This window comes from Apodemus sylvaticus, chromosome 11, assembly GCF_947179515.1.
Source record: "Apodemus sylvaticus chromosome 11, mApoSyl1.1, whole genome shotgun sequence".
Lineage (NCBI taxonomy): Eukaryota > Metazoa > Chordata > Mammalia > Rodentia > Muridae > Apodemus > Apodemus sylvaticus.
Genome location: NC_067482.1, coordinates 75369274 through 75439975, shown reverse-complemented (window position 1 = coordinate 75439975; position 70702 = coordinate 75369274). Strand labels below are relative to the sequence as shown.

General features: G+C 51.9%; 1 protein-coding gene across 3 annotated transcripts; it reads right to left on the bottom strand.

Annotated features, from left to right (window-relative positions):
- Window positions 1–27195: 27195 nt before the first annotated feature.
- Window positions 27196–54912, bottom strand: Htra3 (HtrA serine peptidase 3). 3 transcript variants are annotated; one of them, XM_052198848.1, is made up of 9 exons: window positions 54349–54909; window positions 46405–46504; window positions 43321–43543; window positions 41187–41381; window positions 40550–40582; window positions 39091–39205; window positions 30593–30641; window positions 29181–29276; window positions 27196–28264 (listed from the first exon to the last, which is right to left on the bottom strand). In XM_052198848.1, the coding sequence occupies exons 1-9, from the start codon at window positions 54749–54751 to the stop codon at window positions 28099–28101; spliced, it is 1380 nt and encodes a 459-aa protein (XP_052054808.1). In that variant the 5' UTR covers window positions 54752–54909; the 3' UTR covers window positions 27196–28098. The 3 variants fall into 3 exon arrangements, with proteins under 3 accessions (XP_052054808.1, XP_052054809.1, XP_052054811.1); XM_052198849.1 differs by lacking the exons at window positions 27196–28264; window positions 29181–29276; window positions 30593–30641 and adding an exon at window positions 36638–36921 and having other exon boundaries at window positions 54349–54912; XM_052198851.1 differs by lacking the exons at window positions 27196–28264; window positions 29181–29276; window positions 30593–30641 and adding an exon at window positions 36928–37361.
- Between the last annotated feature and the right edge of the window lie 15790 nt (window positions 54913–70702).

The window sequence follows — 70702 nt, the reverse complement described above, 5'->3', positions numbered from 1 at the left end:
TCTGGCTGATTTCCGCTTCATACCCAAGCCTTTCCAAAGAGGGACTCAGCTCATTTCTGTCCTGTGCATCCAGGGCAGGGATTGAGGAAGCCATGGCTGGAACAACAGGTCCATCGTAATGTGATCCTCACATCCTTCTCCAGAAGGGCCATCCCTTCTTTAGTCACTCCCTTGGTGAGGGGCTGTGAGGTGACCTCCCCTGTCCCCAATGTGACCCAGTTTCCCCATTTACTAAATAAGGCCTTTTTAGTCACAGCTCCAGGACCAGCCACCTAGCTCCAGCTATTCCAGCAAAAGGCTTCATTTTTCAAATCTTAAAATAAATGCTTCACTTTAAATGCCAGCGTTGAGGCAAACAATCCCGTGCAGCTGTTCACTCCAGACAGAAAAGCTTCTCTCGGTGGACATCTTACTCTAGGATTTTCCCCAGGTAACTTTTCCTATTCTTGTAGAAAGAAAAAAAAAAAAGCTCTTGATACGGCAGGGACTTGTGCCAACCCTTTTCTTTGCACTACAAAGAGCTTCTCCAAGGTCGGGCATATTGAAGAGACAGGATCACAGCTACTCCTATAAAGAAAAACATTTACTTGAGGCTGGCTTATGATTTCAGAGGTTTATCCCATTATCATCATGGTGGGAAGCGTGTCAGCAGGCAGGCATAGAGCTGAGAGTTCTACATCTTGATCCATGGGCAGAAGGAAGAGTCACTAGGCCTGGCTTGAACATTTGAGACCTTAAAGCCCACCCCTAGTGACACACTTCCTCCAGCAAGGCCAAACCTCCGAATAGTGCCACACTCCCTATAAGCCTATAAGAGCCATGTTTATTCAAACCACCGTAGTCTTCCACACACTACTGCATAAAATTCCATGCTACCTCCACCCTGAAAGCAGGGAATATGAAACAGACACTCTCAACCCTTGTCTCCCAAGACCAGATTTGAATAAACCTCCTCCACCCACCTCTGTCTCAGGGTTTGTTTTAGTTAGAGGCTGAGAGTAATAGGGCCTCATGACTTGGTCACAGGACCCAAGAAATACTGTTAAGGCCATGCTATAAGTTCAGCAGACTGTAGCTGCTGCAATTGTCATGTGGGAACTAAGTGGAGACAGGACAGGTACATGGAGGGACTCAAGAGCTGGAGAGGCAGACCTCACTCTTGGTACAGGCTTAGGGTGGCAGAAATCCTAGTGGGGACAGTTGGGTCTGTGGACCCAGTACAGCCAGGTCTGCCTGTCCCATATAACTCTGGGTGAGGATTCATTAAGGCCTGATCTGCCTCCACAGTATGACCAGGCCTATGGGCCAAGTACAGCTGGGTCTGCAGGCCAGCTATTGCTGGGTCTTCCTCCCCAATACAGCCATTCAATCTTCCTGTCTTGTTTCTGGGCTGAATTTTGGGCTCAGTGCAACTACATGTGCCTCCTAGTATGGACAGATCTTTCTACTTCATATAGTTGAGTCTACAGGCCATGTACAGGTAGGTCAGCCACCCTGGCACATCTGTGTTTACCTGTCCAACACAACCAGGTCTGCAAGCCTAGGATGGTAAGATCTGAGGGTCCATTACATCAAAGTCTGCCTACCTAGTAGCCCCTTGATCTATCTGTGGACCTTATATAGATAGCTATGTCTAGTTGCATTGTATGACCTGGTCTACTCTCCAGTACCTTTGGGTTTGCCTGTCTGATAGGGCTAGGTGTGCTGGTCCAGCAAGGCTGTTTGCCTGCCAAGTATGGCTAGGTCTGCCTCTCCAGTACTACTAGGTCTTCCTGCTTAGTACAGTGAGGGCCGGCTCTTCAGGTACAGTATGGCTGGATCTGCTGGGCCAGTATGGCCAAGTCTGTGTGCTTAGTAAGGCAGGGCCTACAGACCCAGTAAGATTGACTAGTGTGGCTCTGTCTGTAAGGCTGGTGTGCCTTAGTGTACCTTCCAGTCCAGCTTCCGGCTAGAGCTTCCTGCCTAGTCAGCTGCGTTTGTGGATCCAGCACACCTGGGGCACCTGCACAGCTATGTGTCCTTGCTTAGTGTTGCTTAGTATATAGGTTCTGTTCAGTTGTCATCTCTGTCTTCCTAGTCATTGAATCCTGTCTGCCAATTAATGTCATGTCTGTGGACACAGTGCAGCCAGGCCTTTCAGGGCCTGTGTAGCTAGCCTGGGGGTGTGGTACCTGCAGAGATCAAGGCTTCCTGGGTTGCCTGAGTCTGTAAAGGTCACTGGCATGGTGCAGGTTAGGTTCTGTGTGAGGCCTGTTTGAACCAGCCTGTGTAGAGTCCTGGGCTTGGCTCTGCTCATGGAGGTATTTAGAGGCCCCATCCCAAGTTTGTGAGTTGGACTGTGATACTGGAAGTTTCTTGAAGCATCCCTTCTCTCAGCCTCCCAGCTGTTTTTCCTTAATACACATATGTGGGTGAACACTACACACACACACACACACACACACACACCACACCAGACCAAAACAAGGGGCCAGGACTTAGACGCCTCCAGTTGCCCCACCCCTCACACCCTTGCCAATAGCTGCTCTGGGACACCTCAGCCAGAGCCCTGCCTCCCCTTGGCTTGACTTCACTGTGCAAAGGGTCAGGCCAAGTCTGCCCTGAATCCCATCAGGTCCTTCCCAGACAGAGCGGCAGCCGGGCCTGTTCAGAACCTCTGCACAGGGTGTTCCTTTCTTCTACCAGGCTGCTTCCTCTGTTTGCCCACTTCCTCCCCATCCTTGGCCGTTCTCTGGCCAACCTCCACTCCCAGCCTCCCTCCTCCACCACCTCTGCCTCTGGGGAGGTCCATTTTCCTACCTCAGACAGTTGTTGTTGTCGATGTGCCTGGACCACATCTCTTCCATGTCTCTTTAACCAGAGTCTGTTGTGGTTCTTGAGGCTTACTAATGAGTTGCCAGATCCTGTCCTCTTCCTCCAGGGAGCCCTCCAGAGACACTTAGTAGAGGAGCCTCCCTATGTTCTGGTCAGAGGGCCCCTGAGGTATCTGCCCTTGCTCTGACGTTCTCTATGTGGCCACCAGCTCAAGACCCTCCCAGATCTGTCAACTTGAACGTCCATTACCAATTAGCATCACTACACACACACACCATGATGGTTAATATTGATTGCTGACCTAATAAGATCTAGAATCTTCCATGAGACAAACCTTAGGGCCCACCTTGGAGGGATTTTCTTGATTAAGTTATTTGAAATTGGAAGACATACCCCTCAGATGAGGGTGGCACCAGGTGGCCATGGCAAAACTTCTACTCTTTGCACTGACTTTTTTTTTTAACCTCACTGGAGTGTTTATCCGCCCTGTTGCTACTGCTGCTGTATCCTTTGCTGACACCAAAGCCCAATTATTTTGGCTGTTTGGCTTTCCACTGTGCACCAACAAGCAGTTCTCTAGGAATCTTCTAGGCTTTCGGCACCTGGTTTGGACAACTGAGGTGTGCAGCCTGGACTGAGAAAACACTGGAGGCACTGTGCAGCCATTTTTAGGCTACCCAGCCCACCTCATGTTTGCAATCCAACACCCGCCTGTGATGTGTATCTCTTCTGTGGGTTCCATTCCCAGGGAGAATTCTGACTAAAACTCACACATTCTTTAGGCCCGTCCGTGCCCAGTCTGGCCTAATATCAGTGCCACAAGTCAGGCTGAAGAACAGTCCTGTTCTCATGGAGGCTTCAGCCCAGGGGGCAGCAGTGAGATTTAAGATAAAATCCAGTGAGTGGGTAAAGACAGGGATTCAGGACAAGGTAGCTGACGCAGCCAGCGGGGCCGTCCACCGACCTGCATGTTGGCTTAGAGCCATCTTTGGAAGGTCTGTCTCTCATTGGGACCACAGAAGAAAAGAGGCACCCAGTTCCGGAGCAATTGAAGGGACAGTGGCAGTGTTTAGCTGAGTCCACGCCCAGGGAGCTCCCATTCCTGTGGGGGATCCTTCAGGCATCTGGGAGTACCTTTCAGGTCCTTCAACTCAGGAATAGGTGACTTCTCACACCAGGGTCCCAGATGATGGACTGAGACCCTTCTTCTAGTCTTTCCTGCCCTGAGGCCTCTGGGATGCCTCCAGATATCTGCCTGTAGACCTCGGGCTGCACCTTCCCACCCCACCCTGCCCAAGTGCAAGTCTTGGTTTTGCTTCTTGTCAGCACCCCTACCCCCTGCTGTGTCTTAAAGGGTAACAGTGTTACAGTTGGTGACTCACTAAAGCATCCCGGTGTGTCAGTCTGGGAAGGCCTGGTGTGTACCGTGTCCACCAGCCAGAAGTGGGCATCAGGCTCTGCCCTCAGCATCTCTCTGCTGCCACAGAACTATTCACTATCAAAGGAAGCTGGGTCAGGAGCTCAGACAGGACAGGATTCTGGAGGCAGGAGCTGATGCAGAGACCATAAAGGAGTGCTGCTTACTGGCCTGCTCTCTGTACCTTGCTCAACCTTTCTTTTTTTTCTTTTTCTTGTATTGGATATTTTCTTTATTTACATTTCAAATGTTATCCCCTTTCTCAGTTCTCCCCCTCCCAGAAACCCCCTATCCCATACCCCTGCTTCTATGAGGGTGTTCCTCCACCCACCTACCCACTCCTGCCTCCCCGCCCTCAATTCCCCTACCCTGGGGCATCTATTGAATCTTCATAGGACCAAGAACCTCTCCTCCCATTGATGCCTGACAAGGTTATCCTCTGCGCCATGGAGCTGGAGCCATGTGTATGCCTTAGTTGGTGGCTTAGTCTCTGGGAGCTCTGGGGGGTCTGATTGGTTGATATTGTTGTTTTTCCTATGGGACTGCAAACCCCTTCAGCTCCTTCAGACCTTTCTCTAACTCCTCCATTGGGGACCCCATGCTCAGTGCACTGGTTGGCTGCAGGCATCCACCTCTGTATTTGTCAGGCTCTGGCAGAGCCTCTCAAGAGACAGCCATATCAGGCTCCTGTCAGCATAGCTCAGCCCTTCTTATAGAACCCAGGACCACCAACCCAGGGATGGCATCACCCATAAGTGGCTGAGCCCGTCCCTATCAATCACTAATTAAGAAAATGCCTTACAGGCTTATCTGCAGTCCAATCTTACAGAGACGTTTTCTTAATCAAGGTTCCTTCCTCTCAGATGACTTTAGCTTGTGTCAAGTTGACATAAAACCATCCAGCGCAACATTCAAGATGGGAACCATCTGTTTCCTCTCCCCTCATCCAGACTCCTCTCTCCCTACCCCTTCTCCAGGTGATTCCAGCCCAGGGCCCTCGTCCTCTAAGGAGGTTCCCTTGAGCGTCCCCACAGTCCCTATGCCTCCATCTTTCTCTCAAGTTGACTTTGGTCTGCATACTTTTTCTGTAATAGTCAATTTAACAAGAGTCTTGAGCACATAGTCCTGCCCAGGCTCTGCTGTGAGCTCCACTGAGGGGGACTTATCCTTACTTAGGGACTTCTTCACTGCCACCAGACATTCAGAGAGGACAGAGATCCACCTGATCTGGGTCATACTCCAGCTGCCTGGAGTCAGATAGATGACCTGGCTCCTGAATCTCATAGCCTTAAGATGGTGGCCCTTGCCTGCCAAGCCTAGCCCCATGGGGCTCAGTCTGCCTGGCCCAAAGGTGAATGGTGTGTGAACTGCACTTCCTTCCTGAAGAGCTTCCTTTACAGGGGAGGAAACTGAGGCATGGAGGCGCTGGCTCACACCCACTCCAGGCCTGGTTGCAGCTGTCACTTGACTTCTGGCACATGGGAGGCTATCACCAAGCCCTTTGAAGGTATCCCCACGCATTGGTTCCAGTGCAGGGTCTAACCTGGTATATCTGGTGGTTCAGCCTGAGACACTCCTTTCCAACAAGCTCTCAGGTGGCACAAAGCTGCCAGACCTTGGTCTCTACCCTGGAATGCAAGGGTGGTCCAAGAAACACCCAGCACAGGCCCAAGGATTTATGAACTGTGTCCCTGACCCTTCTGCCACCAAGGCAGTCTAATGGAGATCAAGTCTGTCTCCAGTTTAGTTTTTTCCCTATCCTCTTCCAAGAAAGGATTGGGCAGACAGAGAACAGTGCAAATGAGAGATGCTTTATTGTCAATTTGGGATTAAGAACCTTAAATGGGACAAACCAATCAAAACAGATTGCCGTGCAGGATTAAGTGAAGACTCTGTTTGAACTCTTGGTACCAGTGGGACGCTCCCTCTCAGAAGTGTTACAGCTGAGTCTTGGAGTGGGGTTGAGGGTGGGGGCGGGGGTGGGGCTCGGGTGTCAAACAAGAGAGGCCCATTGCAGAACAAGCCTGCAGTGGGTGACCTCCAGGTCTGGAGGCTGAAACAAATTCCCCTCCACAACACAAGTATGTGTAGTCACAGAGGTGGAGGCAGGCACAAGTCCCCTCAGCCTGAGCAGAAGCCTCGGGTGCTGGAGGGGGCTGGGGGTCATCCCTGGCAACTCTCAGTTCCTCCTCTGTTGAATTCTTCTGTGCCCTGTGCTCCAAAGCCCAGATTTATATGGGGGTTCCTGGACCCTGATTGGCTGAGTGTAGGCGCACAAACGGGTTGAAGAATAGGACCAACTACAGAAGCCCTGAGATTCCCCAAATCTGCTAAAAGTGAGTTCACAGTCAGGTCTGGGGTCTGTCCCTACAGATATGTGATGCAGTGTTTCCTACCTGCCATGCCCCTACATGCTGTGTTCCCCCTTCCTTCAGTTTCTGCTTCCTTCAGAGGGGGATCTTTGTGTCTTTTGAGCGACTGCAGCAATAGTTACCATTCAGGGCTTGAGCCTGCTGCCTGTCAGAAAGCTCTGCATGTGTGGGAGGGAGGGGTCATCTCCTAAGACCACCAGGGTGTCAGGGAGCAGGGCTGTGCTTGCATGGGGGGGGTGTTCAGGGCACACGTGGGCTTAACAAGCAACTGCATCTGCCTGGGACTGAAGGAGAAAGCCAAGCCGCCAGCTGCTGTCGGAACTGGGGAATCTGCCAGAAATATGAAGCCAAATGAAGATGGGCTGAGACAGGCCTCTGCCCCTCCCCCACACCCGGGGATGTTTGTTCCCACCAGGGACAGGGGGACCAGAATGTTATCTTGCTCTCAGACTACTCTCCGGTCTTGGCTCTCATTCCTGTAGGCTTCAAGCAGAAAAGCATCAGTGCTGGCTTCACATCTGGTTGAAGGCAGGACCAAGTCCTCTGCAGAAGGCTGGATGGCCAGTATATCCAGCCAGTGCAGCTGTGCAAGCCTGTGTGCAAAAGAAACACATGGCCCCATCCTGGGGGCTCCCTTAGGATCCATCAGGGAAGGCCAGGCCAAAAAGCCGGAACCGGGTCATGGACCCTGTGTAGAGAAAGGTCCTAATCCCTTACCCAGGGCTACCACCCCTAAACATCCCAAGCCTCTCCCTTGGCTCTGGCATTACCCCATGCCTCCCAACACACACACGTTTTCTTTTAGCTTTTTAAAAAACTCCTACTCACTGTGTACCCGTTCTGAATCCCAATTCTTTTGTCTTTCAAATTTTTAAATTGATTATATATATAGAAGTGTCTTAACTACATATGTGTATCCCATATGAGTGCCCGGTGCCCAAGGAAGCCAGTTACGGGCACTGGATCTCCTTGGACGGTTGTAAGCCACCATGTGGGTGATGGGGATCAAAGCTGGGTCCTCTGCAAGAGCAGCAGGTGCTTGACACTGTTGAGCCATCCCTCTGCCTGAGCCCTGATTTTTTTGCATGTCATCTCTTCAATCTAAGGAGTTACACGATCCACTGGCCAGACTGCCCCCCATCCACCCACAACTCTCCCCTTTAAAATTGAGTTATTTGGGAATTTACTTCCATATTCCCGATAGCATCCTTGCATAGCTGTTCATCAGGTTTATGGCTTAGCATGTCAGTGACTTCCTGGATGGAGACCATGGCATCCCGTCCTTCCACACAAGCTCCTAACTACCTTACCCCACACGTGAGGACAAGCTGACCCTGTCATCTGCGGCAGAGCACAATGCACTGTGGCTTATTCTCCTTTCTTAAGTTTTTTAATTCCATGACGATTTTTACTTTTACTTAATTATGAATGAATTTAATACTTAAACTTATTTTACAGTGCTGGTACTGGGGAATGAGCCTAGGGCCTTGCGCATGCTTGGCAAGTGCTCTCCCAGTGAGCTAGACTCCAGCCTCCCCCTGCAGTATCAGCTATATGTGTGTGTTTAATGCCGATTTCACTCTGTCCGTTGCCTGAATCCTCGTGGACACAGTGTGCTCTGCATTTTCCTTGGTCTTGGTGACTCTCCTGTTTTGATGGAGCTCATCTGACCCCAGTAAAGGTTGGGGGAGGTGAGGCAACTGTAATCTGACCATGTCCGCACCCTAACCTCACGCTCAATGAACAGTTGGGCTGGGTACAAAACTCTAGAAACCATTGTGTGCAGGAAACGGTAGGAGAGGCCAGTTGTGCAGGGGTTTATCCACCACCTTCTCACAAGCATAATGTGTGTAGCAACTGAGAAGCCCCTCTACCTCCCAAATCTTTATGCTCTCCCCTCCTCCTGCTGTTACTGCTCTGGGCTAGTCAGTAGGCTCAGTGAGTAAAGCACGTGCCACAGAAGCCTGAAACCTGGCTGATCCCCAGAACCCACAGCGGATGCCTGAAAGTTATCCTTTGGTTTCCACATGTGTGCCGTAGCACCCCCAAACCTACATACACATACACACTCACACATGTTCATACACACTCACATATGTGTAATTAGTGATGATTAAATTTTTAAAAATATTTTAAAATTGTATGCGTTGATGTTATTTGTTCTGCCAGCCCCAGGCTCCCGGAATGGTGACACCGTGGCCATACACTTTGGTTGTTTCCCGGCCTGCCCATTATTTTTTATTCCATTTATTCTAATCTAAGTTCTGCCACGTGGCTGATTACCTTTGCTCAGCTCCCATGTGCCTGAGCTCCTCCATGTTCCTGAACCAACTGCCAGCACCAGGCTCTCTCCCAGAATCCTTTCTGCCTGTGGGATATCCTACCTTCTGTTCTACCCTTTCTTATAGGCCATAGTTTTTTGTTTTTTTTTTTTAATTGACAGGTAATGTATTCATATAGTACAATGAGATTCTCTCTCTCTCTCTCTCTCTCTCTCTCTCTCTCTCTCTCTCTCTCTCTGTGTGTGTGTGTGTGTGTGTGTGCATGAGTGCAGGAGCTGGAGTTGCATAGGTAGTTGTGAGCTGCCCAGTGTGGGATCCTGGTACTGAAGTCTCATCTTCTGCCACAGCCGTATGTGCTCTTATCAACTGTACCATCTCTCAGCCCCATGAAATCAAAAAATAAAAATTAAAGTGTCTTGAAATGTCATGTTTTTAGTCCTCACTTCTGCACTCTCTGAATGGGAAAAGGGAGGTAATGACTTTACATTGGTTGGGGACAGGACTGCAGAGTCCTCGGAAGGATCCAAGGACTAAGTAGTGGTGGCTTTGCTGACCTTAAATCATTTAGTGAAGAGTTGATGGTGTGTCACTGTGGAAGGGGGTTGGCTACACAGTTTTGTTGTTGTTGTTGTTGTTGTTGTTGTTGTTGTTTGCTTTGTTTTGTTTTACTGCCATTTACTGTGTTTGCTGCGAGACTTGGATAAGCCCAGCCAAATGCCTGGCACACAGTAGGACCCCAGCTGGTTCTGCTTCAGAACTGACTTGTGTAGCACAGCTCCTTATCCTGCCCACCCGCCTGGAGCAGGTGGTCTTCTAAGTACACCTGCCCTCCCTGCACCAGCATCCTCAGTGCCCAAGCCTTTGGCTAATGGTGTGCTGAGCCCACTCCCGATGCACACAGTAAGAACTGGCTGGGTTCTTAGGCCCTTACTGTCCCCATCCAGAGTGCTTGCTAGACAAACACTCCCAAAACAACAATGAAGGAGGACCGAGCAGGACTGGTGACCAACAAGGAAGCGGTGGAAGATGTTGGGTTCCGGTGTGGTGCAGCCCTGACTGTGGCAACAAAAATGGCAGGGTGGGGCAGAGAGGAGAGGGAGAGAGTTCACACTGCATTCCCCAGAGACTTCTGTAAGCTGAAAACTGGGAGCTGGGAAAAGTACTTCCCTTCTTCCTTAGGGAGGCTGAGCTCACGATGGAGGTAGGGAGACCCCTTTAATTGAGGAGCTCCAGTTTGAATACTCAGCTGATTGGCAGATTCTTCTGGGGTCTGGGGACACCTGCTTTGTACATTAGGGTTAAAATGTGGTGGTGGAGATGAAGAGGGGAAGGAAGAGGAGGAAGAAGAGGAAGAAGAGAAGAAGAAGCATCAGCAGTATCAGCAGCTGGGACACTCACTATACCTTTGGGGCAGGAGCCCAGTCTGTTTACGTCTCACAATCTCTAGTGACTGAAGAGATCTGTCCCAAGCAGAGCCCCCTTCTGTCTTGGAGTGTGGATGAGGGATGTCCAAAGCAACAGAGGAGTGGCCTCATAGTGAAATCATGCCGATAAATGTACCCCTAGAATCCTCTGTGTCTTGCTCTGAGAGACCATGAGTGCAGGAGGAAGCTACCAGCAGATCTTGAGCCTCAGAGGCCTGGATACTGCAGGCCACCCTCTGAGGGGACACAGACTCCTTCCCTCCCATCGACTTCGGGTTTGAGGTGGGAGGGTTCACTTTGAGGGCTCAGGTGATAATGTTAAGCAGCACACTGGACACTTCTGTTGGGGGCTTTGTCCCTCTATGGCCTTGGTCTCCTCCTCTATAGGGGAAGAAGAGACTGTGACAACTTAGATGAAATGTGGCCCGGGGAAGTCCTCATATCTGTTATCACCCATATCATTAGCTGTCAAGTTATGACAAACAGATCCAAGGTCCATGGTGACCCAGATACAGCCTCTGCTTGGGGCAGGCTCCAGACTCATCTCCAAGAAGCCAGAGCCATCTCTGCAGACTGCAAGTCCTGTGATTCCAGTCTGGCAATCCTACAACTATGGGACACAAGAGAGAGCCTGCCAGCTACCTCTGGTTCTCATTAGGACAATCACGTCCCCTGCCATGGCCCTGTCGGGAAGTGTCTCACTTCTCCCTGTCCCCTGGGGATCTCACAGCCAGTCCAGTGTGCTTGCCAGAGTCAAGCGAAGGAACCATGCCTTCCAGAAAGGAGGTGGCGAGAAGCCCAGTCTGTCCATTCTGGCTTTCAGGCCTCAGGCATGAACATGGACGCTTTCTGCAGTGGAGCTAGGTAGCCGGGACCACACATACGCAGGTGGGATGGGGGGATCTGGGATTCTCTCTCTCCTGTCGAGCCCGTACAAGGCTGGGAGGCAACCGAAGAGCCAGGATTCCTGGGGGAGGAGGCAGTCCTTGTCCCAGACAGTGCTGGATGGTGCTGAGTTACAAGATGGGGTGCAGGGCTGGGAGCGGGGAGCCAAGGAACCCTGATGATTTCTGGATGGCTAGAATGGGGTTAGTGGGTGAAGATTGCTGGCAGGTCACTAGGTACGTAGTGAGGTCTTAGATACCACCCTCTCTTTGTGTCAGGGCTTCCAGGAGTCTTGTAACATGTGCCCAATGGGCAGCCTGGTCCTGCATCTTTGGAGTACTTCTGGGTGCATGCTGGGTCTGAATGAGCTATGGTGAGAGTCAGAGCCTAGGAGACTCAGCTGCTGTTCATTCAGGTCTGGAGAACAAAAGTGGCAGCTGCATGCAGCCGAGGGGCCCGTCTTCCTGGCTTGCAGGTGGCTGACTGCATCCTAGTCTTGGCCTTATGGCTGGAATCCGGGCAAGACTACTGTGGAGTCTTCTTCCATAGCCCATGGCTGGACTAATACGATGGCTCAGTGGAAAAAGTAAGGCTGATGACCAGAATTTGGTTCCCTGAACCCACATAAAAAGCTAGATGTGATGGCATATATCTGTAATCCCAGCATTCCTACTGTGAAATGACAAATGGAGGCAGGAGAATCACCTAGAGCTCCCAGGCCAGCTAGGCAGGAGAACACAGTGTAACAGATACAAGAAAGACCGTGTGTCTACAAGGTAGAAGGAGAGACCTGACTTTCAAAAGTTGGCTTTGGCCTCTATGTATGTCATGTATGTACCTACACACAGACATCAAATAATAATAATGATAATAGCAATAGTAATAATAGTAATCATAATAATAGTAATAAATGTGATAGGAATTGGATAGGACACAAGAGTGGGGCCTCACAATTTTATCTTGGTGGTTTTGTAAGAAGAAGACACACACACACACACACAGAGAGAGAGAGAGAGAGAGAGAGAGAGAGAGAGAGGAGAGAGAGGAGAGATCGCTACTTCAAGACTTTCCCAATAAGAAGGCCATCACCAGATGTTGCGTTTGACCTTGGGCCAGAACTGAGAACCAAAAAACCAAAATAAATCTCTTTTGTAAATAAGTCTTCCGTCTTGCGTATTTCACTATAATGAGGGAGAGCAGAGCAACACAGATGGTTTTCCCATCATATGGCTCCACCCTCATGACCTCATCACCTCCTGTTTTTATTGTCAGCTTGACATAGCCTAGTGTCGGGTGGGAAGAGACAGTTTCAGTTTAAGATTGGCCTGTTACCACGTGTCTGAAATATTGATTGATTGGTATAGGAGGGCCCAGCCCACCGTGGGCAGGTGGTCCTGGGTTGCATACAGAAGTTGGCTAAGCATGAACCAATGAACGCCTATAAACATCACTCTTCCATAGTTCCTGCTTCCAGGTCCTGTCTTGAATTCCTGACTTGGCTTTCCTCTTTCCTCAGTGATGGATTGGGACCTGGAAGTATAAGCCAAACAAACCCTCTCTTTCCCAAGTTGCTTTGGTCAGTATGTTCTTTTATCACAGCAACTGAAAACAAACTGCAGTACCTCGGCCTACATGTCCTACCCCCTCGCACCATCCCATCCAGAACAGGATGCAATATAAAATTATAGAGGGACATAGACACTTTATCCACAGTGGCACTTGAACTCGGAAGACTCTGGCTGCCCCAGAGCAGTGTAACCATGGGCATGTACATCATGCAAAAGACGTCTATGGGAAGGTTAGCACCCCCTCACAGATGAGGAGAAAAGTCATCTATAATAGTAGTATCTATGCAACTATGCTCATCTTTGTGCCAACACATATGAAAATGACAAGTAACTTCAATACAAGCAGAAAGGGAGCCATTGAAATATAAGCACCTGTTCCCATGAGGACCCCGTGGTCCCGGGCTAGCAGGACAGGGAGGAGGGCAGACTGCAGAGGATTCCAGGTCACAAGGCTGTTCACCAGCAACTATTTCCACAATGCAGAAACTTCTACCACCCTGTGGTCCTCAATTTCAGGTCCTCAAATGGTGCCTCTCAGATAAGAACACTGTGACGCCTACTGGGTTCTTTTGGACTCTTGATCACATGGTACAGAAACTCAACTCAAAGGAACTGAAGAAAACAACAACGAATTGACTCCAAAACCTAGTGTCTGATGGTGTTGATCTAGATTCAGATATGGCTGGATCCAACAGCCCCTTTCATTTTCAGTTACCCACTCCCCAGCACCAGCCCAGCTGCAAAAATGGCAAACACCAGTCCGCCCCAGATTCGGGCAAGCCTGGTTGGCACTGGGAAAGAGATTTGGTCTCCAGGGTCCTCACAGGTAGTCATTGCTAGGACAACACCCTGGGGAATGCAGTCCTTGACCTCGCCATGCATGAGCTGGCCCACTACGTCCTGACAACATTCTGCCACCCACAGGTCAGGCCTTGGAGACCTCTGCAGAAAGTCTGTAGTTTTGGCAGCTTTTGAATGGGAGGTGGTTTTGAAAGTCCAGAACTACTAGGGCCTACCTCAAAGTCCTGTGGAAAGGGACACAGAGTTCTCATTCCTTATTCTGGACATTAGTGGCTCAGAAGCACGGAGGAGGAAACATGTCAGTTGGCAACTGGACAGGTCCTGTGTCACTGCTGGAGAGGTGAGCGATGTGGCTATGTGCATGAGAGACCAGCATGTGTGTGTGTGTGTGTGTGTGTGTGTATGTGTGTGTGTGTATATGTGTGTGTGTGTGTATGTGTGTGTGTGTGTGTGTGTGTGTGTGCCAACATTGTCTAGTCTTCCTTCATGACCTCTACTGGGACTGCAAGATGTCCCCAGGCCATAGGGTGTCCCTGCCACACATTTGTTGCTTGTTCTTCCTTGAACCTTGGTCCTGCCGCCTTCTTGATTGATTTTGTATCTCCTGGTATCCTCGGTGTCTAGCTCTGCTGCCACAGCTCTGAAGTCTGCTTGTCTGTGGCCTGAGGTGTTGCAGGCAGTGCTCAGTTTCAGGGCTGACATTTCTGTGCCCCTTACTCACAGGCTTTGTCCTTCTCTGGCCATACAGAGTCTGAGACTGTGAGGCACGAGCCCTGAGGTACACACTCTTCACAGGAGTCTGTGTACCACCACCATTGCTGCCCACAGCCTATGCAAAGACTCTGGGTGGCCATTAGGAGTTCTCCCTCTCTGACCCTAGACCCATACCTGGTTGGGCCACCCTATTCCCAGAGGCACGTCTAGGCCTGCTTGAGGCTGTGTGTCTATGACACTGCTTGACACTCATCGTGACACCTCAGGCTGGGAGCAGTTTTGTTGTAACCCAGTGACTTTTACTGACCTCATGACATGACTTTGGTTTCTCATGGTTTCCACAGACTATCTAGCTGGCGGGATACCAGATGTGCTGATGGAGCCTGGAGATTGCCTAGCCGCACCCCCCTCTCTGTGTCCTAAGAGAGAGGAGCTAGATGGGGTCTATTAGGGCCCCTATCCACGCTTCTATCTGGGATGCTGGTTCCCCACTAAAGCTGCCTTGTATACTGCCTGGCTCTGCATCTGTGACTTGACACAGGGCATCAGACACTGCCTCATTCACCCTGGGGACCTCGGCAATGTCCAGCTGGCCAGTCTAGGCAGTAGAGCTTCCATTTGTTGGGATATTCTGCAACACAGGAGAGTGTGTTCCCCAGCTTTCGGATTCACCTGTGGAGCTCACTGCAGACAGGGAAGAGAGAAAGGCAGAACATGCAGCCAAGCCTTGCTGAGATCAGACATGTGTGGCACCTGCCCCTGGTGGCCTCAGAGACTGCTGAGGTCAGGCTGTGCCCTGAGTTACCCCATATTATGTAAAACAGCAGTTTCTCAGACTGTGCCTACACAGACCTAAGAGACTCCATTTTACAAGCATCTTTTGAATCTGTTTTGAAGATGGAGGATGACCCAATGGACCTCCAAATGAGATCTCTGTCTGGTGTCATCTATATGGCAGACTGAAGAGCTGCGTGATTTATTCCTGAGAGTAGGAAAAAAGGAAAAAGTTATCAGGGTGGATCAAGACTGTGCAAGCACATGTGTGCTTTAAAATTACACAAGGGAAATCAGGCCCAAGAATGTATCAGACACAGAGGACCAAAGAAAGGGTGTAACTCCCTTACCTGGACTACGTACAAAAGGTCCCATCTAGCTCTGGGATGGCAGTGACTCCGCACCATCCAACCTCTGATGTACGGCCCACGGATGTACAGGAGAGAACTCCTTGACTGTCCCCGGGGCTTCAGCTGTGCTTGTTCCTTGCTGTTCATGCAGCCTGTGCCACAGCCACTCATCCAGCCACCTGCTCACCATCTGGATCTGAACCCACTGCTCCTGCTCCAGACCCAGGTCTGCCCTCTCCCATCATAGACGGCTCAAGTCTGCATCTTCGCTCTCATCCTCAGCTCGGCGGCCTGGTCTCTACAGCAGCCAGCTTCACCGCAGCCGGTTCTAGGTTGGGTCCCTTTGCTGTCTTACCAACACAGACTCTCTTTGTGTTTCTCTCAGCCTACCTTCCAAAACCTCCAAACCTCTGCCTTGTTCACATCCACCCTGGAACACACATCTTGATGTGAGAGTTGATGTTAGTAACTCAGGTTAGAATGGACACTGTATTTGTGTAGGAAGTTTGCAAACAACACATAAAAACTATTATGAGCAACAAGATTGGCACGAGAGAAGCTGCCGTCTCCTTGGTGAGGTGGCCAAGGGAGGCAGGATTATCTGCAAACTGCTGTAACTTGTGGATTCGATATTAGTTAATCAATTCTGACACTGTGGAAAGACATAAATGTGTTTGTCTATGCTTCTGGAATAGTGTGCTTATGACAGACTCTATATGAGGTGTGGATCACTGGATCCACTGGATAAGGAAACTGAGGCCTGAGAGACAGAGGCATTCAAGGTCTCAGGCAAGAACGGAGCTGGGTCAGGTCATATTCTAAGGAGAGTCAGGCCGTGTCCCTCTGTTTCCAATCACACCCTCCTCACACCACAGAGGGTTTCATGACCTTCTGAAGTTCCACAAATGATCACTGAGTCTAAAACAGTCTTTCTTGTGGTGAAAAGGCAAAGTATGGACCCAAGATTGTCTGTCTTGGTGGCTCCAGAGCCTCAGGTGGAAACCTGAGCTGAGGTTACACCCACTCTTAGGGTGACACTGCACCTTAAGCCTGCGTCAAGGTAACACCCACACATGGTGTCCCCAGATCACAACTGGGACCTAGCTGCCTAGAAGACCAAGGCCCTTTTCAAGATGGAGGAAGTGAGCCATCCACATTCTGAAGTCAAACCTGTCACACGTTCCAGGAGTCTGACCCATGCTCCCAAGTTTCACCCAAAGGATTCTGATTTTTAGTGTGTGTGTGTTGGGGGGGGGGGGAGGCGGGGCAGCATTTAGTTAAATACAATTCATTTGTTTTTATTTTAAAAGTAGCCTATTTTCATTTTCTGTAGCCCAACAAGGTGGGTGTCAATGCATGTCAAGAGCATAGCGTGTAACACATGTATTTGAGAGACTACTCTATTTTGTCACAGAGAATTTTGAGTGTAAAGGCAGGGAGAGGCCATTCCACAGAGCCAGGCACCATGTGATTTGTGGCCTGGGTCTGCAAGTGTCTCCTGAGCAGGGACAATTGTGAGACTGCAGGAGGAGGGTCCCAGTTGGAAATTCTTCTTTTTGAAATTCTAAGACCCCTATGAGCATAGATTCTAGTATTCCGGGAAATCAATTTCTGATTTCTACTCTGCCTCTATGCAGGTATACTAGGTCATCTGCCACCTCCTGGCTACAAAGGGCTTGGAGGCCACTGGTCTCAGAGGTCCTGTCACGAGGCTCTCTCTCTCTCTCTCTCTCTCTCTCTCTCTCTCTCTCACACACACACACACACACACACACACACACACAGGGACACCAGTTCAGTAGAGATCAGTGTGCCCTCAGGCCTTTGGCTTCGGAGGTGAGAGACCTGAGTCCTTGCCTCGTAGGCCTCAGATGACAGGTAGATTCTGTTTCCCAGGTCATGCCCTCCCTTCCCACCATGCTGTTCCTCTGGACCCCAACAAGAAAGAAAGAAGGGAAGGAAGGAAGGAGGGAGGGAGGGAAGAAGGAAAGACGGAAGGAAGGAAGAAAGGAAGGAAGAGAAAGTATGGGCTGACTAGGACCAGGAGATCTCCACCTCAGGGCTTCCCACTTCCAGGAGTGTGCCCTGAGACTTGTGGGTTCAGTTGGACCCAGGCTGTCTGAGCTGCTTGTCTGCCCAACCAAGGGAAGGGCCATCCTGTGAACTGCAGAATGTTGACATTTCCTCTTCTCGTGATGCCAGTGGTATCACTGACAACCAGCTGCGGCTCTAGACATCTTCAAGCTTTTCCTGGGGTACATCGCTGCTCTGAGGAATCTTGATGGAGTCCTTGGGCACCGACTGGTTTCTCCTCTTTATGATCTATTCTGCTTCGCAAGCATGATCTGAGCAGGACTCAGGGACCAGTGCTCATCTCTGGGTGTGCTGCAGCCAGCAATGACTTACTAAGATAATCATAGCTGTGTTCGTCAGGGTTCTCAGGAGTAGTAGAACTGATATAATGAATCTGTCCATGTGTATAGAAAGAGGATTTATTAGAATGACTTACAGGCTGCAGTCCAGTGAATCCAACAATGGCTGGTCTTAAATAGAAAGGCCAAGAATTCAATGGTTGTTCAGGCCACGAGGATGGATGTCTCAGCTGGTCTTCAGTATATGCTGCAATCCCAAAGAAGTAGGCTCCAGTGCCAGTGTAGGAATGGACCTGCTGGGAAGGGTGAGAGCAGGCAGGCAAAGAGATGGAGTGTCCTTCTTCTGCGCCCTTTATATAGACTGCCACAGAAGGTGTGGCCCAGGCTAACAGCACATCTTCCCATCACCAAAGATCCAAATTAAAAAATGGATCTTCCCATTTCAAAAGATTTAATGAAGAAAAACAAATCCCTCACAGGCATGCCCAGTCATTTGGGTTTTAGTTAATTCCAGATGTAGTCAGCTTGACAACCAAGAACAGTCATCACAATAGCAACAAGGATGAAGGAGCTGTCAGTTCTGTCTCAGGGAATCTTCAACAGAGCTCCGAGGGTGACAGTGTGGAATAAGGGGGGGAAAGACTGTGAATCACCATGACAAAACAGACCTGCCCCAGGAGGAGGCTCTGTGCCCTGAGGCTGGTGTTGCATAGGCACAAAGGGCTGCTGCCACAGTATCATGCATTTCATTGACTCCTGGGACCCAAGTCCCTTAGTGCCTGGCACCCATATAGTCTAAGCCATGACCCTGAATTAGCACCATGCGCATGTGACATGCTGGCTGAGCATTCACCAGCCATTTTCTGAGGTTTTAAAAAAAAACTGTATTTTGTGTGTGTGTGTGTGTGTGTGTGTGTGTGTGTGTGTGTGTTTCCACACATGTATGCATGCATGGAGCCCACAGCACACGTATGGAGGCCTCATGACAACTTGCAAGAGTCAGTTCTCTCCTTCCACAACGTGGACCTGAGGAATCAAATTCAGGTGGTCAGGCTTGGCAGCAAGCTCCTTTAACCCTCAAGCCATCTTACGGGCCTCATTTTTACTGCTCGGTTTTGAACTTTCAGGGAACAAGATGGCCTTGACTGTGCTGGTCCCATCATTCACAGCAAGCCTGGATGATACAGTGCTGGGGAACAGTTATCTGTGTTGCTGTAATGTCTGCATGTAATGGGGATTTGGGCATAGCTAACAATGTTTAGAGAAAGATCAAGTGTCACTTAGCATTAGGATAGAAAGCAGGTGCAGTCTGCATGGATGATATTCTCAGTACAATGCGATGCAGATGTAGACAAAACACTGAGATGGTGGTAAAGGAAGAAGTATCCCATGTTCATGGACAGAAGGGTAGCATCATCAGAACACTAACTTGCTCGTCTTTACCTATAGGCTCAAGGCCAACCCAGCCCAGACCCCAGGAAGTTTTTAACAACAGGCAAGGCAGGCCTGGTCGCAGGTGACTGACCCATTGTGTGATAGCACATGCTGTCGCTTGTGCCATTATGAGCAACCTGATTTTTTTCCTTTCTGCGTATATGACTGTTATGCCATGAGCATTTGTTACTTTTAGCATTTGAGAAGAGCAGTAAATGTTTTTTAAGGAAAAAAATGCAGAAAGAGAAGAAAGCAGGCCCAAGAGGGTCCGGGCAGATGATTTTAGCAGCTGAGTCTTCTCAGAGTGGCCTGGATGGAGCCCAGGAGTGTCAGTGAGGTGGCTGCCACACGTCTCCTTCCAGAGTTCTGACAGGGAGGTGGCCTGGGGTCCCGGCCCCTCTGTGATTCTCATCTGTGGAGATGGAAGGCCTGGGCAGCTTCCCATTTTCCATAGCTTAGATGGGTTGGGGGATTATTTATCCAGCTGGGGTCCTTTATTTTAAAATGCTTATAAGATAAACGATGGAACAGAGATTGTTAAGAAATTCTCCTGCAGTGTCTCAGAGTCAGGCCCCTGTCTGCAAAGCCTTCAGCAGGGAGGCCCAGGGTGTGCGCGAGCTCCTCCCACACTCTGCTCAGCCATCAAGCCTGGATCTCCGGTGGTGCCACATCCCCCGCCCCCACCTCCCGCCCAAGAAAGCTTGCTCCCTCACAAACCTTCCGTCTGTCCTGACCTGAGTTCCTGGACTCCTTTTCCCTGTGAAGGAGGGAGTGGGCTGGACATGAGGCCAAGTGGTTTTCCTGTTGCTTCCTTCCTGGTTCTGGGATAGGCTTAGAGTAGACTCCCCGGAAGCTGACCAGAAACAAGATGATCTCAGGAAGCCCTGGTTGTGGAGAGAAGTGACTCGGGGTAAAAGGCCCAGTCACAACACTGTCCCAGGGTCTGTCTGGACACTGTGGGACACGCTTGTAGTGTTCACAGGAGAAACAAGGAAGTTGCCTCTGGAGTTGCTCACTTATAACAGATAGCTGTCATGGGCACAGCCTCAGGATCACAAGACATAGCCCAGGCTGGTCCCATAGCCATGGCTGGATGGGAAGAAGTGTATACAGGCAAGCTTGCGCTGCAGGGGTGGGGCACAGCAACCTGAGTGTTGCACCTGTGTCCTCTGACCCTGCAGGAACACAACTGTCCCCAACATCCTATAGAAAAGCAGCATTTGATGAATGAGCCTGGGAGTGGAGTTGGTGGGTGAGGCCATCCAACTGTTCTCTTTAGGCCCAGAGCAGGCGAAAGTCTGAAGACAAACATGGAGTTGGGGAGATCTGTGCCAGCTCCTCCCAGTCCTGGAGATGGCAAAGGCATCCATCCATCCATTTATTCGACACTGATTTATTGTCATCTCCAGCTGGCCGTCCTCAAAGCAAAGCCAGCTTGCAGCTGGCCAAAGCCCAGAAGCTCCTCCAGCTGTACAGAGATGTCTCCCTGGAAGGCCAGGGCAGAGGACAGGTGTGGCCAGTACAACTGCAGCGTTGGGATGCTATAGACTGAGGCTCACATGTCAGCTCTGCCAGCTCCGTGCCATACCCTCGGGACAGTCCCTTTGCCTGGATGTCTCCTCCTTTGTAAAAGTAGGAGACAAATAAGATTCCAGGGTCACTTGAGGATTTGATGATATCATGGACATCAGCGTTCAGTACAATGCCTTCCACATGTAAGTGGTCAACACAGGCGTTGCCATGGTAACAGTGGTTCGTTGGGCTCCTTGTGCCCAGAATTTGTGTCCCAAAGCACAAAGAGTGCTAGATTACCACGCTGAAGGAAGCAGCCAGAAGGTCCCAGAGGTGGGATTAAGAGTGTCTAGGGTATCCTGTATGTGTCAGCCTTGGCCTCCACTGCCGAAGCAAACATAGCTGTTATGCTTGAGTGGGGATGTTTGGGCACAGCTGGTTGGCAGCTGAGTGTTTCAGTCCCCAGTTGGGAGGAGAGGATCAGGCAGCTGCCACACCAGGTGCAGTCTCAGCTAGAAACACCCCTCACCTGGTTGAAACTTCAGACACGAGGTAGTCAGGGTGGTGCATGCAGAGCACAGTGGGACCATGTGCCTCTCCGGTGCTCCACAGTGCCTGCAGCCTGCTCCAGCAAGGTGACTGCAGGGACAGCATGTATAGGATGTGACTCCCCAAGCAGGAGCCAGAGGGACAGCCAGTTTCTTTAAAGTCACCCTTCGCTCCACAGAAACTGGCCAGGGGCCAGGCAGGCAGTTGGAGACCTGGGACTCCCACCGTCATGGTTCATGCTTCTTCGAACAGGTTTGGGATAGATTGAAGAAATAGGATTGCTAAACCCAAAGGAACGGGTGCAGAAAACTTTGCAAGATAAAGGGGGCACTTCCGGTAGGGGGTGGGGGGTGGGGAGAGCGTCCCAGTGTGCCCACAACCGGTTTGTGATAGGCCAAGTGTCCCTTCAGAGCCCCGCCTCCCCACTGTGATAGATTAAGTGTGCCTTCAGAGCCCCGCCTCCCTGATGTGATAGGTTGTATCCCTTCAGAGGCCCGCCTCCCTGCTGCGGACGGATAAGCCTTAGTGTTGGACCCTGTATTTTCCAAGCTCTGAACATGAGAACTCCCCCATGCCTTTCACCTCCCACCAGGGTGACCATGGTGCCAGGGGAGTGGGCAGAGAAGCCAGGGGTGGGACGGGAGTGGCGTAGGTATGGGGGTGGGTGGGTCCTGCCTGCTAAAGTGAGTTTGTTTCAGATACTTTGATGCTGTTCTATAACTAAGTTAGCAGCCATCAGCCCTTGTATGAGGGCCTCGCAAGTCCTTTGGACCATCTTAGCATGACAGTTCTAATGGATTTCAATGACTGAGCGTCAGTGCCCCATGGGTGAGATTTATATACACCTCCTTTCCCTTTGTATTACTGCCCATTTTATAGACATGAACGTTAAAGATCAGACAAGGGCATTTGTCCAGGATTTGAACTTAAATCTGTCATAGTTTGGATCTTCAATGTTCCCCTGAAAGTCCATGATTCCCAGGTTATGGGAAATGGTAGAACCTTCAGGAATCGAGCCTATAGGGAGGAAATTATGTTATTGGAAGTGTGCCCTTAAAGAGGAAATTGAGATCCAGCCCCACCCTACCCCCTTCCTGGCCACCAGGATGTAAAGAATCTTTTCCGCCTGCACTCCTGAGGTTCTATCCAATGCTCCCTCGGGCATTGTGCCCGAGGGCCTGTTAACATGAACTAGAACTTCCAAAACCATGAGCCCAAAGAAATCCTCCCCCATCCCTGAAGTTGTCTGTATCATAATAGCAATGTTTCACGGCCACGAAAACCCCAATGCAGCTCCCAGTCTGCGCACTTCTCCCCTTCTATTCATCTAAACGCCAGCTCACACATCACTCCACAGAGCAGCCTATCTGCCTGGCTCTGTTGGAGCAGAGGTCACACTGAGACAATGTTTCCACCAGATAGAGTCCTTACAACCCAAAATAGAGTATGGTCCTCTCAACTGTCCCTTGAGTCCAGTCCTGAAATCTCCCTCAGGACAGGCTTAGTGTGTCAAGTCTGCGGGACAGGGCTGGGGAGAAGGAGGGGGTGAGTATGGGTTTCCATTCTACAGGGAAGGACACCAAGGCCTGAGAGAGAGGTGGGCCATACAAAGTGGAAGGGAGTCAGTCGTGGGCTCCAGGGTCAGAGTGACCTAGGCACTCGTCCTCGGTGCTTTAAGCGTGTTGACACGGGACACTGTCAGACCTGGAGGCTTGGTCCTCACAGATGGTCATGATTCAAGCTATGCCCCACCCCTACCCTGAGCTCCGGACCCAAGACCAGGCCTCTCATGCCCTGCACACATGCCCTCGAGACTGCTTATACTGGCATCACAATTTGGCTACATATTCCCCTGCTCTCATGTTGTCTGTATAAGGGCTGGGCCAGTGTACCAGGAATGGCTTCTCCTCCTCCTTAGAATTGTGATAAAAAACATATAACATGAAATGTCTTATTTACCATTTTAAAGGCCGTGTTCAGTGACATTCCAAAGTACTTGCTAGAGGCATGTGGTGGTTCTCTTTTGGCTGGGAAGAGGAAAGGGACATAAAAGAGAGACACACGGATAGATGAGAGGTGGGGCGTGCTAAGAGCCTCTAAGGAGTTGGCTCTACAACCTGCTTCCTCCAACAAAGCACCATCTCCCAACATACCCCCACCAGCTGGGGACTCGACATTCAAAACATAAGCATGTGGGGGACATTTCACAGCCAGACCATGACAGGGCGAACACATCGTGTGCCCGGCCAGCTCTTGTTTTTCCAGCCATCTGCCACGGATGCCTGTGCTGTTTCCAGGAAGTGGTTTTTGTGACTCTATCAGGGAATCTGTCAGCTGCTATGGAGAAAATTTAAGTATAGTTCGTTGGCTTTATGGCTGACGTCCAGCAAATCAACAGATGTCTCTAAGCACCTGTGTGAGCCATGCCTGTGGCGCCTGCAGCTCTGCACAGCGTGTGACTCTGAACAACTGGTATATTTAGGGACATAGCATAGGTAGGTGTGTGTGCACAGCTGTATGTGTCTGTACATGATGTGTGTGTGTGTGTGTGTGTGTGTGTGTGTGTGTGTGTGTGTGATATGTTGAGCACACATGCCATGACAGTTATATGGAAGCCAGGGGCAGCTTGTAGAGTCAGTTCCACCCCCCCTCCACCATATGGGTCCCGGGGATTAAACTCCGGTAATAAGGTGGAAAGTGCTTTTACCTGCTAGACCATCTTGCCAGCACATTCTTTCTCCTCCTTTTAAATGGCCTCTTAAGAAATGTGAAAGCCACTAATGGCTCCCCACATACCTGTCCTAACAAAGGGGTTGGGGAACCATCTAAGGCAAGGTTCCTGGACAGGTCAGGCTCTGACAACAGGCAGCCTGTCAGGGAAAATGCCTGGGCAAACAGGCTCATGGTGTTCAAGAGGAGCACTGGGGTTGGGAGAAAAATCTGCATCCCTCACGTGTCCGGCAAAGGCACAGAGGGTCCGACAAGAACAGACTGGGTTTCTCCAGAGAAGGAGGTGGGGTGCTATCTTCACAGCTGTGTCACTTCTGGTGTTACTGAATGTGGGGGGTCACAGCCTGTGCCCCAAACCAGGCTTAGCCGCTCATCATCAATTCATAGAGTCAAAGTAATAGTGGAAACCAGAAAAAGGGAGATTTATTCAATGTGACCACACTGGAAGATGGACTCAAAAGGATTGTGTTTGTCTTACTCCTAGGGGCCCGGGAGAAGGTTCTAGCCAAGGGAGTCACTGGACAAAGGCCAGAACTCTAAAAGAGCAACAGCTGGATCCCAGAACAAGACCAAGAGCCCTGCAGCTGGGGGAAAAAGCAGGGGTGACAGTAGGCAAGACAGAGAGCCAACGATCAGGTAGCCAGTGTGCACTGCCCAGGTTGTAGTGATTGGGGGAGGACATAGCCCAAGGCCCCTACTCCCCTCAGCTGGGTCGTATTCCAGAATTTTTATCTTTGGTTACCCATGTGACAGGGAGGACATGATGAGTTCTGAGTGTCAGCTGCTGGTACAAGACCACCCTGCGCTCCTTGCGGAGGAGTAATTTGTCATGTAGCCTCATGCCATGACTAGCTCTCTGAGGGATGGGTAGAACCTGGCCAGGTCACCTGGTGATTAGCTACCAGTGTATGTATGACCCAGAACAATCCTCTTCCTCTCAGGGCCTCAGTTTCTCCCACATCCAGCAGGCTATCGGAAGGCAGAGTTGTGTGCTGCGTAGAGAGTATTTGTGAGTGGAGTTCTGAGTGGAGTGGACTGGCCTTGTGAACTCCCTTGTTTACCCATGAGACACACCGTGGAGGGTGGGCAGGAACTTAGCTGTTGGGGATTCGTGGGAACCCAAAAGAGTTGCACAACGCTCTGGCAGCAGCTGACTGACTCTGAAAAAGCTGTTTTTCATGGACTGCAGCTGTCTGTGCAGCTGAGGGTCAGCCCACTTAGCTGGGAGTGGCTAGGGACCACTCTCCCAAGCCCAGAAGAGGATGGAGATGCTATGGCTACCCACACAGTGGCCTGGTGGGTGAGGATTGACCCCTGGCAGATGGTTAACCCTCTCTGAGAATCCCTGGCCATCTCTAGGGGTATGAGTTGTGTGACCCTGACCTCCCTGAATACCATAGCTCAGAGCTAATGGGTCAGAACCCAGACAGTCAGGTCCTCTGAGCTCAGAGACTCCACCTTCAGCCTTCTATGTCATATAAAGTCAACCAGAGGACAGAGAAGACAGCGGTGTAGGAACAGGAAGAGAGGAGACGGTTGGGGGCATTTTGGAGCTCAGACACTCCTTGTGTGCCATTTCATGCAAGAAAATACTATTGACCCTGGACTGGGTCAGGCTGGTGGGGAAACCGAGGGGGATTTGTGTTAGATCCAATAGGGGTCCAGACAGACCCAGGACAGCACAGCTGGATGAATTGGTGATGGGGGGTATCTGCGAACCCCTGTATTTCAACTGCTATGAGATGGACAGGGGGCCTAGGAAGGAGGGCTTGGCTAGGGTGCCAAAGCCTGTCCCAGTAGGGGTGTGGCTGAACATTGAGTCAGTCAAGCTTCTGTCTACGTGGAAAGCACTAACATGTGAAGTGAACAGAAGAGCAAAGACCTGCTTCTGAAAGGCTTGTGTGAAGCACTCAGGTCAGGATCTCCACGAAGCCAGCAGGGTCTACTGGGTTTGGACCAGCCGTGTAGGAGCTCAGAGGCAGGCGGGCTAGGAAGGGTAGACACTGTGTGAACTGTACCAGGCTCTGAAGGCAGGTCTGATCTTAAAGAAGATGGTAGTGATGGGAATATAGGGATAAGGAGTGGACAGAAGTGGGTAGCCATTGGGTGACTAAGGCAGAATATTAGTATAGCCATGCTGTGGTAATCTATGCCTGCGGCTCAAAGCTGAGAGAGTGGCAGTGGGTTACCAGGCACCCTCCTTACAAATTACTTGTTGACCCTTCTAGTCCCTTCTGCCGGGGCACTGAGGCATACACCCATCTCCCCTTCTAGTTAGCCACATAGCACACAGCACACAGCTACCTATCCTCCACAGCGGCCAAAATTAGGACACCTGTCTCCAGAGGGCTCCAGTTGAAGATACTGATGCTGCCCTGGGTGTTTGAGGCTGGGGAACAGTAGCCCTACAGTTGGCCACTCAAAATGTCTGTAGTTTGTTCTGGAGGAGTCTGAGTCATGCAGCTGTGCAGACCCTGCCTCCGTGCACAGGTTGAGCTGGAAGGCCCTAGATCCTTCTGAACTCTACAGTACAGAGTGGCATGGTTGTGGATCACCCTCTCCAAAGCCCCCCACTCCCACCAAGCCCTTCTGAGAATTTTCTCTTGGAAAATTTGGACTGTGTCTGCTTCCAGCTACTGTGGGTTGTGGGCAGGGTTTATGAAAAGAAAACAGATAGATAGATAGATAGATAGATAGATAGATAGATAGATAGATAGATAGATGATAGATAGATAAGTGGATGGATGGATGGACAGACAGATGGATGGATGGATGGATAGATGAATGGATGGACTGAAGGAGGATAGATGGATGGATGGACAGATGGATGATGGATAGATAGGCAGTCAGAAGTAAGCAGAGACAGAGCTCAGCCACATGGCCATGTGTTCATGGAAGGGCTTAGATACTCACTGGGGGCCAGTGCCCTTTTAATTGCTTAGAAGGAATGACCTTGTTTCCCATAGCAACCAGGAGTTGGATAGTGTCAGGAGGGAGAAGTAAGACCTCAACTTGGATGTGAAGAAACACATAAGGCTGCCCATAGCAGCAGGCAGCCCTGGGATCTGGAGTATTTCATACACATGACACTGTATCAGCCTGGAAAGGCCATTACAGGTCTCAGAATGACCCCAGTGATGTAGTACATGTGGAAAGACTCCAGCTGGTGGGAGACCAACACTTCTCTGGTTGACAGCTATGTGCTTGTAAACTTTAATTTCGTACAGTAGAGAAACATACAGTACAAGCAACGTGGGTAGTGGGAGAAACTTTACAGCAAAGCTCACAAATGCACTTGAAACACTAGGGAGAACAAAGATGCCCTTGGGAGTCTCCTGGCTACCCAGGTGGCCATCTTCAGAGATGGCTGCTGCACCCAGAACTGCATGCAGAGGTGAAGTGGCTCAGTCCTTGCACCTCAGGCAGGAGGCCGCTCCCTCTTTGGCCACCATGTGGTCACCTTGCGAGAATGGGCTATCAGGGTTCGAGACCACGTGATGGTGACACTGCTTCCTGCCTGCCTGGGCCAACACAGGGCTCAGCTTAGCAGTGAGGGATGTTAACCTGCTCCAGGTCAGGACCCTGGCTTCTCCAGGGGACAGCTACAGAGCCTGCCCTCCAGGGATACCGGGTGGCAGGGCAAGCAGCCCCTGTCTTACCATGGGAGGTGGGGTGTGCTGAGGCAGGTGGAGCCTGGTGGGGTTAGGAAAGTACCTGTAACGGAGAGGTCGAGGCACTGGGATACAAGGGAGAGGAGGTGGAATGGGAGCTGGGTGGGCCTTCCTGAGGGCAGAGGCGGAAAGCTGGGGGAAGGGCAGACTTCCAGGGAGGTTTCTAGGAGCTTCTAGGCCCAGAAAACTCAGATGGTAGCTTCAGGAGCATCTGGTTCAAGGGACACTGTGCTTCCTCTACTGGAACTGGAATTAAGGGTCAAGGCTGAGATCCAGACCCCTGGTTAGGCTCAGCCTTGGACTCAGCACTGGACTCAGAGAGGAGACTGCTGATCCTGCTGAGGACCACAGCAGCCCTTCATCCTGATGTCGTGAGGGCCAGAATCCCACCTTCTGTGGGCCTTGGCATGGCACTGGAGGAGAGTAGCCTCACATCACCACCTCAGGAGTGATGCTGAAGAGGAGGTCGTCATTCCCCCGCCGCACCTCCAACAGGAGTGAGGACTCATTTAGGACTGCCTCCTGCAGCTCACTGGAATCCACCAGGGGCCGTCCATTGACTTTGACGATGATGTCGCCATCTTGGATGCCTCCTCTGCCAAGCGGGAGAAAAGACCTTCAACACACATGTACTGTCAGGGATCACCTGGGCTCACCCGGCTCACCCGGGCCCAGCAGCAGCAGCAGTTTAACAAAATAATTTTGAGAACGAATGTCAGTGGAAGGCCAGTGGCACATGGCGGCCAGTGACTTTCAGACTACAGAAGGAGGGGCAGGCCCACCTCCCCACAGCAGAGTACACAGCAATGGGGCCCCTCCAGTTTCCAGAGCCTCAGTTCGCAACCACTAATGTGACCTGGATGAGGCAGAGGTCAGGATGCCAGGGCATGGTCACAGGAGACACAAAGCCTCAACTTGTGGTGTCCCACGACTTAACATTGCTTTGTTCGGGTTTTTGGTGTTTTGAAATAGTGTCTTATATGATGACTTAGGCTTGATCCCTGTCTAGCAGAGTCTGGCCTTAAATACCCAGTCCTTCTGATTCTATCCCCCAAATGTTGAGGATTCAGGCTTGTGTCACCATACCAGGCCTATACCTAACATTTCTGTAGTTCTTAATGTGTTAAGAAAACAAACAAAGCCTTTATCTTATTTCAGGGTGACTCCGGGATGGAGAGTCAGCAGGACCATAATGTTCTTTCTACAGAAAAGAAAACCGAGGCCCCGGTTCTTTCTGGAGAGAGGGAGGCTTGGAGTTCCCGTTTTGGCCCAGTCAGGGACTCTTCAGCCTCTGCTTCTCAAAGGGAAGATCCCTCTGCGCCAAGGACAGGCGTGGCCAGTGCTCTGAGGGACAGTTCATCCAGTGGTTCTGAGGAGCAGCCAGACTCCACAGCTCCTTGCCAGGAGGCTTGGGGTCACATAAGGTCAGTGAGGAGGCCCAGGCCAGGCCCCAGCCCACCCTCCCCCCATGTCTGACTGCCAGCAGCCCTGCCTTCGCCTGTGGAGCATACCTCTGAGAAGGTGAGTTGGCAACGACCTCTTGAACATATATTCCACTGCTGACCGCTGGAAAGTCTGGGTTGGCGGCCTTCAGTTCCTCCACCAAACTGGAAAGGCAGTTCTGGGTCAGCCTCTCTGCCTCTAGCCCAGCTCCCCGGCATGTGGCTGCCCCTTCCCGCCGCCACCCAAGCCAGACAAACGGCCTCTTGTGAGCTCTCAGAGAACCGGAGCCCCGGGAGATGGAACTACTTAGTGGCCACAACTAGCTTCAAGTGTGTGGAGGGGCGGCAGCTGGATGGGAGGACAGGTTACAAAGGGTGGCCAAGGGAGGACAGACGGGTGGGTGTACGGACAGAAGGTACTGGGTGGAGAAACGGAGAAAGGTTCAGTCATGGAATGAACTGAGAAGACTGGACAGATGGTTGGTGGACAGACCGATGGTTGGGGAAGCACACAATTTAAAGATGAGTTGCCATAACTTCAGACTTAAAATTTTGCTCCCTAGATTGACAGCTACTGAAACAAGATGAGGGAGTCAGGGGTGGTTGGTCAGTATCTCCGAGTTATCCCCAGAGCTTCGCCATGTAGTAGCTTCCTTCAAACCCTGGGCTGGACTTCCCTCCCTCCTTCCCTCCTTTCCCCCTCCCTTCTGTCCACCTCTTTCTCTATCACTTTCACCCTGCATTTCCAGGCAGCTGCTGTGTTCAGAACCTCTACCAGGGCCAGAGCCGAGAGGTGAGTGGGAACACAGCCATCTCCATGGAACTCACAGTCAAGGTGGCTGGCAGGGTGAAAGGACCCCTGACAGCCATTCTGACACTGTGGGTCACCACTGTGTTCAAGGGTGTGCAAACAGGGGGGGGGCTCTCTTCTATGAGTGGCCTGTGGAGATGGAGAAATATCCACTAGGATCTCAGAACATAACCATGTTTGGAAACAAGGTCTTTGCCACTCTAGTTGGTCAGGGACCTTGAGATGAAGTCATGGACTTGGGCAGCTCTCATATCCGGTGACTGGCAGCGTGGGGCTCAGACACAGGGTGGAGGAGGCCGTGTGGAAATGGGCAGGGTTGAGGGATAGGGCGGCCTGCTGAGGGGTGCCCACAGCCAGGAGGAGACAGGAAGAACTAAGACTGGGATCTCGGAGTGTGAGACCTGCCTGTGGATGCTTGATTTCAGTCTCTGGCTTCCAGAACTCTCAAGTAGAATGTTTCGGTTGTTCTAAGCCACCTAGTTTTAATTACATATTGTGGGAAAGCCAGGAAGCAATTCTAGAGGCTTCCTGGAGGAGGAACATCTGACTAGAGCTGGGAGGAGCAAAAGGAATTCATCAGGCAGTGGGGGTGGGTCTGACCTCTCTAGCACCCACCAGCAGCTGGGCACAGTGGAAGGGGTTCATGGGAGGACAGGGGAGCATCATTCACCTTGGCGTGATGGTCCGCATCCGGATGCCAATGAAGCGCTTCTTCCAGTCTGGAAATGAAAAACAGTGGCTCAGTTAAGCTACATGGTCACTGCCCTTGAGAAGGGAGCCCAGGGGAGACTCAACGGGGCCTGGAACCAGCAGCCCACCCCTGGCTGCTTGGGCAGTGAAACCACGAGGACAGGTTCTCAACACAAAGCAAGGTTTGGCACGTTCAAATTCTCATTTCACGAAAATTCCCTGGACATGGTGGGTTTAAACTAGCAATCAGTAATACCAAGAGTCTGTGAAACCCAGATGCCCAGGAAGTACGTGATGACAAACCGTCCTCAGAGAGGAAAGCAAAAGGAGAGATGAGAAGATAGTTTCAACTACGTAAATGAATCCTAACCAAGACAGGGCACAGAGACTGTTAAAGAACACAAGTAAGCACCCGTGGACCCAGGCAGGCAAGAGGGCTCAGCAGGTGAGAATGTTTGTGGTACAAGCCTGGTGACGTGAGCCTGATCCCACATAAAGGTGGAGAGAGAGATTCCACAAAGTTGTCCTGTAAGCCTCTACGTGAATGACACAAACCTCTCCTCAGAAATAATAAAAATTTTAAAGAGATTTATTTATTTTTATTTTATATATGCAAGTATTTTGTCTGTATGTATGTGCACCACATAATGCAGTGCCCGTGGAGACCAGAAGATGGCGTCAGATCCTCTGGAACTGGATTTAGAGCAGCCACATGGGTGCTGGAAACTGAACCCAGGTTCTCTGTAAGACCAGTAACTGTTCTTAACTGCTGTGCCATCTCTCCAGTCCCAATAGTAATTTTTTTAATTTATGAGGAAAGTCTCAAACCTGTGGCCTCAGATTCCTCTTAAAAACAAGCAGCCACATGAAACTCAAAGGAAGCAGAAGATGAGAATATAAGTCAATGAGCCATGAAATAATCCAGCAAAGAAATAGCCATTCTCAAAAGCCATTCTCCTGAAATTAATAAAGTGGATAGATAAATCATGAGCCACTGTGATCGTGAGGCAAAGACAGATAGTTGTCAATGTCGATGAACTGACATTGTTAATTGACATTGTCAATGTCACGAATTAGAGAGGAGGTGTCGCTGCAGACATTCAGACATCACAAGGCTGCTGGGAGAGCTAGCCACTGCTTGTGACCATGCACTTAGGGTCTGGAAAGCCCCAGGAACCTATGTCCACTTAAGAAGGAACAAATGACCCAAAGCCCTCCACCTAGTAAACAGGTTAATGAGTGGTTAAAAGTCTTCCCAGAAAAAGCTCAGACCCAGAAGATGTCACTACAGAAACCAGCAGTTTAAGAAAAAAAATGGCACAGAATCTACAGACACCTCCATGGGACTGGATATGACCCTGGTGTCTCCTAACCATACCCAGAAGCTAAACCAACAAACCTTATGTCTTGGTGGAGACAACTTTTGCAGCAAATCAGATCCAATACACAAAATGTATAGTATATCAGAGCTGAGACATTTAGTATAGGAATGCATAGGATGCTTTGACATTAAAAGATCAGCCTGATCTGGTGGCGTAGGTCTGTCATCTCAGCAACTCTAGCGACTGAGCCAGGAGAGTGGCCAGTTCAAGGCTTACTTGAGGTACAGAGTGAGTTCAAGGCCAGCCTCGGTGATGTACTGAAACCCTGACTCAAAATACGAAGTCAGAAGAGGGCCAGGGATGTGGCTCAATGGTAGAGCACATGTTTAGTGTGTATACAACTTGGGCTCAGTCGCCAAAACCTTAAAAAATAAGAGCAAAAATGAGCTAATGTTAGTCATAGAATAAAAAAAGAAAACCCATACTATGAGCTAAACAGACACACAAAATGCACGGGGCAAAATCTCACATGTGTACCTATGAGAAGCCAGAAACAGGATGGAAGCTTTTCAACTTACAAAAACAAAAACAAGACAAAAAAAACAAAAAACAAAAAACAAACCAAAACAAAACAAAAAAAAAAAAACCTTTGGCCATCAGCATGCCTAATGGCAAAGGACTGGATGCCTCTTCCTGCAAGGCAGGACAAGGAAGCCTGTTCCCAAAGCCTTTATTCAACATTTTGTTCAATATTGGCAATGAGGGTAGGTTATTCAGATGGAGAAGGAGAGGACTGTTCCTCTTTACAGGCCACACAATCATCTACATAGAAAAGGAACAGTGAAATCTACCAAGAACCATAAGTTATTAAATATTCAACGTACCAAAGACAAGTTTGCTTGCAGATTCCAGTAGCAGGCCATCAGAAACTGGCCTGTAGACTGTATACTCAGTATAACGTAAGCTGAAGAAAGCCAAATGGATGTTGTGATCCTGGATCTGAGCTTGCAGCACTGTTAAAATACCAACCCCTCACCCCAAATTCTTTGACAGATACACCACAGACTTTTGACTTTCTTCCACAGAAATGGAACAGCTGAGTCTCAACTGTGCCTAGAACAAAAGAGCTGGGAGAGCAGAGCTGACGAGAGCCAGCAGAGGGGGCGGGGGGCTTAGACCACTTGACCTTCCTAGGAGACCACAGACTTCCTAGGAGATCGGAAGGCACAGGGCCTTGCGGCACTGGGATGTCATAGAAGGACTGAGTTACTGAATTTTGCGGTAGAGCTGGGAAACCACTTAGGTGGAGAAGGGAGCGTCCTTTGAGCAAATGGTGCTAAAAAAATCCATTATCCAAGCAAATGATGTCCGAATAGCTGCAATGCCCAGAGGGGCGGGGTAGATGCTACTTGAATCGCAGATGTACTTGGGCTGAAGTTCTGAGGCTTGTGGGAGGTCTGTGGTGTGGCTGGAGCAGGATTCTGTGGCTGCTGATGCTGGGTAATGAAGTAAGGGTGGAGACAATGCAGATCTCTCCAGGAGGAAGAGCCAGGGGACTTGCAGATGGACGGCAGAGGGGCATAGGACTCGGGGAGAATGAGGGAGTGCCCTTGATGTCGTGCTCAGCAGGTGGGGTGCAGGTACAGTGTCCTGATAGTCATGTGATGTCCTGTAAGCATTTGTACATTCAGCTCATGCAAGGAGAGGCTGGGAGGTGAGGTGGGGAATCCAGAGCATCTCTGCAGATGCCACCTAAATCCAGGAACCTGGACCAGGACAGGATGAAGCCCAAGTCCTAAGCTTGGGTGTTCAGAATACCCCTCCTTTGACACCTACTCTTGGCCTATAGCCCAAGGCCGTGTTTACAAAGCACAGCTTTCCATAGGTGTGGGGAGCAGGGCCTCATCCTTTTCCTGTGAGGGGTGCCTTCCTGGCAAAGGTGCAGCCTGGGGCTACCTTTGACTCCAGAGACATCTTTAGATGGGGGACCACCACTGCAGGTCACCCGGCAGTACCCCAGCTCCAGCTCCAGAGGCTAGATCCTTTAGACACGCTGCTGAGGCTAGGTGCAGAGCAGAGGTACCGGTCTACAGACTCCCGAGGCTAGTGCCTTTTGTAACTGTCAACCCTTCCATTCTGTCCCTATCTCTGCGAGAAATCACTTCTCTAAGGCACATGCAGCCCAGTGGGAAAGAGACTAGCACAGGTGGGAATCGTCACTTTGCCCACAAGTATCCCCACTTTTGTGAGCATCAGGGCATCAGGGACAGAATGACAAGACAGGCGAGGGGAGGGTACCTTAAAGGACTGAGACAGCTGGGACATGAGAATGTTCTAGAGCTAGAGGGCAGCGGCTACAGTATGGGCCACTGAATTGTGCTTGCCAGCTTCACACACACCTCCAATGTCGTGGGCAAAGCCCCACCCAGCCAGGGCTCCACACATTTGAGGATTCAGTCTGAGGCAGGTTAGAGGGATGTCTGCCTCCAAAGGTAAGCAGGGAACACTAGTGACATTATTTCCAAACGGGTTTCTTAGTTTAAGCAGATTTTAGTGTTTCTGGGTAAGTTTTGTCTTTAAAGAGGATAAGGCATATTTTTGGAACAGGCCATTAGGTCCCCTGAATGATGTGACAGGCCCTTCTGCCTCACAGCTTTGAGTGGGGATGGAGTGGGAGGAGGGTGTGTAAGCCAAGCACATCCTCCTTTGGCAGCCAGTGTGGTTGTTGTGCACACTCCACAGTCCTCAGAGGGAGCTCCACTCCAGCTGCAAGAACCTCTGCAGCCACAGCTGCAGCTGGAGCCAGGACGAGGTCTCGCTCTATCCGGCCAGCTCCACACAGTTCTGGGACACCTCACTCCTGCCTTGAGAAGCCTTGGTGACCTCCAGACAACCCTGTCCACAGATGCTTCAGCCCTGGCTGCGGCAATCTTGAACAAGTTGGGGGTGGGGCACCTCTCCAGTGACTGTGGGAGCTGTCAATCACAAACTGCTGATTGGTAGTAGCTGTGCTCTGGAGAGGCTTGTGATTGGTATTCAGGAAGCTGTGCTGTTATTGGTGGAGTCCTACCCGTGCTCTTTCTAGCTATATTAGGACACATCCCTCCAGCCCCTATAAAGGCTTTTTCCTGATTGGTGTTTTTACCTACTTACTTCTGATCTTTATCACAAATAGAGTGGGTTGAACTGGTTGCATAAAAAAGTAGACAAAAATATAAAATAAAATTTAAAAACTAAAACCACACACACAAAGTTCCAGACTGGTTGGCAGCAGCAAGGAGGCATTTGAAAGTTTCAGAGAACCACGGAGAGCTGTCAACCCTAACACCCAAAGCTCGGAGCTGTAGACCCAAGAGGGGGCTGAGAGTTTCAGAAAGCCACCAAGAGCTGTAGACCCTGACACCCAAAGCTCAGAGCTGTAATCCCCAAGAAGAGGCTGAGTATTTCAGAGAGGCACTGAGAGATATAGACTCTGACACCAGAAGCTCCAAAGAGTTCCAGAGATCCACAGAGGATAGACTCTGAAAGAAGATGGCCAAGAAACAATACTACAGACAGAAAGACCATGAGGACCCCAAAGAGAGAGCAGAGACTCACAATCTGTAGGTGTAGAGGGTGGTAAGGAGGGGAGCAGAGGGTCCCCACCCCCAGCACTCTGGAACAGTAACTCTTGGGCCTTTGGAGCTGCCCTTTGCCTGTCTGTGATTTCTCTCAGGTCAGGGCAAAGGAACCCCAGCCAGCCAGCTGTCTGTGACAGCGCCTCAGCTTCCGGTTGACCCCTCCCTAACTCCCACTTTTTTCAGCACATCATCCCCCTCACCCCCACTCCAGTACTACCTCTTGCCTTTTGGTAAACCCCAGTGCCTCAGTCTGAACAAAGCCTGATTCAGTCATGAGAAGGTGGCTATGCCCTGACATCTCCTTGCCTCCTCTCAGTCACTAACCCCTGCCCAGGAGCCAACATGTCCTACTTTCACTACCTCCTCCAGTGCCTCATAATACCCAGCCCATGTAGGTCCCCTGCTCTGAGAGTCTCCTCAATACCACCCCTCATCAGCCTTCTGTGATGTTGGGCTATCCTGCACTGCCCACAGCTGGGATAGGCACATGCCCATTCCTGAGCTCCTCTGTCCCCTTCTCTCCTGTCCAGGCTCATTATTCAGATGTCACATGATTCCAAGGTCCCTTTGGAATCAAGTTTCCCTCCTCTCCAAAGGGAAGGCTCTGAGGGCACAGTTTAAGAGAGGACAGGGCAGCTTGTGCGGTCTTGGGAAGGAGCTGAGGCTAGGCCAGACATCTGGTCCAAGGCTAGTCTAATCTTCCATAGTCATAGAGCTGTCCCCTGAAGGATGTAGAGGCACAGCTGAGCTGCTGCTCTCCTCAGCTTCCAGCTCAAGCCCCTGCTCCAGACCGTGCTTCTGTAGCAGGCCCTGTGTACTCTTTAGACCCACCACCGCCTCATCTGGGACGCTACCAGGCGTGGAAGTTCTTCCAAGGGAATCTGAGACCTGAAGAAGCAGGCATGTGCCCTGCCTCTCTTGTGATCCCAGAGCTCCTGGCTCAGGGCCCAGGGGACAACTCCCCTGAGCAGTACTGCTCCAGTCACTCCAGAATCTGCACCAACCCCTGGATGAGAAGAGATGCTCTCAATGCCTCCCTGATTTAATAAAAGGGATGTGTTAAAGAACTTAGATTAGCAGGGCTCAGATCATCTGATGTTTTTATTTAAAAATGGAAAAGCATAAATAAGCACAAATTTCAGACGGACATTAAGTCAATGGACCCCTTAGCTAAGCCTCGTCAGACCCTCTGGTAGTAGGAAACCGGCCAAGATGTGGGCGTGGATAGGCACTGTCCTTGGATGATAACAAAGCTCTGGGATGGGGGTGAGCATTTCGGCAGAGCCTAGGCTGAGTGACCAGGTCACGGTGACTAGGACAGTTGCTCTGTGACAGAGGAGCAGATCCTGTGCCCAGGGAGCTCTTCTCTGAGAATAGATGAGACAACTAGGGGACAGGAGACCACTGGCCTGTTTTCAGTACAGCAGTCACCCATAGGCCAGTCTCTGTGGGTGGAGTTCCCATAAACAAGCTAAACTAGAAAGCCCCAATCACTAGACAAAGGGCCAAGGCTCCCAATAGTCTAGGAACCCTAGTCTAATTCTGAGCTTCCTACTGGCCAAGAGAAAAGGTGGCTAGTTCCCACTATTCCCCAGAAGGTGCCTCGGATTCCTGGGAGGGACAGGCTCTGCCTGCTCCTGTCATCTTCATATAGGGCCACTTGGAACAGAACGAGGCTCCTTGGTTGCAGTTCTTCATGGGACCAGTCTTGGCTGTACTGGGGTCCTTGTGTGTGGCTGGCAGGGCCGCAAAGGAGGGGGCAAGCAGGAGGAAGGCCCCTGCTCTCAGTGCAGTGCTGGTGAGAGGGCTGGGAGGAGACAGGGAGGCAGTGTGAGGGGATGAGCAGCAAGGTGGGGTGAGACCTGGGCGCCGGCCAGGACGTGGGCGTGGGAGGCACATGGTAATTGGCCACTCACTGAGCTGAAAATGGGAAGGCGGGAGCCCCCAGGAGCCTGAGATCAGAAATGGGGTTCTTTTCTGGACAGTGGCCATGATCACCAACTGAAAAGATTAGCATGCTTTCACCTGGAGAGTAATCTTGGCAAGCCTTCTCCCTAGGGGGATGCAGATGGCCACCCATGGTGTGGAGTGGGGGCAAGAGGGACTGGAAATCCATCTTTTGAATGGGATGAGGGAATAGGGGTTGGCAGGAGGTGACTCCCAAGGATTGGGTTCTTGAACTTTGTTCCTGAACAGAGGATACCTTGCTGGGCTCACAGTATGACTCATAGGCTGAGAAGGGTACTTAGGGATGGGTAGATGGATGGGTGGAGCATGAATGGATGGGAGGAAGGTGGATGAGTGAGCAGATGAATCATGGATGAGTGGATTGATGGTTGCACGAATGGATGGGTGGATGAGTGAGAGAGTGGATGAATGCTGGGTGTGTGTACAAGTAGATAAGTAGATAGATGAAAGGATACGAGGGATGAATGGGCAGATAAATGGGTAGATGTGTGGCAAGATTCAGGCATAAATGGAGGAGTGAGTGACCATGTGGCTAGATGGGAAGATGGATAAATGGATGTAAGTATGGATAGATGAATGGTTAGATTGGTGGATTAGTGAATCAGTGAATGGGGGTAGATAGATGGATGAATGGATGGATTGATAAATGAATGAGTGGATGGTAAATGGATAGGTGGGTGAATGGGTGAATGATGAATGAATGGAGATGTGTATAAATGGATGGATGGATGAATAGATGGGTATATGGAAAGATGAATGGGCAGGGTGGGTAGACTGGTAGCTGGATTAATGGATAGATGGGTGGATGGATGGATGAATGGATGGGTGGGTGTATGGGGTGTGGATGAATGGATGGATGGATGGATGGATGGGTGAATGAATGGGTGGATGGGTGAGAGGGTGGGTGGATGGATGGATGAATGGATGGATGGATGGATGGATGAGTGGGTGAGAGGGTGGGTGGATGGATGGATGAATGGATGGATGGGTGGGTGAATGAATGGGTGGATGGGTGAGAGTGTGGGTGGATGGATGGATGAATGAATGGATGGGTGGTTGGATGGATGGATAAATAGATGAGTGAGAACTTGAGTGACAAGTAGATAAATGGATGAATGGATGGAATGGTAATAGAATGGATGGGTGGGCTGGCATACAGATGAATGGTTAGATTGGGGAGTGGATAAACAGGTGAAGCACAGATGAAGGATTTGGTGTGGAGGTAGATGAATGGTGGATTGATGGGTGGGTAGACAGGTGGGTGGAAGGAAACAATTTTCTGCCAACTAAGGAGTCTCAGAAATCTAAGCTTGGATGGTGGGACCTGGGAAAAACTGTGGAGGAGCAGGGGTGATTGTGTTTGTGGGCTGAGAGGCATGGAGGAAGGCCCTAAGAGAAGCTGGAAATGAGAGGACCTGGGGTCTCCTGGCTTGGGGAGGGGAAAGAGCCTAGTTAGGGGTAAACATGGCATATATAGCTCCTGCAGCTGGGCCCTGGCCAACTTGAATGGGGTTGGGGGCCTCATCCTGGGGACCCTGCCTTACCTGCCCCTCTGAAAAGTTCTTTACCTTTCACATGCTTGTTTTGGAACTCAGAGAGGAAGCGTGTGATGCGATCCGAGGGGATGGCAAAGGAGATGCCAGCTGCAACCTTGAGTGTGTTGATGCCAATGACCTCACCATCCTGGGCAGAGAGAGCAGAGTGTGGGGTTACCCGGTGGGGTGCGAGCAAACATATACTGCTGCTGGGCCGGGCAAAGGGCGCTCCACTGAGATGCCCCAAGCAGCCTCAGCCATCCTGTAGCCATGGCTCTCTGGGTCACACCCGGGTCAGTGACACTGCCCCTGCCCAGTGTGCCACCAAATCCTGGGGATCTCTCTGCTCTACCCCTGGAAAGGCTTCTAGGAAAGCTATTGTGTTGCTCCTGCCTCCCCAGCTCCAGCCCCCTCTGCCCTAGGAGGCAGTGTCCACTGCACCCGGGACACCATCTATCCCCATCAGAGCCTGCATCCCCTCTATCTGTTTTGTACAAAAGCAGAGAGCAGTGAGCAGGGCCAGGGCAGCAGCTCATAATCTGTTTGGAGCTTAGCTCCCACCCTGCCCTGCTTCATGGAGCCAATGCCGTCAGATCAGGAGCTGCTCAAGTCCATGGGACCCACTCCTGGGCAGGACACCTCCCAAAAACCTGGCCATGGGAGAGGTGCAGGATGCTTGCCCTAGACGGGAGAGGTGCAGGATGCTTGCCCTAGACAACCCAGCCAGGGCCCTACCAGCTTGTCAGGGGACTTCTTTGGGGCCTAGGGCAGAAAGTTAAGAATCTATCGCAGGCCCTGCCACACGAGCCTCTCCATCAGCTGCCTTGCCTGGAGAATCATGAGTGTGGAGGAGATAGCCACTTAGCAACACTCCCAGGTGCTATGTCTTGTCCTTGGCATATCCTTCTCCACCTATCCATTCATCCCTCACTAAATGCTCCCAGCCCCTGGTCTGTCCCAGGGGTGAGGCCCATGTCTCTTCAGAGCCTCCCTCATAAGGGCCGGTCAGGTGTGGGCACTACCCACTCTGTGGCTAAGTTCCATTGGAGAAGGCTGCACTGAGTCCTCAGTGCCTGGGATCCCAGCTGGATCTCCTGCCCTATTCTGGAAAAATCTCAGCCAGGATGGAGCTGAGCCTGGCTCTAGAAGGAGTGTGGGTTACAGAGTTCATGGGTGTGGCCTCTCCTCCAGCCTTAGATTATAACTGAGGACAGCAAGGCCCAGGGCAATAGCAGCTTGATCTGTGCCCCCATTGCCCAATGGCATGGGGGAGCACATGGCCCCAGCCTGGCAACTGGTCTCAATTGTCCTCGAGGATTCCAGGCAGCATGGAACTAGGCCTCAGGTCTTCCTGGCCCTCCAACACAGCCACACTACTGACTTCTGGACATACAGTTCCTAGGGCTGCATGGGATTTGCCCCTGTCTCCAGCCTGTGCCTCTGTGTGATTAAAGCCTAGAAAACCAGACACTGCACTTTAGGGGACACTTACCAGGTTCACCAGGGGTCCTCCCGAGTTTCCATACTGCAAGGGAGAAAAATATTATTAGCTGTGCCATGACCCCCACCCTCCCCCATGGTCCCCAAGCTCTTTCCCCACCACTGAATCCAGTCAGTGATGAGATGCGTCACTGGAACTGACTGCCACTGCCTTGGTGCTCAACTCAAAGACAGCAGCAGGTAATTATCCCGCTGACTCTCCAGGTCTCTGCACAAGCCCTGTGCTTCCATGTTTCTGCCACTCGCTAGTTGCTAGGTAGTTGCAGGACAGGCAGTGCCGGAGGTTTGGTAGTCTCTGCAGATAATGAATGGCTCCAGCTACCAGACATAGAAGGCACAGGGGTACATGCCAAGGCACCCAGGCTTGGAGCTGTGTGATTGTCGTGGTGCCATCCAATATAACCTTAATCCTAGTAAAGTGACAAGCTGTGCAGGGCAGGCTAAGACCTTCCAGGGGTGTGACTGGGCCACCTCATCCCTGCAGCTGTCCAAGGTGGCCCATCTCTGGGAGGCAGTCACTGGGTGAGGGCTCTACAGGAGATAACCTCTCCATGGTGGTGTGTTGTATGAAGGGACAGGGCATAAGCTGGTCAGAAGTTGCTGAGGTCAGCCTTGCCCACAGCACTCACATTGATGATGGCATCTGTCTGGATATAGTCCATATCTGAGTCCCGGAGACCCAGCTCCTTGCCATCCCGCTGGGCAGTGCTGACAATGCCCGTTGTCACAGTGTTCTGCAGGGCAAAGGGGCTGCCGATGGCCACCACAAATTCGCCAGGCCGCAAGTCTGCCGAGTGACCCAGCAGCAACACAGGGAGCTTTTTCTGGAAGAAGAAAAGGGATATGAGAGAGGCCAGAGGTTCAGACCACAGACAGGGATCCTGGCAGGCTGGGTTCTGGAGAGGAAGGAGGTTATTCACAGCCCTCAGGCTAGGCCAGCAGTTGGCTGAGACTAGGGCTGGAGCCTGGAACCAAGGCTCATCATCTTAGGAGGCTGAAAATGCCTGTCATGGGGAGGTACAGAGCATCCAGGCTAGGCCTGGCCTCTGAAATCCTTGAGCCCGGGGGTTTGCTTTCTTTCACATGGTCTCTCTGTGTAGCCCTAGCTAACGTAGAACTAACGATATAGGATGAGGCTGGCCTCAAACTCACAGAGATCCACCTGTCTCTGCCTCCCGCATGCTGGGATTAAAGGCTTGTGCGACTGCCCAGCTAAGCCTGAGATTTGGTGACAGCTTGGTGTGCTGCACTCAATAGAGTCACTCCTTGGATGGCCATGTCACTTCCTGGAGCCCTGTTAAGGACCTGGGAACCCTAGTTTGGAATCCTTGATCCCTTGTCATAGATACATGGGGAAACTGAGGCCATCTCTGGCACATGAGATACCGGAACACTGTTTTACACAGGCCCAGCAAAGTCCATCTGTCTGTAGACTCAACTACCTGACTCTTCTGCTTTGTGGTCTTGAAGAGCCATCTTATGCGCACATCTCTTTTGAGGGTAGCAGAGCACAGGTTCTGAGCTTCAGAGGCTACAGGAGGTAGGTGTGTGTGTGTGTGTGTGTGTGTGTGTGTGTGTGTGTTACTGAGGCACACAATGCTTGTGTTGCCAGTGAAAGACTGGGATGCTCTTCCAGTCAGCTCAGGACAATCTTCTTGCTCTGAAGCAGTGGTTTAGGGAAGCTATGGAAGAGCTGTGGGGTCCTTCACTGCCCTCGGCTTTCTGCATCTGCACACGGGAGCACAGAGCCTCTCCTCGCCGGGATGCCCTGAGCACAGCAGAACTGCACACTGCTCACAAAGAAGTTGGGTGTCCATAGCGTGAAGAGATCCTGTCACTTTAGCCCTCCAGTCTGTGTCCCGTTCCTGCCCCCAATTTCTGTGTTATTCTGAAGAAGGGGTGCACCCAGACAAGGCTCAGAACTCTAGGGGGGCTGCATTCGGATGACTCGTTATGGATCCTCCATCGTGGGAGTGAATTCTGCAAACTCTGTCACCAAGGACACTGAGAAGCTGCATCCAGGAGGGCCTCGGCTCCACTCAGCCACTTGACTGACATCTGACTCAAAAACATCTAAAGGAAACTATGAACCGGACCCCAGCTAAAGGCACGGTGACATATCTGATGGTGAGTGCGAGGGATACAGGAAACCCCATCCCAGAACCATGCCATGGTACCCCTGGATGCAGTAAACACCAGTCTGAGGAAGGCTTGCACCTAGGCCTGGCAGCCTGACCCTGCCACTGTCAGCTGGGATCTTAGGTGTGTGATCAAACGTCGCTGAGCAGCTGTTTCCCCCCCAGATTACAGGTGATGAGAATTCTTATCTCCCCAAGGCCCCATTTCTCCCTATAAGATTCTACGTGATGAATCGATCAGGTCCTTCCTCCCAGGGCTCTGCCACCAACAAGAACAAGCAACACCACCCAGATTTCTAGGAGCTGCCAGTGACTATTGTAGATCCGGTGGCCCTGACACAGGGCTGTCTTGGTGGTCAGAGTAAGTGTAGGAACAGAGGGGAAAGGTGAGGTCTGTCAGTCCACAGCGACAGGGGTGTGGATCTGGCTAGAACAGTAAAGAGGTAGAGAGGTGTGGGATGCTGTCCCCTCCCTCCTGTGTCCTGCTTGCTCCTGATGTTGGCACCTTGGGCAAGGCGATTCAGGGAGTGCTTCTCTGATGTGGCCAGTGGCCCTGGCCTCGGGTCCCTGCTATCCCATGGGAAGGGCAGGGCTACGACAGGCAGGGGTATGTCATCCCACTCACCTTGGGGTGGATTACGATAGTGGCGATGTCCGACTTCTTGTCGATGTCCTGGATGGTGGCCTCATAAGCGTCCCCATTCTGCAGTTGCACCTTCAGCTGCTGCCGGCCTGAGGCAGTGCTGGAGCTGGAGACCACATGGGCGTTGGTGATGATCAAGCCGGCTTCAGACATGATGAAGCCTGACCCACTGGACAGCGGCACATTCCGGCCAAACAGAGGGTGTCTGCACAGGAAAGCATGGGGACATTCAGCACGGGGGAGTCAACGTGGTAGAGGGAGCAGAACCAGGTGGGGTGAAAGAACACACAGGCTTGGGGGACCACTCCCTCCTCCACCTGGGTTTGAACTGAGGCTGCCACTTGCGGGTGTGGCCTTGCCAACACTGAAGCCAGATCCAGTTCATGGCCATAAAGATATGACTGTCATCTCTGATCTGCAGTTTGCTGCAGTGAGACAAACTATCACTGGTGTCAGCATATAACAGCCCACAGTGGCGCCGATGCCTGATAGCAGGGCCCTAGAGATAAACAGTCAGGACTCTAACTGCAGTCCAACCTAGCTGAGCTGCCTTCAGGCAGACTCTGTAAGTCCCTTGAAACTCAGTCTTCCCATCTGTGAAATGGGTTATCGGCTTAAGGAACCTTTACTTTCAGGATGGGATGGGGCAGAAGGTTGGTGCACCTTGGGTAACACAGGAAAGGACATGGGCCTTGAGGACACTAAGCAGGTGGAGGAGCACAAAGTATCTGGCACTCTTGAGTATGGTGTCAGTCTTTTCAAAATGTCACCTCAGCCTGGCAAGACCAGGGAAAACAACAAACATCCTAAGTGCCCCCTGGAGCCAGGGACGAGTTCCAAGCTCATGGGTCAGTGTCCCCCAGACAGATGAGATGCAGTCCTGACCACAGCTGCGTGGTGTGAGCTCATTTGGAAGTGGGTCTCTGCAGGTGTGACAGGGCTGTGACATTCTGATGGCGTGGGGCCCTACGTCCAAGCATTCGTATCTTGAGAAGACAGGAAGCTGGGAGAGGCACAAGGGGGACTGTGAGAGGCAGGTGGGAAGGACACCCTCCAATCTGAGGACACCCAGAACCACTAGAAGCTAAGAGGGAGCCCAGGATCTGGGAGTGGTGTCCTGCTGTGCCCCACTGTCTAAGCTTCTGGTCGGTGAGGCTCTGTGACTTTGTCCCAGGTAAAGACTGCTGTACAAAGCCCTCAGACTGTGGCCCCAACATGCAGGACTCCTTACTGGGGTCAGGCAGGAGGAGGCAGGGCAGAGCAGGCCTCCCACAGTGGCAGGCTGCTTAGCTTCCTGCTGAGAACAGCAGTGTCGGTGGCTAGTTCCTATCTACCAGCCTTGTCTCTCTGAGAAGAACACCCAGCTCCTCTCAGAACTGCAGACAGGGACCGGGAGAACTCTGCACCTACACCTCACAGGGAAGGGTAATGGCTGGAAGGCTCTGGCTGGCTGTCCTACCTGGGCCTCACCCACCAATGAGGTTTTAGCTTCTCTAGCCAGCTGCCTTAGCCTGTGATTGACCAGCTCAGGGGTTGTGCCCCAGTCCCTTTAGAGGCACAGAGTCCCTCCTTAACCCTTTCTGCTGAGAGAGCAGAGCCTCTTAGTGTATCCACTGGTAAGTTCCTCAATTTTACCCCAGGGTGTGTGTGTATGTGTGTGGTACATATTATATATATATATATATATATATATATATATATATATATATATATATGTATTAGTGTGTGTGTGTGTGTGTGTGTGTGTGGTGTATGTAGTGTGTATGTGGTGGTATGTGGTGTGTATGGTAGAGGGGATTGGTGTATATGGGGTGTGGGGTGTGTATAGGATGTAGAGGGCTGTGGGGGTGAGTTTTGTGTGTGTGTGTGTGTGTGTGTGTGTGTGTGTGTGTTCAGTTTAGGCCTCTGTTCCTACCTCCTGACAGGGAGACTTTAGAACTGCCTTCTGGGCTCATGGGAGAACACCATGAGCAAGCTTACAGGAAAATTCTTGGAATGCATAGGTTTAAAAAGCTGTCAATCACAGCAGGGATCCGATGAACAGAAAGGTCCCACGTCCCATGGGTATGGAGTCTGCAAACATCTGGCTCATTTCTCCTAGAGCGGGAGCCCCAGAATGATTTGAGAAAACAGACTCAGAGCCTACATGCTCCAGAGCTCAGGCTAGACCCTGGATGAGTACCACTCGACTTCCTCCCATGCTGGGTACCTTGCCCCTTCCTGCCACTGTGAGGCTGTGGCCACTGTTAGTGTGCAGGAGGTCGAGTAGGCTGACACTTTGCCGGCCTTAGAGCAGAGAGGGAGGGATGGTGATTGACCCCGGGCAGCTCCACACCAGAGCCAGACTAATAAGTGGGTCAGCAGCTTCCCTGATCTCTATCAGGTGGGCTCCTGTCTGGTTCCACCGCCCCAGCTGCCCTCACTATGCAGCTGCAGGGCAGGAAGGGTGGAGACTGTTGTGTCTGGAGATCTGAGGCTCCTGCTGTAACTGGCCTCTCTCTGGGGGGGTCTAAATCGAGACCTGAGGACCGGATGTGAGTGATGGGGGCTTGGCTGCTGTGTCTAGAAGGCAGGCCTCTTCATCCAGCACAGACCTCTCTGGGACAGAATGCGGGGTGTGGGAGAACGGAAGGAGTCCCCACCCCTGTGTGTGAAGACAGATCCTTCCAGGAGGCTAGACCACACACCACACAGTGGGCTTCCTCTCCCATGGACAAACCTGCTTCCCTATTCACCGACGTCCACTCAGGTCTCCCTCCCCACCACCACGGATTGGCATACCCTCCCTCACGCCTGATCTAGACACAGTTGTCCTATTGAGCTGGCACCTCAGTGGGACTGTTCCCTGTTTCTAACTCCTAGACTCCTAGATACTCACTTCAGGCTAACTTTCAGTCCCCAGTACCCCCAAGTTTCAACAATTGCTACTCATCCCACCCTGTCCCTTATTATACTCCTGGCTGCTGGATTCAGATCTAGTTTGGGGGGGGGTGGGCAGCAGGCAACAAGGCAGCTGGGAATGACCGGGCAGCTGCAGAGCAGCTCGAGGGCAGGGGCCCCACGCACCTCAGAAAGAGCTCTATGTGGACCACGGCTGGCGCAATCTTCTCCACCACGTCGGCGATGAAGTTGAACTTGTACCTTGGACTGGTCAGCTGATGGAGACCTGCGCTGGCAGGAAGGACCAAGGGTGTCAGTGAGACCTGCGGCTTTCCAGCAGCCCCTAGGCCCAGGGCGGAAGAGGGCCTGCTGAAGACCCATATCCGGTCTCAGAGCCAATGTCAGCATGCTTTGTACCCCATCTTTCAGACATGCAGGGCTACCCAGACATTGGGGCTAGGGGTCCCTGCCCTGGATAATGGCTAACTAGGTCTTCTGAGATTTGAGATTGCACATTTCCCCCCACTGGATTCCTCAGGGCTGGGCAGGAATCTAAAGAGAATTTGCATCTTTGCTCCAGGAAGCACAGCACTGAGGCTGGGGACCAGAGCCACGAGGCTCTTGCCTGATCCCAGGTAACATCAGTATGATGGAGAGAGGACCACCATCGGGCTCTGTGTGCCTGAGGGCCCGTGTGCTCAGAGATAAGGGCACAGTGAAAGGGCTGAGGCCTCCTCTCCTGAGCCATCTCATCCGGCCTCTGTGAGGCCCTTCCTCATTGACTGGGCTGTAGATTCCTGAGTGGACAGAACCCCGCCTTTGTCCAACTTGGCTGTAACCCAGGCCTACTTGCCAGGCAGCACACGACCGCCCCAGAAGCTTCATCACTGGATCAGATTTCTGCCGCCATCAGCAACAGGGCTGTGGCTTGCCAGGACCACAGGCCCAAGGCATGTGGGTGACATGAGCCTCCAGGTCCCGGTCTCTGACACCACACTGCTTGGCAGTGCTAAAGAGAGGTTCCTGGGGTCTAAAATGAGCACAGGACTGGGAGCTGCACACAACTGGGCCAGCTGGACATGCTGTCTTTTGGCTGTGTGGCCTGTAACAAGCCAGTTACCCTCTCTGGGCCTTGACTTTCCCATCTAACAAGTGGGACTGAAGGTGACCCCTCGTGGGGCCTGGGTGAACTGATGTGAATGTGAACAGTGACATTCCCTGTCCCAGGAAAACACGCCCACTCTGAACCAATCATGGGCTAGTGCTGTCCCCTGGCAATGTCCCTGACTCCCCCGGGTGGCAGCCTGTGGGGAGTGGAGCTGTAGAAGCAAAGGTGGGGACAGGAAACAGAGGCTTGTGAAACATTCCCTAGCCCAGACTCCAGTGAGGTTTACCCAGGCACTCCTGCCCACAGCCTTCGTGAGCCCGGCCCTGGTGTTCACAGGCAGTGTGTGACAGCGAGCGAGTGATCAGCCAGGGATGGAGAAGTGTGAACGGGGTTGGGACAGATGGAGCCTGGGGTGCATGAAGAGGACTCCTGTGCAGGCAAAGAGATCTGCTGCCCCTGACTGGTGATCAGAGAGGCCGGCTAAGTGGGCTGAGACCTGGGCCCAGTGTGTCTGTGACACAGGAGGAGGGAACTCTGTCCTTCTCGCAGACAGCATGCTTTACTGCCGAATGCACTTCCAGGTCCCACAGAACTTTCCCTGGGCTCTGCCCCCCTGGCCTGCCAGGCCGACTATGGGTAGTGGTAGGACTGGGGCAGGAGCCAAGGCCTGACAGTGTCCCCAGGCTGCTTGGGCTTTGACCTGGAGGCTCCAGCCAGTCAGCAGACATTGGTAGGTCACTTGTCATTCCAGAGGGAGGGTCTGACTGACCTTTATGACTTTGTCAGCATGGTGGGCAACAGGGGTGGGGCGTTGTCAAAACTTGCAGAAAGGTGAGGACCACAGAAAAACCAAAGAGATACTATACATGGCTCCATTCCCCAGCACTGTCGACTCAGAGCAGAGACATGCTTGGCCCACGCAAGCCCAGCAGTGACCAGCACAGGCACAGAGCCTCCCCCCCATCCCCCGAGCTCCCTGGAAAGAGGGAAGAAGATGATACAGCCGCCAGCCCGAGCCTGCTCAGCCTGGCCGTCAGCTTGCCTACCGCAGAGCAGCAGCCATGGCCCAGAAAACTGAGACTGAGTATGAACGCCATCCTAGAATGGCAGGTTAGCCCTGCTGCAGGTCAGGAGCCCCGAAGAGGGACAGGCATGGCCCTTTAATCCGGGCCTAGTCTCAGATGAGTCACCATGAGTCACATAGAGGGCCCCAAGCCCCCACCACAGGCTTCCCACATGAACTGGCCTGGCTGGGCCAGGAAACAGCTCTGTTTATTTGGGGTTTCTTAACAGCCCCACCCCCATGCCAGGCTGAGCCAAGTTCTGAAGGCCGTAGTCTCAGCACACCCAGCTGTTGGCTCTATATTTTTGTTTTTTGTTGTTTTTCAAAAATAAACGGAATCTGAAGGCCCGGAAGTTTGGTTCAGCAGCCTGACCCAGAGCACAGCCATCAGGGCCAGGTGTCTGTGGCCTCAGGAAGCAGGGCGGGCTGTAAGAAATAGCTCTGGGAGGGAAGATCACCTCAGGGCTCCGTCTCCAGCATGCATGCCCTGACAGTGGATGACCCTCAAGCAGGGTGGTGTGGTAGCTCTGGACAGTCACAACTGCCATGGAAGAGATGGGGAAACAAAGGCATAGAGTGAATGAATGAATGAATGAATGAACGAATGAATGACCAAGACATACCACAGGGGCACCCTACACTGTCCCTGAGGCCGTTCACTGCACGGTTCCATCATCGTGGGTAACAGAGATCCAAATGTCCCGGAGTGCATGAGCCCAGTTAACACACTTGACACACAAAGGAGCCTCATTCTGATCTCCATGTCTGACTCTTCAGCCATGTCCCCCAGCTTGCCTACTTCTTAACAGAAAGACCCCACAAATCTCCCAAGCCTCCCGAATTCACCGTGCCTGGGTTTTCTTACTAGGGGACGGCCACAGCCTCTCTTCCTGGGTCACCAGCCAGCCGTGATGACGAATGTGCAGGCTTGGTATAGTGTGAGGCCTAACGGGGGATGGCAAGTAAATCTAGACACGGCACGTGTTTCCTGTGCAGATGGGCCTAGGAGGCTGAAGGCAGCATTGAGCGCCCCACACTGGCCAGGTTTACTGCCCCTCCTCACTCAGTCACAGGTGGAAGGGCGTTCCAGACGGGGCGCTGGGCACCTCTGTGAACTGAGAATAGCCTCACAGCATATCTGTGAGCAGGCAGCACCTCCTCTAGGCGTTGGCTCAGCCAGCAGAGCCTGGAATTTCACAGCCAGAGGCGCCTGGCTGGCCCCAAGCCAAACACAGGTCAAGGCTGGGATCACCTGGAAGCTAACCACAGAGCACTCCCACAGAGCAACACAGAGCTGCGATGTGCCTAGGTTGAGGCTCTGTGCCTTGGGCAGACCACCTGATCTCTCTAAGCCTTGTTCCCAACCTAGACAGCAGCCACTGTATCAGCTCTGGAGAGCCCAGTGAGGGCGACTCTGGGCCTGGTGCCCTATGCCTGGGGTGTCGTGTGTGGTGCCTTGCACCCGGGCTGGTGCCCTGATCTGTGTCTGTGAAGAAGAATGGTGTGTGGTGTGTATGCTCCAGACTGGGCAGCTGCCTTCCTCTATGTTCCATTCACTAGGTACGACCTGGGTCTGAGGGCCACAGACCGCAGCACCGCCCTCTGGGTATGACAGATGGATCTTAAGGTAATGTATGTGGCCCAGAGACATGGGTCACTTAGGGACAGGCAAGCTTTTAAAAGAAAGACAATCAGTGAGCTGATCAGCACCCAGGCAGGCATGCTGCGGGAGGGCTGAAGCGCTCTCTGCTCACTTCCAGGGCCAGCCCATCCTCGGAACCCAAGTACTGAGAATACTCTGGAGCAGTGGTTCTCAACCTATGAGTCGTGACCTCCTTAGGATCACATATCAGATAGCTTGCATGTCAGATATACTGTTATAATCCATAATAGTAGCAAAATTATGGTTATGAAGTAGCAACAAAAATAATTTTATGGTTGGGGTCACCACAACGTGAGGAACTGCATTAAAGGTCACGGCATTAGGAAGGCTTAGTACTGTTCTAGAGAGGCCCTCAGTGACGGAACAAGTGTGACTTTTGGCCTAGGCCTTGAGGAATTGGCATATATGACAAAGGGACTGTGTGTGCAAAGGCAAGTGACACTGGGCACAAGAGTTTGGGACCCGGCAGTTGAGGACTCTGTGTACAGGATCTGGATATTCAGGTCCTAGAGTCTCAGCTGAAGGTGTCTGTAGCCTGAAGGCCATGCTGGTACCATGGATACACAGGCACAGCTTGGGGTGCCCACACCTGTCATGTGTATAGTTGAGGAATGCATGTCTGGCCATGCAGCTGCAGCCCCAGGAACAAGGTCTTGTGACTGTACTGTCTCTTATAACTTATTCACCAGTGTCCTCCAGGGTGGCCACCATCTCATGGGCCCAAGTACTATGGTATATCAGACAAGCAGGAGGGAGTCCGGGGGACCAGGGCTTGGGGCAAGCTCTCCCTTACTTTGAGAGTCCTAGGGTAGCACACTACAGCATCAGAACCTGTCTTTATAAGGTACCCAAACATTATTCTCTATGATGAACTCCTAAAGGCTTCAGAAGTTGTGGGAGGAGTCTGAGACACCTGACCCTAGGAATTCTGGTGGCCACCTCCCTCAAAGCCCCAGGCTGTAGATATCCTGCCCAGTTGGCTGTGACATCTGCATAGGTCTGGGATCTACAGTGAAGGCCAGGAAGACTGCCTGCCTCCCTGTCTCCATAGGCCAGTGAGCACACACAGACTCTTGATGCTGCAGGGCATGGGTGATTATCATTCTGTCTAGGTGGTGCTATCCTCACAGAGTCCCATGTCCACCTCTGCATGCCCTGGAGGTGGATGAAGAAAGGGATGAGGCTTGGGCAGAGCTCCTCCTTGTACCAGGTTATAACCCACAATCCTATCCAGCATCTAAGAAACATACGGAGCCACTGGTACCCTGCCAGTCCACACGCACAGCCACACCACTGACCACTGTCCCAGCAGGCAGAGGGACAGATACAAGACACTTCTTCTTGCCTCGTTAGTCTCACGTGTTCAACTCCAAGCCCCTAGAAACTGCTAAGAGGAGGGAACACAAAAGCCAACCAAAGCTCGTAAATAAACAGGCTGGAAGAGGCTGTCAGGGCCTTACACACTAAAAGCTGCCTGTTAGGGCTGGAGAGATGGCTTAGTGATTAAGAGCATCATCTGATCTTCCAGAGGTTCTGAGTTCAATTCCCAGCAACCACGTGGTGACTCACAGCCATCTGTAATGAGATCTGATGCCCTCTTCTGGTGTGTCTGAAGATAGCGACAGTGTACTCACATACAGAAAATATTTTTTTTTAAAAGCTGCTTATTAAATCTGTGTGGGAATTTCCCAGGGCTCCCAGCTCTGAGTTCCAGTAACATGTGGGTGTCTGTCACCACAGAAGGGCTGTGGAACATTGTATCTGGTGAGCCAGCAGGCATCTGTAAGCAGCTCTAAGCAGACCCTTGAGTGCAGGTCATACTAGCAAAGGGACCCTTCTCTTGAGAATGCACTTCTAACATGCAGGTGGGACCAAACAGCTTTCATCTCTCCCAAAGGAACCACCTGACAGGGTCCAGGAGAGCTACAGGGACCCATGGGCCCAGGCATTTATAAAACATCACCTACTGTGTGCAACCAGGTGCTGCAGCCACCCCTGCCATGAGGCCCAGAGTGAACAGGAAGCAGAGAAAACAGACAGGTCAGTGGACAGGGGTACAGATCTAGCAATGAGGCACAGTGGTTAGGGAAGCCAGCTCAGGGTGGGAGGACATGTGAACCCAGAAAAAGGAACCCTGCTAGGTGAAGGATGAGGGGCAACTGTGGCCAGTGGGCAGAGCATGTGCAAAGGCACTGAGGTAGGAGGGAGGGAAACCAATAAAGTGGCCAGAGGATGAAAAGGTCGCAGAAGATGGTAGTGGAGTGTGTGTGTGTATGTGTGTGTGTGTTGGCAGAAACAGGGCCTGAGAGGTAAGTGTAGGAGGGTAATGGAGGGAGTCTTGTTGGTAACATGCAGGGCAGACTGACATGGGTCACCTGGCTGCCAGATGAAGTGAGGCAGGAGGATGAGAAAGGTGGAAGCCATCATCAGTGAGTGTTGGCTTGGCCTCCCTCTGCTATCCGGTCTGTTCTGAGACCCCAGTGCTACACAACCTCCTGCTCAGACATCGCCTGCCTGCAAGCGGGACTCCTCAGGTCTCCCTGTGCCGGGCACATGCCTCAGTTCAGAGCATCTGGGCGTTGTGGCTTGTGCTCAGGCTGATTAGTGAGTGTGCTCACAGAGAACATGAGGGGATGCAGGCGCATGGACAGAGGCTACGGCCTCAGTGTCCTGGGGCTGAGCTGTCAGCTGAGCTGGGAGGAGGAGTTAGAGAGACAGCTAGGCTGCCACCGGCTCTGGAGAGGATTTAGCAACAAGGAGCTGGGCCAGTCTCCATCTGCATGGCGCGAGGCTGGCACTCACGCCAGCATGGGAAGCTTCTGCGCATCGGGAGATTGCAGCCCCTGCGGCGATGACCCTGGAGCAGGCAGAACCTGGAACGTCCAGGTCAAAGCAGGCAATGGACAGGTGTCAGGTTCAAGGTCACTGGCTCTGTCTAGCTGTAACCATCCTGACAGGACTGAATGGAGACACTGTGAAGGACACTTGTGCCCCTCCCTCTGGCTACCAGACGACTGAGGCAGTGATGAGACTGAAGCTACGGGTCAAGGATGGATGGGAGCTGCTCGGTCAACTTTACCTATGTCCCTCTATTTAAAGCTAAATGTCAGGACCCCTAGATGGAGGTGGGGGCTGTCACTGGACCCGTTCGCTCCTTTTCCCAGTGTGGCCACATTGCTTTAACTGGCCCCTAGAGGATGGATGGCAGACCCTGGCTTGTTAACATCTCTGATAATAATGTGTCCTTCCTCTTTGGCTACAGTACCTGCCAGTTCCTTGGCAGCTTGAGTTTTGATGGCGATGCTCTAGATCAGATGCTCTGCCCAGGCCTCTCCACTCTCCCCCATCCTTGCCAGGGAGCCCCATTTACCGTCCCAACTCAACACCTCTCTTGGGGGAGGGTTGCTCATCCTGAAGCAGCAATGGTTCACCCAGCACAGGTAGTAACGCTGGGACCAGGCATGACTTGTCCCAGGGCTAAATATTCCTTGCAGAGCTCTCTCCTAGGCCTGACATCAGACCACTCATAGCCGAGGACCCAGAAGGCAATGAAGCATTCAACTGAGGACAGTGGGTCTATGAAGCCTACGCTCCTGCCAACACCCACAGCGGTTCTGCCATTCTTAGCAATGGATGCCTGCCTGATCCACAGGCCGACTTCCTCCTCTTTCTCCATACCTCTGTGCCCTCCACAGTCTAGAAGTCTCAAGGGTTCCAGAAAGTCTGCTTTTTTTTGCAAATGGCTCAATCTGTAAAGAAGGAAATCCACCTCGATCCCTGCCCATCTATGCCTAGAGCCTGATGCTAACAGTATCTGTCACATGGGAGACCAGGGAAGGGTACACACCAAACACAACCAAGACAGGAGCAGAGTGATGCAGGTGTCTGGCCACTCTGATCCCTCTGCCTCTCAGACAGTAAGATGGGCACACAGAACCAGCACCCAGCACACCCTGACAGAAGAGAACAGAGCAGAAATTGAAGACAGAGACCAGGAAAGATTGCTTGCTGGTCATTCCCTTCTAAGTCACCGGAGAACTCTAAGAAACAGGAGTGTGGCTGAGTCCGAGCCTCACAGCCCACCAGAGGCTACCAGGCTGCCACACTAGGCATTCATTCTAACTTGTTTGTGACTTTGGGGGACAACATTTACCTCTTGGGGCCTCAGTTTTCCCATCTAGAAGGCCAGAGGGCATCTGAACTATTCTTAAAAGGCTGCCTAGTGGAAGTGGGCAGATTTCCCCTGGGCCTCAGTTTCCTCAGAGCAAGGCTTTTTGAATTTCTGGTGGAGCTTACCAGAGGGGCAGGCACCCTTCTGCAGCTGGCGCACCGGAGTCCCGGAAATCTGCAACGCACGACGACTGGCGGCCTGCAGCGCACATACGTCGGCATAAGTATGCCCGTCTGTGCCACACACGGTGTGGGTCCAACGGCAGCGGCACACGCCGCGCACGCACTCCAGACTGTCCCCGCACGGTGAGTCTAGTGGGCGGCCGCAGGGCTCTCCCTCGCTGGCAGCGCACACCAGGCAGCAGTTGCAGAGGTCAGGCACATAGCCCCCAGGGCAGCGAGGGCTCGGACAGCGCGACACATCGCAGCGCGCAGGACACGGAGCCGCCGGGGGCTCCCGGGCCAGCGCCAACACAGCCAGCGTGGCCAGCGTGGCCAGCGTGGCGGGGAGCAGCGCGCGCGCCTGCATCACGGAGAGGCGGCGGCGCAAGACCCGCGGGGACACCGAGGCCCGGACAGCTCAGGCGCACTCTGACTGGAAGCGCAAACAGGGCATCGTGTGGGAACTGACCGTGGTCTCTCTCAGACGAGCGTCAGCAGGCGCTTAAAGGCCAGGGCCGTCCGCCCTCTCTGGAAGGGGCGGCCCTGCCCGCCGCCAGCCCCGCCCCTGCCCCACGGGACCCCGCCCCGGCTGGTGGGGACCCACCCGGCGCCTCCTGCTCCCCGCTTGCCTGGTGTGCGCTTTGGGTGGCAGGTCTGCCGGCCTAGGATGAGGGCACGGGGAAGGGGAGCTGCTTCAGAATACCCAAGTCCTAGCCAGGGACCTGACCACAACCCCAGAGACATGAACAAGTCCAAATTCTGTCCCCAGCTCTCCGCCACAGAGGTACTCCTATTCTACTATCCTGAGCAGCCAGGCTCAGCAAGGCCCCAAACCTAGATCCTCCCTGCTCTGCATCACCTCACTTGGGGACATTGGAGGAGATACTTAGAAGGCAGCTGGGTGCCCCCCCCCTTCCTCCCATCTTCAGCTGCAGGGTGTGGCTCCCAGCTAGGGAGGGGGCCCATCTGCCTTAGATCAGGGGTCTATTCTGGGATTTCTCAGATCTAGAACTCTGGTTGCCGCTTGTTGTCCCTCAGCTTCTACAAGGAGTACTGAGCACCTCCTCCCTCAGACAGAGCCTTTGGAAGTGCCCCTGTACCAGGCAGTGCAGGAGCAGACAGCAACTGCTTAGTTCTCCCCAACACCTCACAGAGCCTCCTCGTGCATTCGCCAAGCTACTTCAGACCCAGGCCAGGTAGCAGGGTACAGGATGTCAAGTTGCTAGCGGTTGGAGCTTTGGAGCTTCAGGAGTTGGAGGACCCAACAGAGCCTCCCCAGGAGGTGAGCCTAGATTGACTGAATACATCGTCCCAGTGGCTGGGGAACCTGGTGTGCAACACTGGAGGGAAAGAACTCAAAGCAAGGCATCCTGGCAGGAAGCTGTTAACCTGCTGGAGTTTCCCAACAGCCTGAGGAACAGGTAGCACTGGAGGGTATGGTACGGTATAGCAACACCTCTGCTTCCATGGGCTGATAAAGCCACATGTCCTTGGGTGGATGTTGATGGAGGGCCAGGGAGGAAGGGCTGGGGAACAGTCTGGTTCCAGGTCTGTGAAAAGCCCAGTGGTCAGGCAGCAGAATGGCCTCATCAGACTGAGTTGTTTGGGAAGAAAGGAATTGGAGTTCCTGGTATGAGCACTCATTTAGTAGTGGTGGTAGTGTGAAGGGGGGGTAGTGGCGGTGGGGAGGGTATGAGGGGGTAGTGGTGGTGTGGTGTGTGGTGGGGAGCATTACTGTCTCTTTACAGAAGTGTAGGCCAGGTCTCCCTCCAGACTTCTCTAATGAAGATGGGGAAATGATGTAAACAAGGGTTTGCACAATGCTCTACAGTGTATGAATGGTCATGGCAAATTGTCCACACGTTTGATTAGGTTCCCTGTCCTCCTGCCCCTAGGGTGGGTATGGGGGCCTCAGGGTGAGGCTGGAAAAAGGCAGTGGGTTACAGGCTGCACTCACATCCACTTTGCCTGAGGTCTCAAGTCCAACTTTTTCCCTCTGGGTCACACATCCTCCTTGGTCACCTGACCCCACCCTTACTGTGGCTACACACAATATTTTCAGTCACCTGTACAGAAGGGAAAGTGAGGCTTGGAATTAAAGGATGAACACAGCTCTAGCCTCTCTTCTGAGAGGGAGTCCATTCCAGGCCCTGTCTTTGTTCTGGAAGCTTCCAGGGAGTCTTCTGCAAAGGCAGGGCAGTGGCTCCCCCTACTGCCTTAGCCTGAGTTTCTCACTCAGTCACAAGGATACCTTGGGTCTTTCTCTGGAGTCTGAGTCTGGGTCTTTCTCTGACCTCCAAGGGCCTGGCATCTCCTGTATGGTCCACCAGGGTAGGGGCAGCTCTTCCTACTCTCAGTACAGATAGAAGCACTAGGCACTTGACAGCCTTTGTCATCCAACAGTGTGACTGGCTCGTCCCTGATGCCCTCCCTCCAGCTGTGGTGGGTGGCTGGCTTGACGCATCCAGCCCCATCAGCCTGTGTTTCTCCCCTTCCCGTGTGCCGTTGCTCTTCACCATGGACTGGCATAGAGCTGGATGCAGCCAGGGTGGACCAGGCTCTGCCTCCCTCCTGGGCACGCCAGACTGTCCCTTCTACTTGGCCATAGCAGAACAACAGAGCCAGACTTTGGCTTCCAGACCCTTATGCCTGACCCTTGCTGCAGCCCAGAGTCATGTCAGATGAGATCACAGCTAACATGGCTTTGGGGACCTTGAAGATCATCCCTGGCCACACCTGGCATGTGATAAGGTTCCTCAGCCCATCTTAGTGGGTGACTCACAGGGTGGGCCCTGCTCGGGTGATGATTTAAGACATTGTCTACAGCCCCTCCTTTGGCAGCTGCCTCATGGGGGTGCTGGGAAGGGCAGGAGCAGCTGCTGGCTGTTCCAAGGAGCTCTATGAAGGATGGGTGTTATTGTTAATCCAAAAGATGAGAGGAGAAAGACCACCAACCGAAATCTCTATGGCCTAATTAATTAATTACTTAAATAAAGCAAACAATTAATTAGAACAGGCATGTTAACTCATGACTATGGGATGCCTCCCCCTAAAGGTGGGGTTCAAGAGGTCAGCATTGAACATGAGGAAGATTAGGTTTTTATAGCCCAGGGGTAGGGATTTCCAAATGAGGGATTTTCCAGGCAAAATGGGCGGGTTTGCAGAAACAGAATGTAGACAAGGTAGTCATAAGTCATAACAAAGTAATCATAACAACCTTTTGAAACAAAGGTAGGGTTGCAAAATGGCCTTTATAACTTTTTGAAACAAAGACATGATTGTCATTCCTGGAAAAGGCAGTATAGAACCATTTGTAGTTAAGGTGACAGGTGGGACATAGCCCAGTCCTTAGGAAACTGTGGTTTAATCATAAATAGGAACAGCCTAGTTTGTCTTTACTATAAGACGGTTCTTAAGCCTAAGATGGAGTCAGGCTGGTTCATCATGATGAGTCTCTATAGGAATTGCTGCCCACTGCAAAAAGAAGCTTCAGTTATTAAGGGTGAGAGCTGCACTCACATGTGGTTATAAACATAAATGTTTAGAAGGCAATTTTATTATACGCTCATTCAACAAAACAATCTAGGGTCTGTGGATGCTCCAGACGTGGACTTCTGACCAAGTTCACAGTATCAGGCATGAATTCCCCCTTGTGGGACAGGCTTCAGATCCAATCAGAAACAGTTGGTAACTCTGATAACAGCCATGCTATGACTGTACCTGCGAGCACACCCTGTCTGGCAGGTCCATATTGTGGCGTGCAGGGATGGTTTCAGGGTAAGACCATCCATGTCTGTCCTCCCTCCCCTCCCCAGCAAACTGAATGCTACCTCGTAGCCTTCCTAAAGCTAGTCAGCAGGGAGGAAGGTTTCTAGTCAGTTCCAGGTGGATTTCTCTATACCCTGTACTCAAAATGTATGGCGTCTCCAGCAATAGGGTCTTACCATTCAATGATGGTAGGAACTCAAGAATAATATCGACAGCCTGTGCTGCTTTGGGAGCCTCTGGGGCCTCCCCAACTAGCAACTCACAGGGAGGTGTCTCACACCTGGTACTGAAAATTTCAATTGATAATCTGTACCTTCTAGGAGCACCATTGTTCACCTTTTCAGGGTAACTCCATTCAAATTTTTTAAAATATATTTAAAATGAGCTTTCAAAGTAGCTGGTTTCCATAAGGGTTTCTCACATCTCCTTAGTTTCAATTACCCCTACCCACTCATCTTCTCTCTCATTTCTCTCACCCCCATCCCTCCCTACGTCATCTCATCCCTGGTTAAGCATTTAACCTTTAGTACACAAATACTGATTTGCGTATAAAACTCTCCTTTTTAAAGTGTGTGACTGGTCATTTTTGGTATCTTCATAGAAATATACAGCTACCGTTACAATTGATTTTAGAATATTTTCATTATGACAAGACCCCAGACCTGCAAGCTGACGCTGGTCATCTCCCTCTCCTGGACCTTGGTCTTATCTCTGTGAATTAGCTAGCTACTGCTCTGGATTTTCCCCATGAATAGGATCGCATTACCTGTGGTCATCTGTCTGCCTCCTCTCCCAGAGTCTCATATGTGCAGGTTCAGCACTATGGGATCAGGAATCAGTTATGTTTATAACATTTCAATTCCTTTGCATGGCTGAATAATATTCCATTGCATGTCTAGACCACATGTGTTTGTACATTCTTCTGCCAATGGTTGGATTTTTCCCCCTTACTTTTCAGTTATCATGAGAAAATACCGCCGTCGACATTCCTGTGTGAAGTCTTACGTGGGCTTATGTTCTTGATTCTCCTGAGAACGTACCTAGGAGTTGAATGACTAAGCATGTAGTAATGCCATGCCTGACCATTTAAGAAACCACCAGGCTTTTCCACATCTGTACCACTTTCCACCCCAAACCATGAGGCTCCATCCACCCCAAACCCTCAACAACTCTTGGTATTTTCCATTAAAAAGGCAACAAAACAAAAAAACCTTTTGTTGTCATTCTAGTAGCTATGACGTGGGGTCTCCTTGTGGTTTCAATTTACATTTTCCAGGGAGCAGACAACACCCCATATCTTCTGAATGCCTTTGGCCACTTGTATCTCTGGAAGAGATGTCTCTTCATATTCATTGGTAAGTTTGGTGATACAGATGTTTAATCCCAGAACTCAGGAGGGCTTTGAGCTATCTGTTCATTCTTGTTTGATCAGTCATGACCATGGTTCCTCTGGTTCTTTTGGTTTCTTTGGGGGATCTCTATCTTTAGCTCTTGCTTTTGGGTTCACCATTAATTTTGAGCAAGGGTTTATGGTGTGAGGTAAGAGGTCCAGCTCCATTTGATTGTAAGCAGATATCTGGTTTTCCCAGGCCCTTTGGGCCAACACTATTCTTTCCCACCAGCTGGTCTTGGCACTTTCTCTGCTCCCTGTCACCTGCTCCCTGACCTTCTACAGCAGTTCTGATAGGTCACTTCTAGGATGCTACAGGCCTGGGCCTCCACCACTTCAGCCACGGACTTATGTTCATCCTTCCCTAGGTGGTTGAGACTTAGTGCGTAGGCTTTCAGCAGGTTCTTGTAGGTCCACTGCCTTCCTTTTCCTCTTCGTTCTTCCTCTCTGGAGAACTCTGAGCAGTTTCTCTCCCCTTCCATCCCATATCCCAAGGAGGAGCTTACCAATTGCCAATGGCCACCAACCTGACAGACTGCCCTTCCTCTCTGCAGTGACTCTGTGGTGACATCTCTAAACTTCCTCAACCCACTAAACCTGCTCTTCCCAGGATGCTCCACTGGGCCCCCTCACATTGCTTTCTTCCTGGCCTATATGTCCTTTGGTTTAAAAGTATTATTTACAATGTTGATCTCGTTAGGTTACTCCTAGTTAATTTGTTTTCTGGCAAGTTCACACATTTATATAACGCATCGTGATGGCTTCCAGCCCCATCTCTGCTATCCTTCCCCACCCCAGTCAGCTCCCCTCCTCCCACAGGTCATTTTTCCACTTCCACGTCTTCTTGTTTTGTGCCGCACTGAGTTTAACAAGGGCCATCTGTGTGACCCTGGGGAAGTGTCTATTGGTGAGCTTATCAGCGAGCACACAACTGAACACTAATCCCCACCCCCAGGTCTGTCAGAGCCAACAACTCTCAGGGAGGATATTAGTTTTAAAAAAATCTTTTTGAGTCCCAGGATGGCCACACACTTGACAATCCTGTGCCTCGGTCTCTCCAGGGTTGAGGTTGTTGGCGTGAGCCACCATATCTGGCTAATTTTGATCAACAAATCACTCTAGCATCTAGCAATGCTTCCCTCCGTGTGAACAGTGTGTTAACACGATCATTACCTCACTCCCCGTCACTTTCTGATAAGATATTTGAAACCACAGTTGGTCATTTGAAATCTACAATGCTATTAACTGCAATTCCCTGCTAGTGAGTCTCAGGACCTTGTACTTCCTGTCTGTCTGCTGGTCCTTAGACCAGCACTGCTTTGTGCCCTGTCTCCCAATCCCCAGGCTTTGTCACCATCTTCTGTTCTCTGGTGCAGCGACATCAGCCTTCTTAGAGTCCCAGGAGTGACATCACACCATCCTTGCCCTCCTGTGCCCAGTTTTCTCTTCAGTTGCCCAGGTTCCTCTGTGTCGTTATCTGTGACAGGGTTTCCTCCTTTGTGGCTGAATAGTATTCTTCTGTGTGTTCACACCACGTTTGCCTGTTGAGTGTAACTGCCAGCAGTTATATCAAACGGGTTACCAGGTTACGTGGAAGGAAAGCTGGGGATAGAACTGGGTGGCAAGAGAAACACGAAGCCAAGACAAATTTCCTGATCAAGGCTCAAAGTTTAATGGTGGTCTCCAAATATATATATAGGCGGGGGAGGGGCAGGAGACCCTTTCCCCAAAGGCTGGAAACTCTCACAGAACCAGTTCCCATGCTCCCCAGGTGGCTAGTGTCAAGTGGCTAGTGCCTCTCAGTAAACTGCTGGTCCTTGGAGAAAAATGGGCTTCACCTTTGTCTGAGCGCTCCACCCTAGGTGGAGGGGTAGTGGCTAGCACAGGAATTCCCGCTCAAAGGCTGGGAGAAGAACTTCACCTTGGTCAATGTCAAGTTCCTGCCAGGTGGCGTGGCACCCCAATATGGCTCTCCACAGTCGATGGACACTGCAGTTGTCCCCATACCTGCAAACGGTGGACAGTGCTTCAAGAATATGGGACTGCAGACACCTTCAGGGAGGAAACAGCGCCACAGACCTCCTCTCTTCGTTTTGAATGCATTCATGTGCATGCATGTGTGAGCGTACATGCGCACAGCCGCCCCCCCCCCCCCGTCCTCTGATTTCTCGGTGTGCCTTAGACTACCTCACCTGTTCTATGCAGCTACAGAAAGCGCCAGCCTTAACCCCACTGCCTCTTCTTGGATGTGGGACTGGTCTATGCTCTGCCAGGCTCACAGCCATTCCGTATGGCTGTTCCCTCTCCAGCCCACCTCACCTTCTCTGCCACGTCCAAAGGCTGCATGCAAGCCTCCTGCCTTGCACCTGCCCACTGATGCCACTGTGCTCCAGACTCTTCATTCTGGGTGAATTGTAGAGTTTTTCAAAAGATGCCCCTGTGCTCAGCATCCCGGGTCAGCACATTGTACCTTCGCTTGATCCTTTTGCAGTTCCCTGACTACCCTTCACATATTGGAAACTTCATCCCTTAAGCCAGATTGGCAGGATGAGAAAAGGCTGTGCCTTTGAAGGGATATTGGGAATTGATGCCCTTGTGAGGACAGCATTAGTGGCCTTCCAAGTGGAGGGGAAGAGTCCTGAGCAAGTAGTTTGCTCTGTCTCATCGTGTCATGCCCAGTGCACATCATAGCATATCACAAGGCCTCAGCAGACACCAGCAGACACCACTGGCACACCTTTGAAGCTCTAGCCTCTGCAGCTGGGAACCAACCAGCCTTGTTAATGTAGCCACTGTAACATGTTCGGCCACAGTCTCTGAATGTGGATTAGGTCATCTCCCTCCAGCCCTCCCTCACCCTTTCCCTCCCTTATATGCCAGTCTCAGTCTCCGGAGAATTGCAAACCCATCCCCCCTCCGCCCTTTGTCTTCCAGCACTCGTCCTAAGAGCATGACCTCTCACACTCCCAGTGAGTGATCAAAGGCCAACTCAGGCCTGCTTCTGTGGAGCCAGGAGCTGAAATGTGGTGAGGGAGCAGACAGACTTAATCTGTGCCCCGGTTGGACTGAGCACTGCCTGCTGCCACTGAGGCCTCTGCCACAGAGCTGTGCTGTCTGTGGCAGCTGGGGCTCCTCGCTGGGGGAGGGGAGAGTAAGGAATGGGCTTGACCGCCCTCTTCCTTGCCCTGCGTGCTTCATCCTGCAGGCCAGACACATGGAGTCTGAACAACAGAGAGAAGTGAAGATCAAGGAAGTGGAGCCTCCTGCCTCCACTGAGGGTCAGTGGGGGACCAAGCTGGCCCCCAGGATTCAGACTCCTGCCTAAGAGCCAAGGGCTGGGCTGGGCTGCAGTCTCAAGAGGCTCTAGGGTTCTCTTCCCAGGCCCAGTCAGGGGTTTGTAGGGCAGTAAGGTGGAGAGCCCCGTGCTCAGTGTGGAACATGATGGAATGCCGACTCTTGGAAGAGGGTGACATGGGCACGCTCTGAGGGCTGCCATCTGGCAGTGCCCTCTGCCGCAGTCATCCCCAGGGATGCCTTGGTGGCATCTGGAGCTTCAGACCCAGTGCCCTATTAACCTCATGTGCCCCAGCATGATGTGGTCAGTGACACACTCCAGAGGCTGTGACTCGGAGGGGCAACCACTCCTGCCAGCAGACTGTGTTGGCAGCAGCACAGCTGCCCCCGCCAGCCTCGGCCTGTAATTTTCATGTTCAGTGAGCAGGAAGCTCCAGCCACACTACTGCTGTGGCCGCCCTGTCAGAGAAGGGCCCCTTGCTTGCAGGGCTCTGGCTGGGGTCACCGCAGGCCCTCACGGTAGCTATGTGCAGACACAGCACAGGCAGCGGGTGACTTCACCTCAAAGGCATCTCCTTCCCACAAGCCCTGACTGAGGTCTCCATGACTGGCTCATGCTGTGGACAAGCTCTGAAGCCTTCTGGGTAACTTAGCTCAGGTCTTTCCCTCCCTCTGTGTCTGCCATGGTCGCCAGTGTCTACTTCTCTACTTCCTGGCCCCATGAGGGCCCTCCAGTGATCTCCCTTGTCCTTTGTGCTTGTGTGATACCTGTCACTGTCTTTACTTGGGACTCTTCTCCACCTTCATGATTTGGTTTTGGTGGTAACTCCCTAGCTCTCAGTGACAGACATTGTCTCTGGACCCACATGACCCTGGGCTGCCCTGAAGAAGTCAGGTCAACTGTGACCTGCAATGTTCTAGCCATCACAGCCCCACTGTCACCGAACCTTTGCCTGTACTTGTCCCAATTTGCAACCCTCCCTCCAATGGCACGTCTCCACTCCTGGTGAGTCCCAGAACTCAGGACATGTTGCCCCGTGGCTTGTCTGGGCCACACAGAACAGTCAAGGCTGAGCCCCTTGTGTGGCAGCAGGGTGGCTGATCCTGAGAGGGGTGAAGGTGGGGGAGATGGGGTGTGAGTGCAGAACGCACTAGCTCCTCTCATTGTGATATCTGGGAGGTGCCATGGAGAACATTGACCTGTAACCCTGATGCTCTGAGTGCTGGGGGGGGGGAGTGTAGGGGGCAGAGTGGGGGTAACAGCAGAGAGCAGGTTTCTTATGTGACACAAATGTGATCCCATCGAATTGGAAGGAACCCAACCCTGCCACTGTCCTCTTAGCCTTCAGGACAGTAGGCAGGCAGGGGCTCTTCTGGCTGGGACATGGTGAGAAGGAAGGGCAGCAGGGACCCCAGGCGTGAGTGTGCCTCTTTGGATTTGCTTGCACAATAGCTAAACTGAAGTTGACTGTGGTGGGCAGAGGTGTGGGCTATGATCCAGGTCAGACCTTCAGCCGACCACTGGTGACCACCTCACCAAACCCTAAGAGGGGCAGCCTGGCCCACAGCTCCACGGTGGCTCTTGGGGTGTCCCTATGGTAGGCCCTTTCCTCACAGTCAGGGGGAGGACCACAGCACACACCAGGTGTAAGGAGACACCATGACCATGGCAATTCTTACGCAGGAAAAACACTTAACTGGGGCTGGCTTACAGTTTCAGAGGTTTTAGTTTATTATCATCATAGCAAGAAGCATGGCAGTATGCAAACAGACATGGTGCTGGAAAGGAACTGAGAGTTCTGGATCTTGATTTGAAGGCAGCAGAAGGAGATTGTAACACTAGGGCTAGCTGAGCAAAAATGAGACCTCAAAGTCTGCCTCCTCAGTGACACACTTCCTCCAACATGGCCACACCCACTCCAATAAGGTCACACCCACTCCAACAAGGCCACATCTCCTAATAGTACCACTCCCTATGGGCCAAGCACTCAAACACATGAGTCTTTGGGGACCATTCCTATTCAAACCATCACAGATAGGGACATGTTTTCTGGTCTGCATTCAGAGCTGTCAACTTAGTGAAGTGTTCTACAGCTGAGCTCACATGCCCCATGAATATCACAACCATGCCACCCCCAACCTGTAGGCTTCACAACAAGTGATGCCACCATCCAAGCCAGTGTCACCTCAGCTGTGTAGTGGGAGATTAAGTCAGCTTCCCAAGAAGTCCTAGGCCTTCCCATCTCTGTCCCTGTCATCTTTCACACCCTGGTTCCCTCAGCTGTCCCCATGTGCTAGGGAAGTGCCTTTGATGTGATGTCATCCTTCCTCAGGGACAGAGCTGCTCAATTCAGCAGTGTCAACTCCTTGCCAAAAGGGGAACAAGGTTATGCACTCAGCAGGGGACTAGGAAAGGGGGCAATATATCCCAGAAGAGTCTGAGAAGAGGGTCCTATAGGAGAGGTCAAGGGATGGGTCCTGTAGGAGGATATGTGCGTGCATGTGTGTGTGTGTGTGTGTGTGTGTGTGTTGACTGACATACCTACAATTTCTTAGTCTTTTAAAAAGCTTGATTTCCCGAAACTCTTCCCATTTTATCACATGCTTTTTAGAGAGTTGCTTCTTTCTGATTGCAAACTATGTAGTGCAAAATGCATGCTTATTTCACAGAAACTGGAAGATTCAGAGCTAGAGGCACAAGGAACAATTAATACATCTAATGCCACCCAAAAGCAAGGACCGGTTTTGTTTTCCTTCTCATTTTGATTTTTTTGTCAGGAGCATTTGGGAGATGATGCGATGGGTAGAATGCCTGTCATGTAAGTGTGGGCAACAATGTGTGGAGCCCCAGCACCCGCATAAAAAGTTAGAGAGGCATGATGGCTACCTGGAATCCCTGTGCTCCTAATGTGGAGACAAGGGTCGCCTGGATCAAGCTGGCTGGGGAGACTTGCCCAGTCAGTGAGCTTCTGGTCCAAGTAAGAGGCTCTGACTCAGTAAATAAAGTGGGTGACAAAAGAAGACACTGACACTCTGATAACTTCACACACACACACACACACACACACACATACACACACAGAGCAAACATGCATGCACATCACAATCACAAACAAAATCTTTCCAGAGAATACAGAATAGAATGGCCGACTTCTTAAAGGTTAACTATCACCTTGTGACCTGTGTGCTGAATCCCAGTCACTCACTCAGCAGCTTGTCCACATGACGGCTGGGACAGGAGGGCTCACCGCACATTCATTCATAATCACTGAAAACTTGCTAACTGTGCCAAACTAAGGCTGAAGCTTGTCCCCAGCAAGCCACAGACTGCGGCTGTTGTCGACAGGAAGAGGAGAGGCCTTGGCCCCCACAAGCCTGGGATGGATGCAAGGGTTCCGTGAGGAGAGAGTGTGTGGAAAGTGTGTGTGTGATCCTGATGCATTTTGCCTGAAATGGTGGCCACAGTCCCAAGGCTGCCAGCGATGGCTGGAGGCACTTAGCTGACAGACGTGCCTCTCTGCTGTGGCGGCCACAGGAATCGACTGAAACATGACACAGAGCCACAGACACTAGTACAAGGCCAGCAGCTTGGTGGCCATGAAGCATGTGGTCTTGGGGGATGCTGGGAGGACATGCAGGACCTCTCTAAAGTGGTCCTGATTTGAAGATGAAAGCCACCCCAGAGGTGGCAAAGACAGGCAGTGGAGTCTGGGTGACTGCCACCTGGAGGACAGAAGGACATGGATGCCCGAGCTGTGTGCCCCAGGGCTAAGGGGCTCAGGGAGGTTAAGCCTGAGGCAGAGGTTCATGGCTAGAGCTAGAACCCTGGGGGAGGAACCAGGAAGCTTGCCTGGTGTTTGTTCTGCCTGGCCCAGGGCTCTCCCAGGTTGATCCCAGCAAGAACACAGCAGGGAGGAAACTCCCTGACTAGGGCAGACCAGGAGAGGGTGTCACCAGTGAGTGACCATAAAGTCTTTATGCCCCTCACTTCTCCATCTATTCGCTTCCTGCAGGTGTCATCTTGATGCATCCTCAACATATTGAATGTTACCTTGAAAGGGATTTTGACATTTCATCTCTTTACTTCTGAGCATGGTGCTGGACAGACACATGCTCAGGCCAAGGCCTGGGGTACAGAACAGAGAGCCAGGGAAACTCCTGCTCCTCCATCAGCATGACTCTCACCCTCCCTCATGACGCCTGGTCTGTGTGTGCTCACGCTCCAAACCCTTCCATCTGGCAGCCGCTTAATCAGTCCCTCTCGGAGCCCATTCTGCGGCACGCCCTGAGACTCTCGGTCAGCCAGAAGTTACTAGCTCAGACTGGAATCCCCTGCCTGCTTGCTCCTCCATCCCTTTACTCCTGACTCCCTCAAGCACATCCTGAGTCCCAGGGATGTGTGAATAGAACCAAGGAGCTGGAGTCTCCAGGGAGGTGGCAACAGCTAAATGTCCAATGCGTTTGAAGTTTACAGTGAGCCGCAGCTTCTGTGGCTCACGCTGCCCCGTGCCCTGTTGTCTGCCTGCATGGGAGGTGTACGTCTTCTTCACTGCACCAGCATTTTGGTCACTGTGCACGACCCCAGACAGACACTCAGACCTAAAACTGGGCCTGTGACAACACACTGGGAACTTTCCCTGGACTGCTACAAAATGACGTATGATGACCTTAGGCTGGGCCCATCCGGAGCCCCCAGAGAGCACTGTTCACTTTTAGAACATACTTCTGTTCACCAACTGAGATTTAATGGGGCAGTAACCCAAGGCTCAGAGAGGAAGGCAGCCTGCCCGGCCACATGTAGAGAGTTTGGTCATTCTACAAATTGTCAAGGGTGTGTTGGCCCATCAGCCTGGAGAGCCTGTGACTGTATGAAAGGCCTCATGGAGGCTGGGAATCCCCTCCCTCTGTGTCAGGCAGAGGGAAGGACTGGTAAAGGGTGTGGGACACAGAATGCCTTGCTCCCTGCACCTTGCCCTACAGACAGACAGAAGCCAGGGCCTGTTGTTTTTCAGCCATTTGGACCACAGAACCTGGTCACAGCAGCCACAATAGGAAAGATGGGTTTCTCACACAGTAGAATATTGTGGGTTTTTAAACAGAGAAAAGAAGCAGGCCTAGGTGGGTGGGGTCAGCAGAGGCCTAGACAATCAGGGGAGGGTCAGAGAGGAATTGAGAACTGCCCTCTACACACACACACATACACACACACATACAGACACCCCACACACACACATACACACACACACACACACACACACACACACACACACACACACAGAGGTACACTCTTGTGCGTGTACCCGCCTGCCCTGTTCTTAGCTGCAACCTTACACAGATGGCAGGAACTTGACCCAAGAGCCTGAGCAGCTCAGGTCAAACGTTAGTGTGATCCAGCTTGTAGGAAGACTTGCAGGGGCAGGAGGCAGCCTCATGGAGCCTGGGAATCAGAGGTCTGTAAGCCATCACCAGCTGCTGGTGAAGAGAGGTGCACTGGTCCCCTCTGGTGCGGGACCTCTACAGTCAGAGGCTCGGCAGCCACAGCTGTGTGACTACTGGGCTTCCTCACCCTTACACGGCCTCTGTAGAAGGCACTGATGAGGCTGACCGCATAGAGCTGAAAAGAGAAGTAGGGAGCGCTTTGACTATGTGTGCCAGGCAGGGGAGGCTCTGAAGATGGAACATCAGAACTGGGTTTAGAGGAAAGCATAGGATTCTGCCACACAGCCTCTCTGATGGCAGTTATGTCATCCTTTCCTTTCGGACCCATCATCTGAGCCTGTGACAGGCTGGGAAAGGACCTGAGAGGAAACCTTTGGTCTCCCTTGTCTGATCTATATGGGTTTCAACATGTACTCTGATCGTGCCCTTATCTGAGTTGGATGCCTCCCATCTGCCAAGCGCTGGCACCTTAGTGGGTGAGCTGGGAGCTGCTGGCTGCAGGGAACCCTGCTCAGCTGGGTCCTCAGAACTGCCTGCTGAAGCAATGCTTCCTGGGTCTTTCTGAAGTCACAGAGAAGGGAGCTGAGGAACCCAGTACTACACTGTCATTAAGAGGCTGCAACAGTACTCAGGACCGGAGGAGCCCCTCCACATAAATATCAGATGATGACACAAGACCCTGAGGGGACACAGCGGCTCCCCCGTGACTCTGCGGATCCTGACCATGTGTGATTGTGGACACACAGCAGCTCAAAGTGCAGGGGTGAAGAGAAGGAGATACCTTGCAGCATCTGTCAAAGGGGAATGTTTTCAGACACTGCCTGTGTCTGGGACCTACAGGACCCTATGAACTCTGCACAGGGAATAACCTCTCCAAGCCATGCCCCATCCCCCACTGTGATATGGAGGCCACCTCTTCACAGCAGTTATGAGTCACCCATCACCTTGTCGACAAGCTTCCGCCACCTTCACTCCTCTGCCTCTACCCTGCCTCCCTCCCCATCCCCCTTCCACATCCTCCTTGTACCTCTCTGCTTGGAGTCACCCAGCCAGAGAGCCAGAGCGGCCCTGGAGATGCCAAGGTACCAACTACTGCCTTGCAAACGAGTTTCTCACAAGCCTGTCTTTTCAAAGCAGACTCCCAGGTGGGTGATGGTCTGGGTTATTTAAGTGTCTCCAGCTGCCTTCCTGTGTCCTTGTTGGAGTGAGGAACAGGGAGACACCTCTCCACCCCACACATTGAACATGGATGCAGGGACCGGGATGATACTGACAGCACAGGTGGCTGGACCCCTGGAGAGCTCCCTGGCCTCACACGTGCTGCTGTAGGCATAGCACAGGAGCTTGGGCTGGGATCCTCTGCCGTTCCCAGCCACCTCCCTCCCGAGCTCCCAGGGCCTGTTCTCCACCATATCTGGAACGTTCCACATCTCCTGCCTCTGGGAGACCTGCTGACCTTCTCGCAGATTACTTCTGCAAAGAGTGGTCTCCTCTGAGTCAGCCTGTGACAGCCATGACAGGTGGTGGCAGAGACCCATTTTAGGTCTAAGAGAGCTTTTGGCAGAAAAATACAAGTGACAGGAGTAGATATGGGGGGGGGGGTCACACCCTCCTATGTTTCCCATGATCATGTCTAAGATGGACCTCAGCGTTTCAGAGACGGGCCGGGACCCAAGGGAGGGCTGACTTGCTCAGAGCCATGAGAACTGGATGTTGCTGCACCCGTGAGACCTTCGTGCTGATGCCACGGTTCCCAGGGCGGCAGCACGGGGAGATGGCGTGAGTGCCCCTACTTTGGCTTAGGTGGATTTTTCTCATGCCCCTACCGGCAATGGTAGAATTCTCAGTTCAGGTGACTGCATCACTGTTGATGACTGAGAGCCGACACGGACCTGAGTCCTCTCTGGTGCCTGCTTGATCTGTCCCCACTACCCCAGAGTCTCTGATCCCTATCCCCTAGAGGGGGGAAGGACTCCTCAACTGCTGAGGTCAGGGCTAGACTAGCTTCTCTTGGCTCCAGCACAGGCCACGCTGGGAACGGGTGTGTCCACAGTCATCTCTGAATACGGCTGTTTGGTAAGGCCTTTATGCTGGGCTCTGGTCTAGAAGTGGTCATCTAGAGTGAGTTCATTGTTCAATGGTTCTTTTCCAGCCCCCTGAGGCAGACATGATGCGAAGTGAGAGGAGCTATGGCAGTTCTGGGAATGAGGAAACATGGCGGAGGACTCAATACTCACTACCCTCCTCCTAGGACAAGCCTGTCTCTGTCCTCAGACAGAGGAAGTACCCTCTCCCACTGAGTCTGCCAGGCTGATAGGTCCCCATTGAGATGTTCTCACCCTGCTGACTGGGTCACAGAGGCATCCTTGACCTCCAAGAGCCACTGCCTCAGGTCTTTAGAGATATAAGCCTAGACTTCCCGCCTCC

What these genes read in the sequence shown, in the direction of transcription:
- Htra3 (XM_052198848.1), bottom strand. Translation starts at nt 54,751, where the DNA reads ATGCAGGCGCGCGCGCTGCTCCCCGCCACGCTGGCCACGCTGGCCACG. An exon ending in CTATCGTAATCCACCCCAAG is followed by an intron (nt 41,382 to 43,320) that starts GTGAGTGGGATG and finishes TTCTTCTTCCAG; the next exon opens with AAAAAGCTCCCTGTGTTGCT. An exon ending in CCAAAACAAGCATGTGAAAG is followed by an intron (nt 30,642 to 39,090) that starts GTAAAGAACTTT and finishes TTTCATTTCCAG; the next exon opens with ACTGGAAGAAGCGCTTCATT.